Source organism: Limanda limanda, chromosome 10 (assembly GCF_963576545.1).
Source record: "Limanda limanda chromosome 10, fLimLim1.1, whole genome shotgun sequence".
In the NCBI taxonomy this organism is placed as follows: Eukaryota; Metazoa; Chordata; class Actinopteri; order Pleuronectiformes; family Pleuronectidae; genus Limanda; species Limanda limanda.
In genome coordinates, this window is record NC_083645.1 from 13715838 (window position 1) to 13787926 (window position 72089).

The following is a 72089-nucleotide window of genomic DNA, read 5'->3' on the forward strand; positions in this document are numbered from 1 at the left end:
AATGGAATAAAGGAGCTGGTGAATGCACTCCGCTGTGTGGAGGCTCCTCCGCTGAGAATTTAAAGCTTTACCCTTCACTGTTTGTCTGTGGGCCCTGTCTGTCCGTGTGCCTGAGGGCATGTGATTGTTGCATCGCACTCATAATAAACCACTGAGTGACTGGCAGAACCAATATCTTGCTATCGCTTTGCCCTGCGCTCACTCGGGCGGCTCGGTGTGCAGCCCCCATTGTGCATCTCAATTCCACAAACACAATGTTCGGATGCGAGAGAGGGGCCTGCTTTTTGATTAATGTCACCATGACAACTACATAATTCATGAATTGTATTAGCGGCCCATTTGTCATTTGCGTAATTCGGGATGTGTGTTTGGAGAAGGCTGGCTGGAGAGAGAGAGCCACGGCCTGCCGGTCTCCTGAGTGTCGTCTTCTGCAGCGAGCGCATCCACAAAACATCAACCCAGACCAGAACCACTGACCTGTCCTTGTCCTAATCCGGAGCAGAGGCTCTTTGGCCAGTCTTATAAGTGGACCCTTTCAGCTTCAAGATGACCTCTCAGGCCTGCTCATTCAGAGAGCTGCATGCTAATACTCCTCTCTTCATCCATCTGTCTGTCTGTGTGTTGACAGAGGCCGGGCCAGCTCCACAATGACACCATTTGGAGCGACAGCGATAGGAGTTAGGGAGGATTCTCATTAAAGCGCAGTTCTTTTGCCGTTAGATCAATGAATGGATTTATTCTGGAATCCTAAAATGAAGTGTTTTTTTTTCAACCATACTTGAGCCAGATGGTCGAGTTTCTCCAAGCTCATCCCATTGTTCACTGATCTGATCTGGGGGTTTATTATTAGACGTAAGAATTTATCCGGCTCACTGGATAAATGCGACCTTCAGAGAGATGCCTCAAAAAACAACTGTGGGTTTATTTATAATTTAGTCTCAGGTCTTTACTTTAATATTAATCTCAAACCAATTTCTGTGGCACATTTGTCTGATTTGTCAATTCCAGAGATCGTTATGCTTTTGGTTGACCTTGTTTCAGAGTTAATATTCAACATACCAGGTATCTAACAGCTTCTCCTTCTACCTTGAAGCATGTCTCACTAAGTATGTGATCAGCACTTAAAAGTGATTCTTTTTTACTTTGAGTGAGCCAACTTGAGGAAGAGGTGATCAGAGGAAACAGCAGGAACACTGAACACTTCATAGTTAATCCTATGAAGGTTTATGAAAGATGAGATGAGACGCTTCTAGCACTGAATTTAAAGTGAAATTAGCATATGAGGGCTTCTCTTCTACCTGCTCCCGTTGTTTATTTCATCCACTGCTGAACTACATTTAGATTTACTCATTTGAGAGACACTTTTATGCAAAGCAACGACAAGCTTCAGGACAGAGCGAGAAAAGAGAGAACAAAGTGCTACATTTGTTCAATGGGACAAAGTGAAGAGGATCAGGTAAACAGAGAGTGCAAAGTTGTGGTTACAGCTGGGTGGTAGAGGCGTTAGATGAGGAGATCCCCTCAGAAAAGATGAGTCTTCATGAGGTTCTTGGAGTTGGAAAAGGACGTCTGAGAGCATTTGGTGGCTGGTTCCAACACCAGGGATCCACAAGCACGAATGCAAGATAATAATCCCCTGAGAGTTTTTAGCAGGTGGGCATGGCTAGCCAGTGGTAGTGGATGAGCAGCGCAGTGACATGGCCTTTTTGGCAGATCCTAAACCAGATGTGACACCACATTCTGGAGCTTCTGTAAAGGTCTCACCATGCATGTAAAAACACCTGATAGATAGAAGCATATTACAGTAGTTGAGGAAAGAGAAAACTGTGGCTTGTATCAAGAGTTAGGCGGAACACTGAAGCAGTTTTCAGACATTTTCTGCTGAGGATTCAGAAGCGTTGGGTCAGATCTTTCTCCACAGTTTGACTTTCACACATGCACAACCCAGTGGGAGGTGTTCTGCTCAGACGCGTTCACAACAGCAACACCTCCTCTGCAGGATTCAGGTGAGGGGTGGAGCAGCAGGAAGAGGCAGGGAGTAACATATTCATTCTGACATCTTCTTCAGTTTCTTCTATGTTTATGGCACCACTTTTTACAGACTTTATAGGGGGCCAGGCGGAGAAGGTCCAATGAAGGTCTGGAGGCTCTCACTTGTGTTCACACATACGGCTCCTTTGGAGAAACACAGAGTTCTCCGGAGTTCAGGTCATGTCTGAGAGCAGCTTAAGCAGGACTGAGAGACGGATGCAGCTTAGTCAGGATGGCTGGTCATTAAACATGGCATGGTTGAGGTCCAGTTGAAGGTGGCATTCCTTCATCCCTGACAGACAAGCAGAGACTCATGACTGTTGGGTCTAATGTTCGATACTGAAAGTTACAGTTCTGAGTTGTGTGCATAAAAGTGATATGAGAAGCCGTGCGAGTGGATAACTGGGCCGACAGGAAATAATAATGGAAAGGGGATTTAACCCAAATCTTTCCCCAGCCCATTGAGAACATATAACACTTAACTTTGATATTCCTGATTTCTTCTCTGAACATCTTCTATTACGTGTTTCTTTACACACTCCAATTATTCTCTACTAAGGTATTTTCACAATGTATACAGGACCAAAACTGACAAATAAATAAATAACAGAATAAAGTTTTACACTTGTCATTTGACCTTCAATCTGTGGATGATTAACACTGGGTCGACCAGCTGCTGTAGATTCATGACTAAAGTTAGAATTAGCTGAAAAACTATTATTAGATGAAAAGGTTGGATGGTGGTCAGGGTGTTATTCAGTCCTTAATTATTCTGAAACATCTCAAAATTAAACTTTATACCGAGTTTTCTAACGTTAGATTTAGATACAGAGAGAACGATAATGATTTGAGCTAAAATGACCTCTTTGATAAGGTTAATGTTAGGGAATGAGTTTGGGTAAAATTGAAAGAAATTTTATTATGAAATATATAAGCACATTTATGTTGAGACCAAACAGGTAGAAACTTAAGAGATTTAAATATAAATAAGCTGGTTAAAGATAAATACAGTCTGTAAAATTAACAGTTAGTTTCTCTATTATTTCTGATATTATTCTAATGTCCGAATAATAATTTAGTGTCAGATTTAGAGCTCCTCACTATTTAGAGGTGGTTTATTCATTCGCAACTCAGCAACACTGGTAAATGATTTATTCATTCAAAAATATTAAAAAATACTACAAGGATCTTGTACTTAAAATAATCAGACATACAAAGAGCTGTATCAAAACAGTTTTCTGGAAGCACAGCACAAAACAGTGTTTCTAGTGGAGACTGTGGGTCTGTCTCAGGCCGTCGGCGTGTTGTCACCGGACTGTTGATTGTCTGGAAGGAGAGAGGATCACAGAGTAATATGCACACACACGTTTTAATTAAAACAATTATGATCTGTATTCTGAGTGCCTCTCTTGCCTCATTGATCTATTCCGATGTGCTACACACTTTTAAAAACAACTACTTAAAAATATGAGTAATCATGAGATGACATTTGGTTCTATCACAGTTACATGAAGTGGTAACATTTCTCTCAGTGATGAAGGACAAACAAACACACACACACACACACACACACACACAAACCACCAATCAAAATTGATTAACTCAATTATGAAATTCAATGAAATAAAAATGTCAACCAAAATTACCCAGAATATCAAATGTTATCACTTCACTACTTGATCAACATTTTTCTGTTCCTTGAAAAATTCAATTAAGGGGTTTTCTCCTCCAAAGAAATCTACTTTCAAATTGTAAAAAAGTCAAATTTAATTCCATTGAATTAGAGAAAAAAAAGACAAATGAAACCCACAACATCAAAAGGCACCACTACCAATGGAAATACTGATCACTTTATCCACTGTCATATTATACAATAAACAAATAAACGATCAGACAAGAGAATCTCTGGTCAGACATCTCTAAAGTGCACAGACATAAAATCCCATTGTCATCACTGTACTTTCTCCTCCTTACCTTTCCCTTCGTTCTCCTCGACACTTTCCTGATTGGTCGGCCGTGCATCTGCTGTCTGAGGTGCGCTTGTTTGGCCCTTCTCTTTTTCCCAGAGGACGGTGGACGTGTCCGGGTTGGAGCGCAGCTGCTGACGGGGATGTGTCTTGTTGTCACCAGGACTGAACGATTGGGAGACTCCAGAGCCTCCTCTGACCAAGCCCAGCCCCCAGCCATGACGAGATCCCAGTTTACGACGGCCCCCGGAGCCGGAGCGTGAGGGTGGAGTCCCGGGGAGTGAAATGTCTGGTTCTGTCTCGGATGTGGTTTTTCTCAAGGGAGAGGGAGAGACCGGAGCACTGCGGGGATCTGGAAACAGTGTGAAAGGAAGTCAGGGGTTGAGAAATGGTTATTATCATCTAAATCCACAGAGCTAGTGATATAATACTGAAGGTTGAGATCTATAGGTCGACATTTTGACCTCAGGTAATCATCTGCGAGTACATAACAGCTTTTCTTCCAGTTGCAGTTTCAGTGACTTATATGGTGGCAGGTGCAGAAGTGAATCAAGAAATGTGTGTGACTGAAACTCAGGTGGTGGAGTTCGTCTGCCATTTATCACAAGGTTAGTGGTTTGAATCCTGGCTCTCCCTGAACACATGTCAAATGTCCTTGAGCAGCTCATCAGGCCCTGAGAACTGCTGCTGACGGCCATGCAGCCGCGTCTGTGAGTGTGTGGATGAACCAGAAGAATTGTCAAGCACATTTTTTAAACCTTTTATACTGTAGGTTTGTAAACAGGTAAAAGTAAATGCAACCCACATTCATGTAGTGTGGTTGAGCACATATCTTAATTATTTATTAATTTATGTGTAAATAGTAGCAAAGTAATTTAAATTCCCTTTGCCTCAATGGCATTTAAGAAAAACATTGTCTAATGCACATTTGGCCAATGCACAAGAACACATGAGAACAAAGAAAAGGATGAAGAAAAAATTAATTACACAATTGAAAAAGCAACATTTCAGACATTAAACTCAAAAAGAAACAACAGCATCTTTTAATTGAGTTTATTGGCTTTAAGGTTGTTTTTCAATATATTTACTGACTGTGCAGGAGCTCATCTCTTTCTTCTTATATAGTATTACATTTAAATGTAGAATTATATTTGACAATAAATGTATGATAATAACAGATGATACTGAGAAATAATTTTAATTTTAAATATGTCATTTTAATGCTCCTTAGATTAAAATTTCCATAAACAAGGTAACTGATATGTATATATCCATGTTTCACTTTTTATCTGAGGAGATTTACAATCTTAACCTCTTTACAGGGAATTATATCAAATTGAAATAACTTAAATCTGACTGTGAGCCTTAGTTAGAAACGTGTCGTATGTTCAGAGACTCATAACACCAGCAAGAGCATAAAAACTGACCTGAGACCAGTGGTTAATGTCACTTTGACCAGCTATAAGGCAGGTCAGTTTCAGGGTTAAATGCAGGTGCTATGGGAATGGTCGCCACAACATAGTCAATAGAAAGGAGAGGAATTTTTGTTGGAATTGTTTAGGGCTCAAACAATCTCTCTCTCAGTTTCAACAAAAATCACAAATTCCTTTGTTTATTCAGGACAAATAAAACTAGAATTTGAATTGTTTCACTTGTACTTGTGGTGTTTCCTCATCATCTTTTTAACACATTTTTGGGAGATTTTCTGCTTTATTCACCTGCGAGACAATTGAGAGAACTCAAGGGACAGAGAACCAGGAGGGAGGAGGAGGAGTGAATAATACAATTTAAATGGGAAGTAGCTCTGCCAAAAAGAGAGATAAGCATGTTGTAAGCGCAGGTTAGGTCTTTGAAAGCATCTGCAGAGAGTTTTCCCTTTTTCTTCTCTCTGTGTCTGTGTCTCAAATTTTGCCTTTCAACATGTGGTTAGCAGAGAACGCCAGCCCCAGTGAGTCTTGGCGCTCTACGGGGGAGATCTGAGGAGAAGAGCGTGGTATCAATGCTGACCACACTTGGTAGTCATGAGATGATTTGTATGCATGCCTGTAGCCTTGCGTGATGGGGTTGAGCATGAGAGCATATCTTTGTGAAAACCAATGGGCTTGTGTTTGTGTGAGAGAGAAAGAAAGAGGGTTGGTGTTGTTTATGTGTGGTCTCACCAGACGGAGGTGTGTGTGTGTCTGTTGAAAATTCAGTGCTGTCGGCCAGGTTCTCCACACTGCCCGCGGCGGTGAAGAGGGTACGTCCCTCTCTTCCTCCTCCACGCGGTTTGATTAGCTTCTTCATCCTGTCTGCAATCCAGTTAGATTTCCTATGAGGACACAGAGGACAGGGACCATTTACAAAGAGGGATGAGGTAAACCCAAGAAAGTCTGTGATTGTGTGTGTGTGTGCGTGTGCGTGTGCGTGCCCTGGTTTTCCAGGAAACAGGAGGAGGATACCAAGTGTCACTAGTTGCATCTTGTTCCCAGTGATGAATTGAGAATCATACAGCGCTTGTTGCTTGATACAGAATTTAACTTTTAAGTTGGCGACTGTCATTTATCATGCTAAACAAAGCACATTAAACATGGCATCAAGGAAATCAATTTGTAAATGATATAATTAAAATGTCATTACCATATTAAATCGTAGCACAGAGGACAGAACGCACTTTCGTGACAGCTGAACAATTTGTACACAACAATACTAATCACTACATGTTACATTTAGGGCACAAAATACTTGTCAACCGTCAAATGAGACACAGACGAGCTTCCACTGAGTGAACCGAGAGCGCTGTACTCAAAACACACAAAGGCTGTGACCTCAGTTCACCATTTTGCATTCTTATTCTGACGCATGTCTGCAACATCTTTGTGAGAACGGAGATAAATCCTCCTCCTTTTATGGAGCACTACCAGACTCATTGTAGGGAGCTAGAGAGAGACTTTCCGTAAAATTGAACTTAAATTAAAAATCAAACTCTCTGAAACCTCAACAGTTTATAGAAGAAAATGTTATATGTAGTCAAACGACCCTTGATAATACTGAACTTATTAGTCAAAGATAAACCTGACAAAAGTGCAAATGATGACATATATATATATATATATTTTTTTTTTAACATAGCTCATTTCCTGGCCACTTGGTAGCAGCAAACAACATTGACATATTCCGCCTTTTAGTTTATTTATCGACCAGAGAGTAACATGGATGTTTATTTGGAGTCAGGTTTGTGTCCATCCAATGAATTCATATCACATATTGACTTTTTGCTCTGTTAACACCTGAGAATAATATTCAGCCCTTTACCGTAGCTGCTAAATGATCCAGCCACTACGCTAACTGTCTTTCTGCTGCTTGGTGCGGAGGAGATGGTGATGGTGTACCGACGACAGCCATAGCCTAATTCTCACTTCAGGCATATAAATCAGCCCCCAGCAGGATTTTTAACTTGATTGAAGTTGGATTAAACTCTCTCTGCTCTCTCTCTCTATATGTATATATACATGTATACGTGTGTGTGTGTGTGTGTGTGTGTGTGTGTGTGTGTGTGTGTGTGTGTGTGTGTGTGTGTGTGTCTGTATATATATATCAAATACGTATACAGTACTTGGCCTTGATGGTTGGAGCTTGCATGCTGGGCTCAAGGACTCTGTACTGATCCATAATCTTCTCCACCAACTTCTGCTTCTCCCGACGGAGCTCGCCCAACTTCTCCCTAAGGGAAAAACATGTGAAGCATCAGAATAAAGCAGCTGAGACGAGCATAAAGAAAAAAAATGAGTAGGATGGTCTGTTTGATTCATTTCATGCATTTATTATCAGTGGGGGTAGATTCAGTGAATCTGGAAGTGTGTACATTTAACGTGGCTGATTCAGGCCATGCCTATAAACTGGCTGCTGTGAAATGGAGCCCGCTGTGCTGTCTGAACTGGATTCTTTTGAAAGCATCAGATCCTATGATCAAATCAGAAAAGAGGCTTCATGTGGAAGTTCATGGTCATATGTGCTGCTGAAGAGCAGAGGGTTCAGAGTTCCAGCTGTGGTATCTATAAACATGATTATATATCATGTGCAGGTTCAGCACACAAAGACTGTGACTGTCAAGCTGACTGTTGTTTAGTGACACGTCGTGGGTGGAAAAAATCAGGGATGTTAGATCAGAAAGGTCAGTGGTGGAAAATAAGATGATTCAGTTAATATCAAGGTCTTGGTACATTCAAGCCACGCTAACAGCCTGGAAACCATAAAACACACATGTATCATTTGGCGCAGTTTGAATTAACTTTAATTTGTTGATAATGCCAATGCTAATACACTCTAAAATCAGGAAAGTTTCCTCTAGGGCCACCATGAGATTCACATCAGTGGTTTTAAATGAAATGTCTCATTAATATATATATATAGGATAGATTGCCCTGAAAATTGTCGATGTTATACTTAAAAGTGACTTAGCAGCAGGCTCAGGTTTACTTTGTGTTATGGGCTAGCTGGACACTAAACATGGTAAAAATACATGTTTAGCATTAGCATATCAGCATGCTGACTTTAGCATTAAGCTCAAAACTCCACTGTTCCCTTGTACAGCCTCACAGAGCTGCTGGCATTGCTGTGAGCCTTGTTTTCACATTTATGAAGATGCAAATCTATCTTATCACATGTTTTCTAATTAAATACTGTTTATTTCTGTGCTCAGATCTGTGCAGTATCGCCTCTTTTAAAATCCCCCTTTTTCAGTATCAGCATCAACTAAAACCAAGTGATTAAATTGTAGGAGATCAGTATCAATTTTATTTGAATTTAATCAAACACCCACCCTTGAAGGCCAGTTTAAATCATTTTATGAAAAACATTTGATGCCTCCACATGTTTGCTCACTGGATCCACAACATTTATACCAATGTATGTTGCACCAAAATAATGAATATTTCAACACACAAAAACTTAAATTACTTCCTTGCTGTTCACACCTATCTCCTGACTCATGTACATGGTGAAAGTATTAAACTATTACTTTGTACTGTAATTGGTGTATGACCAGAACCATGCTGTTTTAAATTCTCCATAACTTTGATTTTTGTCGCAACAAAATCGAATCATTTCAACCTCAAGTCCAAGTGAACATTTGTGCCAAATTTGAAGAAATCAACCCAAGATCTTCCTGATATATAATGTTCACGAGAGCGGGGGGGACGGATGGACCACCACAACATATAATGCCTCAGGCCACAGCTGTCACTGGTACAGAGACATAAAGATATAAGAAACTGCAGAGACGCTGTCAATCATGATATTTAATAGGAGTGCACTATTACCTCATGAAAACCTCTAAACATATGCATCAGTCTATACATTTTGTGTAACTTTGTGTATCTTCTGTCCTTTATCTACTGGTGTGCTGATTTTATGCCATCAGTGTTTCCGGGGTGGGAGACTACAGACCTCTTAATGTGCAGAACTAAACATTTCCTTTAAACACTAAAATATGAAATATTATTCAAATTTGAGTCTGTAATTTTAGCAAAGATTAAAAGTGTTCTTTCCAAAAATGTAAGGTTACGCCATGAACAGATGTAATTTGTGGGGCATTTGACTCATAACATTTGAAAGGTGAGACCAGCTCTGCATGCTCACTTCTAGTTCTGGATGAATCTGCTATTACTTGCTATTAGTCATTTAAAAGAACGGCTGCTGAGTGCTGTTGTGTCAGTGTGAAATTGTCTTTACATAAGTGTTATTTTATGAACATAGCAGGAGCTCAGACGATGTTCTACTAAGTTTCAAATGGTCAAAAAAAAGTGTTTTCTCTAACACACCTACATGAAACGCTCCAGCATGTTGCTACAATTTGAGCAACACATTTCAGATACTTTGTTGTAAAAGCGATTCCCTCTTCAATCTGCTGCAATTTTCACGGCAGAAATTCTCAGCAGAACAGAATCATCTGGTGTGTGTGTGTGTGTGTGTGTGTGTGTGTGTGTGTACTGACTGGAAATCCGTCTGCTGGGAATAGTGCTGGTCACGGCGCTCCATGCTCTGCTCCATTAAGGCCCGGTTCTCTTTCAGCAGACCCTGGTTCTGCTCTGCTAACTGTCGGTTCTCCTCCTCCATGTTCCCCTTCAGCTGGGTCAACAGCTGCACATGCAAGTACATAAAGCGCCATGAATGTTTCCTCAGGATAATGTATGTGTCTGTGTGTGGTAGTACACACTTTCATTCTGCTTTATTCAACTTTTTCTAGCTGTGACCAAAAACAGAGCATTGAGAGTTTCATAAAGATGCTTGTTAGGGCAGAGTTACCATTCAAGGCTCACATGCGAGGCCACATCACAATGTGTGAATGGTATAATCAGACGAAAGAGTAAAAAAGGCTCTTTAATCCCTTTTCATCTTTAGGCATGTTTGAGCTTAGAAAACATTCCTTAAAATCACAAACCTCTGAAATCTGAGAATTATTATTAAGGTCTCTCTGGAAGGTACGGCCACATCTTCTTTGAACATCTCCCCTAATTTCCTTAGAAACATTTAGAAGTCTTTCAGTAGCTTCAAGAGATTAATTGTGAGCTTAAACACATCTTTTTCTTTTTAATTGCCACCTTTCTACTTCTCCATGTCCTTCTGCAAAACAGTATAATGAGAGTCCTGGTCCTCAGATTTTCAGGGCCCAAAACAAACTTCCAACAGCAAAAGCATCCAGGGAAACACACATGCTGATACTTAAATATTTGAAGTTATGGCTGGGTGATATCACAAAATTTGGTTTTGACCTTATAACAAGCATTGGCAGGACCGAAATCTGACATTTTAATACCAATAGAGATGTATTTAATTTTTCAAAGAAACAAAAAATGATATTTGAAAAAATAATTAAACAGGAGAATCTGTTTCTGTGTGCTTCTTATTTTTCTTGCATTAATCTGCTTCTAGTTAGAGCTGCTGCCTGTGAAGCTACAGGCAGCAGCTTGCAAGCTTAGCTCAGGGATCAGGGCAACACAATTAACCTGACTCTGTTTGAAGGTAAGAAAATCCACCTACTAGAAGCTCACAATTTCACATGTTGTATTTGTTTAATCCATGAGTGTAAAAAATGACAAGTCATTGTTCTAGGGTGAATTATGAGCTGAGCTATTTCTTGGCCAGGTGCAGCAACCTGTTGGTGTCTCTGCTGGTTCACAACTACTCCGAGCCAAAACAACACAACAATACCATGATAATGAGCAGTGGTGCTGCAGGTGGGTGGACTTTGTTACCTTTGGCTCACCTGGCTATGGCCAATTATTTACCATACAGACATGAGTGTGGTATCAATTCTTATTTAATTCTTGGACAGAAAGAGAGTAGGAGAATAACAATTCCCTTAGGTCAGCATTGCGGGCAGCATGGTGGTACAGTGGGTGCAACACAATAAGAGGGTTCTTAGTCGGATTCCTTGGGGAGACTGCTCTCCATGTGTCTGCGTGGGTTTTCTCCGAGTACTCCGGCTTCCTCCCACACTCCAAAGACATGCAGACTGGAGTTAGGTTAACCAAAATTGAAACTTATCCGTAGATGTAAATTTAAATGTTAATGTTTGTCTCTGTATGTGGGCCCTGCGAAACGCTGTTCAGCATGTAGCCTGCCTCTCGCCCAATGTCAGCTGGGATTGACTCCAGCCCCTGCAACCCTCTGAGGATGAGGAGTATAGATAATGGATGGATGGATGGATTGATGGAGGGATGGTAGGAGGACGGACTCACAGATGGATGGTTAGATGGGTTATATCCTAAACTAAAGTTGTGTTATTTCAACCAAGTGAATTTGAAAGGATCCTCATGAGGTGTCCAGCAGGTGATTCAGCAGTGGTTTCACAAGCAGCAGAACAAAACATCTGCTGCTTGACTTCTGGAACCTTTTATAGAAAGTCACTCTCCAACTGTTTCATACCTCAAAAACTCTGGAGAGTTTCCTTGAATGATGTTTTCAATATTCAGGGCGTGTTTGACAGCATTACACGGATGAGTTAATTCTCCCCCAAAGGCAAAAGACGTCCCTGCTCCTCATTAGCTACTTGGTATTCATTTTCTGTTTGGACCAATGCATCATTTTTACTGAAATTGGGTTTGTATCAAGTGATCGAAACAAGTCACTGTTCCCCACTGATAATATGATGTATTTTATCTGTGTAAAATACTGTCTATAAAAATGCAATGAGATCCTAATAAAAGATGTAATTGCCCAATAACACTTAACATTTTCAAGAGTGTAATGTATGTGAATGTTTCCACTGTGAGGCAATAAATACCTTTTTTGCAAGTAAATAGTCAACATGCAGCATGAATACAAAACATCGGTGTGTATCTGCATGTGTGTAATGGCGTTCCTGTGTGTGTGTGCGTGTGTGTGTGGTTAATACCTGGTACTGGCTGGTGAGGCGTGCGTTGCTGAGGTCCAGGCTCTGATTGGTTTCCCTGACGGCACTGAGCTCACCCTCCAGTCGAGTCCGCTCCAGCTGGGATGTGCTCAGCTCCCCCCTCAGCACCGAGCCCTGAGCCAACAGCTCCACCTGCAATGCCAACCACTCCTTCTGGTGGGCCTGATGCCTGCAACACCCACACACAGGGACTTTCAATTACCACTGTCACTGCTATGGTAAAAGCATTTCAAGTAGCTTCATGCGACGAGTCACATTCAACCTGTAACACATTCAAACGGCACACTTGAGCCAGGGATCGAACCGTCGACAATCTGATTACTGGACGACCTGCTTAAAACCAATAAGCACATTTGACATAATGTCAGACAAAATGAATGAGGACCACATTGTGGAGCATCACTCATCGCTGACGGAACAGTGGCACGGTGAAGGTGAGTAATCATCATGTTCTATTTTGTAACGAGATGAAATAATCTTAATTATCACTGTGGGAAAAATTAATTTATTTGAAGTAATTCCTTCTCTGTCTTGTTTTGTGTGTTTTGTTCACTGTGGGTCCTCAGCACCGAACGCCTCTCTATATTCCTATCTGTAAATTTGCATTCAAACCAATGCCTGTGTTGCTTATCATAATTCATATATAGTAGACGGGTTAATGCTGCTGTTCCCTGTATTCAAATGAACGTGGCAGCAGTGAGAGTGAGTGGCAAGAAAGAATGATCAGATCTCATGAATATGATGCAGGAGGCGACTGAATTCTTTACCTCACGTTGTCTTCTCTCAGCCTCTCCAGCTCTCGGTTTCCCTCCAGTCTCCTCTGGGCCTCTGCCCCCATCTCCTCCCGCTCCAGCTTCATCTCCCGCTCTCTCTCCTCCATCTGGGTTTTACCGTCCAGGAACTCCTTGTACCTTGGGATTGTAAAGATAACATTCAACCCAAACAAAAAAATATGACTTGTAATACATGACGATTTAAGATGTAAGATGTATATTTTAGGGCTGTTATATCAGCGGATTTTTGTGTTGATCTTATGTCTTTCTCTGGTCACTCGTCCTCAAAAAGATATATTAAAGACTCAAAACTCTGCCGCAGTGAGAATTTAATGTGTTTCACCTCAAGAGTCTAATTTAATGCAGCCAGCGTGTGTTTGTACCTGGCCTCCAGCTCCCTGTGCTGGGCCTCCAGGCTGCGGTTATTGCTCCTCAGCTGAGAGTGCTTGTCCAGCAGCTCCTCCAGCTCCACCTCCTGCCGCTGCTGCAGCGCCGTCATCCGCTCGTGGTCCCGCCTCACAGCCTCCATCCTCGCCACCGTCTCCTCCCGCTCACGCGCCCAAACCTTGGACTCGGCCTCCAGGGTCGCACTCCGGGCCTCGCCCTCGTTGCAGCACGCAAGCAAAGCTGAATGCTGGGAGCTCAGTGATGCTTGGTCCATCTATGTTTTTTTATACGTAGTACAAAACAGAGAAAGCATGTCTGTAGATGTGACTCTAGATTTATTGACCTTCATTTCTGGGGAGTGGGAGGAAGTAGAGGCGTGTCGTTCATCTTTATGTACAGTTTATGGTTTTCTCCCTATGAGCCGTCTTTACGCTAAGCTAACATGCCTATTTCCCTTGCATACATTATAATTTTTTCATAAATCTTCCATCTCCACTCCTTACAGTCTTTATAAAATTGTCTAAATTTCCTGCAAAAAGTACCTGTGCTTTAATTTATTCAATAGGTTCTGTTTACAAGTTGGGACAAAATCATGCTCTCTGTCTGTCTGACCTGCAGCTGGGTGTTGAGTGTCTGCAGTTGGGTGCAGGACTCCTGCAGGCTGAGCGAGCGCCGGTGCAGAGCCTCCAGCTGCTCCTTCAGGTGCTCACACGTGTCCTGGGACTGGGACAGACGCGACACCAAGGCCTCCTGTCCTGCGAGTGCCACTGCTTTCTGACAGAGAGAAAAATCCCTTTTGTTCACAGCCATGTTCAACAGCAGCTGCGTATAAGGCTGTGCTCCCTCTAACACACATCGCTCACAGCTATAATCAATCAATCAAACGTTTCTACAGCACCTTTCAAACAGGTCAGTGCAGTAAGTGCTTCATAATTAACTGCTGAGCCAATTATAAGACAATACAAATACACTGCTGACATTTAAATACCATATTATACATTTTAAAAGCTATTATAACAATAGAGACAAATAGATATAAATAAATAGAAGAAACTAATATTAGATTCGAACAAGTTGTATTTTGTAAACTTGCTGAAGGTATAATACCTGCTGTTTTATCCAATCTCCGAGTGAACTTGCAGCACAGCACACAGCACAATTAATGTGAATATTCTAAATACTGGCAGAGCGACAACACACCTCATGCGTTCATCGTCTCCAGAGTCTGCAGCTCAGCTCTGTGTGTCATAGCTCTTTATTCACTTTGGAGTTTGTCACCAGCACCTGGTCCAATCATTCGGTTTCACAGGGGATCTCTACTTTTATTTAGAGATCAAAGTTTTACTCTCTTTTTAGTTTAATTTTCATTTCCATTTGATGCTGCTCGCTCTTTCTGATCCACTGGTCTTCACAGGGAAATATTGTACTTTTATTCTGCTAGTATAATCTTGAAGCTAGCGTTTTTAACTATTACAATTTTACATTAAGGCTTCTGCATTATAAATGACTGCACTTTGTTGAGGATTAAACCAGTAGTTAGATATATTTAGCTTGTGATGCTACACAAAAAGCAGTGTGCTGATGTCACATCAAAAAGGAATTCTGGGCCCTGTGATTTTAAATGTGGATGTGGAAATGAATAGTACTTGAGAATTGGTCCAGTGGATCACCTCAGTGGCTACATTCTACTCCTATGGGGCTGTGACATACTGTGACATACGAAATGTCCAATGGTTATTAGTATATAATTGTTATCTTTTTAACCAATAAAAGGCTTGAAAGTTTGCTAAACAAGAAGTCTCACTCCAAACCATAAAGCTAGTTGTCCCTCCTCTGCTCGCTGCCTCTCCCTGTCTCTCTCCTCGTTCGCTCTTCAATTTGTTGGAACTCTTGATCAGTTAACTCTGGAGCAAACATGTAGGGACGACCATCAGAAAATGATTCAGCCATAACAGGTTCTCTCAGTAAAAACCCAAACTCCTCTCTCCAACTCTCTCTCACTGATGTTTCCATCTCCGTCTTCCAGAAACAACCCAAGAGACGAGGAAACAAAGAGTGGCAATGAGCAGAGGAGGGACAACCAGATGCTGCTGGTGTGTCTTCCCCCAATTTACACTTACTATCCGGTCAATAAAGGTGAAATGCAAGAAAAAACTACCTTAGAAAAATGAATTCAAATTTGTTGCATTGGCACTTTGAGCCCAACATGTGTACCTGCCCCTTGTTGTGTGTGTAGCCAGAATTGTTTCCTCTGTCCTGATGTTAACCTTTAAATCCTGACGATGTTAATGCAGCACCACACCGACTGAGCAATGCATTGAATGAAATCTCTGACCTTGGCAATGCTGGATGTTATAGCTCAATGCATGTGTGTGTGTGTGTGTGTGTGTGTGTGTGTGTGTGTGTGTGTGTGTGTGTGTGTGTGTGTGTGTGTGTGTGTGTGTGTGTGTGTGTGTGTGTGTGTGTGTGTGTGTGTGTGTGTGTGTGTGTGTGTGTGTGTGTGTGTGTGTGTGTGTGTGTGTGTGTGTGTGTGTGTCTGTGTGTCTGTGTGTCTGTGTGTTTGAGGGAGAAAGAAATAAAGAAATATTCAGAGCAGAAGCAAGAGAGCAGGAGTGGAGATAAGGAAGATTAACAGTAGCCGAAGTGACATTATAAAAACTGATGAGCAGAGATAAAGAAGTAGCTTTGGAAATGAAGTGCTGCACTTGTGGGAGTGTACTGTGAGCTGATAGTCGTGAAACATCCCTTGAGCAAGAATTTCAGCAGAATATAGATCATCATCCACTCGCAGCAGTTGGACTGATCCACATTGACAGCCTGTAAATGTGATTCAAAGTCCGACACCAGCGCACAGCTTATTCACAGACTTGCATTCAATCGCAGATACACACCTCTTTTTCCAGCTCTGTCAACCGCTCACTCAGCTGCCGCTCTGTCTCTCCTGTGGCAGCATCATGAGTAACAGAAAGGTCATGACCTTTGCCGGCTCCAGGGGATTGATCCAGAGGTGACGTGTCCTGGGTGGGTGTCGGACTAAGGTGCGTCTTGTTTGACGAGTCTGCATTTGAACCAGACGTAATGTCCGTTTCTATACTTCTTCTTCGCTTTTCCAACTGGAGAAGAGACTCGCTCTCCTTAAGGCACCGGGAGAGCGAGTCTCTTCTCGCCTCTGATTGGCTGAGGGAATCTGTAACCGTCTTCTGTTCAGCTTCGGTTTTTTGTAGTTTCTGACTCAGACGTTCGACTTCAGTGGATAGTTCCTGAAAACGTGTGTGCTCATTGGAAAGGTCCTGGTAAGAGAGAGATATGACACAATAAGTCTTTCAAAGTTTAAAATCTGTGGAAAATAAAAAACACAAATCTGGGTCATGAATCACACTAAATGTCACATTATTATTTCTTTGTCGTTTAAAGACAGATTTTTGCTCCTGAGTGAAGGAAACATCCTGTTACCTTGAATAAAATTGGTGATTTCTCTGGGTTTGAAAATTTTTGAAAACATTTTGGATTATGTAAATAATGTAGTACACAAGTCATCAACATATATAACAAGTCTGGTGATCTTTGAACATAAGCAATACAACGATATATTCAACTCTATTGCTAATTATAAAAATATTTATCACTATAATTGGTGTTTAATTACAAATCTAACAAAACATGTTTTTAAATGTTTTGCTTGTCTTTAAGTCTGGAAATGGACCCATCTTCATATAATCCTTTTAACACCACTGTGTATTTTTGGCTGAGCTCCATGCTGCATACTAATTACATGCGGTAATGTTCACTGACCAGACGTTAATATACGCCACAAAGAAATGATTCACTGACTTGACAGCTATCAATCAATCTGTGACTTTGGCTGCAGCCAATTAAAGAAAGAAAGGAGACATAATAGTTTGTTTTGATTGATTGACTCAAGCTTAACATCATCAATTTGTGTCATTGCTCGCAGCTGTAGAGCAGCAGAACGGTCTTTGTTGCATATTTAGCATATATTATGGTAAACTTTATATATAACACATATATGAAGCGTTGCATTTCGGGATTGTTATATGAAGGTTTTTGATTTGACTACACAGGGCAGAAGATTCACACTTTGAGACACCTCAGCTAGTGATAATCAACACTGTGCACTGTGTACTTAACAGGGCATAATAATGTTGGGTTCCTGGAGGTGTTTTAAGGTTTTCCACCTTCATTTCACATGTGCACCGCTTTGTGCGATAATGAATGGTGAAAATCCAGAAACTGTGTTAGTCAATCTGCACTTTTTCTTTGTATGCAGACTTTAGTTGCTTTTCCAGTATGAACCGACTGAATTGATGTGCAGCTTGTGTGACCTATAGACCTAATAATACAGAATAAATACATTCACTTGCACAGGGCAGACGTGGACATCATAGAATAGAGTGGACTGCTATTACTATGACTTTATATCCGACAAACAAATCTCAGTTTGAAGAGGCCATTCCTGCTGCCTAGAAAAAGGTAGACACTGAGTTTAACACAACACAGACACACACATGCACAACCACCCACACACACCTGGGACAGTGAGCTAATCTTGGCCTGAGCGTCTGTGTACTGCTCCTGCAGCTGCTGTTTACCCTCCTCTGTGCTGGTTAATCGAGTGCTCAGGTCTTTCTCCAGGTCCTGCAGCCGAGTGCAGAGCTCCGTAGACTCAGACAGCTGCTGTAACACACGTCTGCATACAGAAACACACAGACACCAGAGGCAACACAGGTCAGACAGAGGATCGAATGAAGATAGAGTTGACATTACAGGTAAATACACGATGCAGCCAGCAGCTCTCTCTGAAGCCTTGTAGAGCTAACTGCGTGCCTCAGCTCTTGACCAGGGTTAAGTGTGCCTACAGGAAAGTGTGTGTCTACCATAGACTGTATGGTGTGTACCTGTGCTCTACATCCAGATCCCTCGCTCTCTGGTTGCTGTTCTCCAGGGCCAGGGTTGTGCTCTCCAGCTGCTGCCTCAGTCTTGCTGCCTCCCTCTCTCTCTGCCTCCCCTTCTTTCGCTGGTCATCCAGCTCCAACTGACACACCTCCTTCTCCTGCTCCAGCCGTGAGGCCTCCAGCAGCGCCTGGTCTCGCGCCCTGGCCAGTGACTCGGCCTCCAGGGTGGCCTCCCGCAGCTCAGCCTCCAGCTCCTCCTCCCGACGGCGAGAAGTCTCCAGACTGCGTCCCTGGCGATCCAGCTCTGCTTTGAGAGTCTGAGTGGTGAGCTCCAACTGGTCCCTCTGGTAAAAGAGGAGAGATGGAGGATTCAGGCTATTTTGATTCTTGCTGCTTGATTAGCTACCTTTACTAATGGCCTGAGAGGCAACCGGCTGGGGCTCTTGTGCACAAACTAACAGATGTTCCAAGAAGATTTTAGTTAAATATACAATTAAAATAGAATGAATGAATACAAATGTAACAAAAAGTGACAAAAAAATTGGATCAATAAATAAATCAACAAACATGAAATTAAACTTTCAAACTGTATATGAAAGAAAACCGTAAGAATTCCCTACAAGTGTATTGTAACATAATGAGTTATTCGTATACTAACAGAAAAGAAAAAAATACTAATTTCATAATAATTAAATAATATTCTTGTAAACCAAATCAACACATGATTGTGTTTAGTTTTAATTCAGTGCAGTATATTGATGGGGTTTAATTGGGTTTAATTCACCACTACAGCTGAAAAAAGAGGAAGAGTCATGTTTCCTTTAACACAGTGCTATAATGAATTCAGACTGTCAAACTGTAACAAGAAACTGCTTTGTTTTATAAATTTAACATTTTAATTTGGTGCTGATAAAAAAATGGGATTTTTTATTCCAACAACAAATTGATAGCAGAGTATTTTCTCTACTGTAAAATTCAGAGAGTGTTTTGTTGTTGTATAGTTTACACAGTATTCCACAATTTTTCATGGTTATCTACATGTATATATTGTGTTTGGTTGTTGGCAGAGGAAAATCACTTGCTGTGCAATAATTAGGTCAGAAAGGAAAGGCGATTTATTTGCCAGACAAAAGTTGGAATCATTATAAAAGAAGGAAAGTTTGAAAATAAAAATATTGAATATCAAAAGGCACCACTTCACTACCTGACTCACATTCTCAAACAAACAGAATATATATATAATATAATAAAAGATATTTGGATTTTTACCCCAGAAACAAAACCTGCTCTCAATTTGGCCGAGTCAAACTTGTTGCCATGGGACTACAGAAATAAATACAAATTTTATTAAACCCCTAATATCAAAGGAACCAATTCACAAAGCGATTTAACATAACTGTGAAGTTTCATTAAAAAAAACTGTGAATGGTTTTGGAGTGTCCAATTACCCCTGGATCGTCCCGTGTGTGTTTAGTCTCTCTGCTCCCAGTTTGTCTGTTCATGTCCCCGGTTTAGCTTGTGCTCTAGTTTGTCTCAGTCAGTCGAGGTTCCTGCTTCTGTTTTGTTCAGCTGTGTTTCTCTTCTGTTTTTCGAGCCGCTCGAGTTCAGTGTTTCAGTTTTACCCCCCAGTTATCCCTCATGTCTCTACTTTGTTCTTTGTTCGCTTTTCGGACCTTCCTTTGCCTGCCTACCTTCCTGCCTGCCTGCTCTCCAGCGACTGTAAGCCTCTTTATTTATTCACTCTTCTATACCGCATCAGACTTGATTCTGCCAGAGTCCTGTACACCTTAACCTCAATACTTCCCATCCTCTCCTCTCAAGGCAGACAGACGCCAGCCCAGAGTTTGATTCCACTCGAGGTTACTTCCTGTTAGAAGGAACTTTTTGCTCACCACTGTTGCCAAGTGCTCACTCACAGGGGGCCCAATGAATAATATTATAAAAAGTATTGTATAGACCTGCTCTATATGAAAAGAGCCTTGACATGAAGTTAGTAGAACATTTTTGACATGTTCATTTGTATCAAACTGTATATTGTACAGCGAAAGCATGTGTGTTTCGCCGCCACACAGCAAGATGGCTCGTGGTTCGATCCCCTGTTTGACCAGGGTCTCTCTGTGTGGAGTGTGCATCGTCTGTGTGGGTACAAGTTCAACTTCAAGTTAACTTCATTATCCCAGATGAGAAACTTGGTTTACAGTCAGATGCAGGACACACAAACACAAAGTAAACAGAACATGGGATCGACTCCATCCCATCCAGCAACCGGTTTAGATATATGTATATGGATGGATCATAAGAGTATTGAAAATATATGTACAGCAAACTTTTGGTTAGTAGATATTAAGTGTATATATGACATCTAGTATGTTCTCTTCAGAATGGCGCTCAGTAGAGCTCAGACAACCTCTACAGCTGAACACTCCTACTTGATCATCTAGCTCTTAGAGTATGAATATAAAATAAAAAGGAAAATGGTCTGATAATCTAATGATTCATTTTTCATAAACACATCATCAGTGTTCTAACCTTACCACAAGTTGCCTCAGCCAGGTGATTAACCCTCCGCTTGTTTCCGAGTGGCATAAAATCATAAAACACAGTAAAAAGAAGAAATAAAAAGAAATACTGGATCTGCCACTCAATCTGCATCCACTCAAATATTTAATGGTTCCTTCCCAGACCCAGGCCCTATCCTTTCACCAAGTAGGGTGAAAACCCATTTCGTATTTTACATAATCCTAAAAATAAATAACCCAACAAACCAGGAACAGACACAGGTGAAAAAATAACCTCCTTGGTGGAGGTAAAAATTATGCTAATACATAAGAATATAACAACATCTCTGTGAATGGGAGAAATTAAATCGTTTCATGGTGTTTATTAAATGCTAACTTAGCCCTGCTCTTTTACTCAGCTTGTAATTTCTCCGATGCTTCACTGCAAATAGCACATTATGCACAGTATTTAGAGACTCACAAAGGAGAGTATAAAAAAAAGAGATTCGGTTCGGTTTTCACTGAACCTTCATCTGGGATTTGCACTGAATAAATTGTAAAACATCTTCAGCCTGTGATCTCTGGTCTGACTGTCGATGAGTTTTTGTCGATATGGGAATCTCTGCTTCAAACAGACTCGCTTGCTCAATGCTGTTTGTATGTGACCTGTTGTTTTACAGCTTGAATCGCCCAGTTCACTTCATGCTGTCAAGTTGACCTCCAGCTGAACAATTTCTCTGTTTAATAATATAATTAGTTTTTAGATAAATAAATCTGGCAAGCAGAATCCCTATCTAATGTCATTCATTCAATATTATGCATTAATTATTGAAAGAGTTTACAGAAAGATATGATTGACGATTAAAAATAGGATCAAATTTTGTGATTGAGGATTTTTGTTACTCAGCTCCATTTCATTTGGTTTCTATGTGTATTTCTCTTTCTACCATCTGTTCATTTTTGCTGAAATTAAATAACCTGTGCTGTGGTAAGGAAAATGTTTTGGTGTGACAGCAGGTGTGTGTGTTTGTGTGCTCGCCAACCTTGCGCTGGGCGGTACGCAGGGTGTCGACCGTGCTGCGGAGCGCCTCCTTGTCTCTCTCCAGTGCGGCTCGCTCGCCCTCCAGGGTGGCGATGACCGTGGTCTGCATCCTGTGAAGCTCGGCCTGGCTCCGCAGGCGACACAGCTCCTCCTCCATGGTCAGACCGTCCAACTGTAGCACCTGGATAAAAAACACAGGGGGAAATTCACTTGTCGGAGGCTTCAGTTCGTGTGGCTGCTGAACTGTGTTGTATTAGAGGTTTGTTGTTATTTAGCCCTCTGATTGAAATCCTATACACCAGACAAAAAAAATAAAAGAACCCATTTGAATACATTTTCTCAAATATGGTTTCTCTCAATTGCAATAGTTCTTGTCACACTGATGAACGTCCATGTGCTTTTTTTCTAGTAAATTTTCTTTTAATTAGTTATTTGATGCTGTAAAAATTGGGTGAAACTTCATGATTGACAGCTATATCTGACTCGGGATTGGTTTATCATGTGTATCAGCGGGACCTCGCTATATCCACTTCATAGAAGATCAGATGAATATGCAACAAGATTAAAAGTCTCCAGCCACGATAGCAGCTCTACTTCAGTACAGTGGTGGTCTGAGCTAAATGTTGAAATCATGCATGTATAATGTTCAGTGTCGTGTGTTAGCCTGCTTACATTTGCTAATTAGCACTAAAACAGCAGAGACTGAAGGGAACGTCATTTGTTATATGGACAAATGCAAATTTCCATGTGAAATGAAAGTGATTACAAATCATCTCATGAGGTACATGAATGTCTCTACTCGATTTCATTACAACCTCTCTAAACGTTTATGTGTTTAAGTCTGGATAAATACCTTAAGTAAATGAAAATTATTCTATAATTATTGCTGTACTAAAACACATTCTCTTAGGAGATTGCAAGACAATTACAGGACTGTACAATAAGTTAGTGCTGGAATGAATCTGTGCACCTTCTACCAGTATCTTTTTATGAATCAATACCTTAGTATATTTCTCATATTTGAACAAACAATATCAACCAGGGTTTAATATCACATTGAGAATATGTTGTTAAACTTATTGATACACAGGATGACCACTTCTTGGATACTCAAAGTCATGGGGGATATTACTTGATACAATAATTGTTATATCATTCAATCCATCCATCCATCCATCCATCCATCAGTACCTCTATCTGCCTGCGAGCTTCTCCCAGATTTCCAGCGGCTTTCTTCAGACGCTGCAGCTCAGCCTCCAAGACCACCAGCCTCTGCTCAGCCTCCCCAGTTTTCTTGCTCTGCTCTCCCAGCTTGGAGTACAGAACTTGGGCAGCATTAGCCTGTCTGTCAGCCTCCTCCTGGGCCTCCATGAGTCGGGTTGTCAGAAGCTCCACATCAGGAGCAGGCAGGCAGCACTCAGTCTGCTCTGCAGCTGTGCTCTCGGCGTTATCTTTTATGCTTTGTGGATGTTTCTGGACCTCGGAGGTTGTTGTTGACGCAGGCTGCTCTTCCTTTAGTCCACTTTCTCTCTCCTGTCTCTCCCTTTCTTTCTGCCCCCCCTCTGCCTCTCCCCTCCTTTTGAGCTCAATCTCCTCATCACATGGTTCACCTTTTCCCCCTATAATGCGGAGAACCTCCTCGCCCACGCCTGCTTCCCGCTGGGTCCCAATGATTTCTCCTCTTCTCTCCCTCCCCTCCATCATCTTCACCCCTCCTTCTCCCTCCCCACGGCAGGATTCAGAGCCCTGGACTCCCCTCTCCCTCCTCTCCTCCTCCTCTCTGCAAGGCTTCTTCGTTCCTTTTCCCCTCGTCTGGTCTTCTTGGTGTTGGAGTTTGGTCACAAGCTGTTCTAGGTGCTGCTTCAATGTGGCATTTTCATTCTTCAAGTTTTGAAACTGAAAAGTATAATGGGAGAGAAATGTCTATACTTTTCAGAGCTTTGAATTTCTTCTGTTTCTTTTCTTTTGGTGCTTCCATGCATTGAACATGAATCAGCTTGAAGGCATTGTGAGCAATAAGAGTGTCATCACCTCTTTTTCTAACTTAAAATGCAACCAGGATTGATACTAAGACGCATTAAAGAAGTAAGAAAAAGATGGAAGTAGTATACTTCACTTCCTGGTTACATCCCTCATCGATTACTTTACCTCCCTTCTTATTGATCTCCCTCCCAAATTCCTTCATAAGCTTCACCTAGTAAGTTTTTAGACAATATTATTGTGTAATATAACTTCCATACGTAAGAAATAGCACTGTGAGACAAAAAAAGACATTGTATATTGAACATTTCTATTATATCTGTTGAATTTGGGTCTGGAACAACCTACAGTAACCCTCAGGTCCCTCTCTGCTCACCTCAGTGAGTGTACTCTGATGCTCCATCTCCAGACCAGCCAGCTCATCCTTTGTTTCTGGAGAATCCGCCTGCAGCGACAGGAAATCGGTTAACTCCTACAGCTGCTTATCCAAAAATCTTTAGCGGCTCAGACACTTACAGATGCTAAGTCTACAAGTGATTTCAATAAACACACCGACGTAGTTCTTTCTGGTGATCATTATAATACATAAGGGCAAACTCTACACAGTTTATGCTCTGCTTCACATAGCATGGAGTTGAACATGTGCTTCTAAAGCTCTGTCATCTCTCTTGTCAACACACTTTCATCATCTAGATTTTTGTAGCAGGGGATAGGTAAACTGTTAGGGTTGGAGTTAGATGCCTCAGCCCTGACCTCCTGCTGGGCCTGTAGCTCCTCCAGTCGTCTCCTCAGCTCTGCGTTCTCCTGCTCTGCTCCCAGCAGCCTCAGCGTTGAAGCCTCACCCACCTCCACGCTCAGCGGCTTCTGATCTGTGACAAAGGAAGGGATAAATAAAGAATAAAGCATAAAAAGGAGGAGAGGCGGAAAAGGAAAATGGAAGAAAAGAGATTGAACTTGATTATAGCTGATTGATAACCTGTGGGCCAGAATGCCCCTCAACATATTTCCTCTTATCAGTTAATTAAAATGTCTTAAATGACAAGGTGCAGAGAGGCAGCTGCTCTGACCAATCAGTTCGCTCAGCTCCTCGTCAGAGTCCAGTTCTGATTGGTGGAAATGTTGGCGAACCGCAGCGACCAGAGACGGAACGCTGCCCCCTCCGTCGCTGCTGCTGTGCCTCAGGTCCGCCTCAAGGCTCATGTTCATCTCCAGCAGCTCGTCAACTCGCTGCCTCTCAGTCTCCCGCTCCTACACACAAACACACACACACACACACACACACACACACACACACACACACACACACACACACACACAGACACACACACACACACACACACACACACGCACACACACACACACATTGATGTCAAGGGGCACACACACAATATACAATATAAAATATATTAACTACATTTATGACATATATTTTAAGAAAGACTGATTATTTCCTTACATATTAAACACACATGTACATACAAACAGAACCCTCTAAAACACTACTATGTCCAACAATACCATTTCAAATTAGGCCTACACAAAGTTTTTTAAATTAAATAACTGTATAGTAATGAATGGTCACAAACACAAAGTTAGACATCTTGGCTCCACCCACCGCTTCCACATCCATGACTTTATTTCGCAACAGAAGATTGTCCCTCTCCAGTTCCCTTAACGAAGAGCAACGTGCCCGTGCCCCGGTCAGCTGTTCTTCCAGGAGAGCTTTGGTCTCCTGCAGCGCCGCGCACAGCTGCTGCTGCTCCTGCAGGGGGCGCCGCACACAGGGAGAGAAAACATGGAATAATAAAGTGGAGTTATCATTATGTCAACCGGACATAATCTTCAGAACAGAACGGAACAGAACGGAGGTTGACCTTCAGAACAAATATTTGACCACATTTTTTCTAGAGCCCAATTTTGGCGAGCCGAGGCCAACCCTGAGGTCAACCCTGATATTAGGGAGGAAAAAATGTCAGATACTACGTCGGCCGATGTTTATATAAGTAAAACAAGCAATGATTCCTGAGTTATCATTATCAACCTTCATTACCAAGAAATGTAATTGAGGTTCTATATTTTTAATATATCATAAACTATAAATAAAATGAAAATATAAACTCAACCAAATATATAGAACTTGAATAAAAATTAAACAACTTTTTTTCATGTAAAATATAAACATTCTTAAAGTCCTTATGAGAAATCCTTTCTCCATGGTTTAATCTGTATAATAAAATGTTTCATACTGGCAAACGTAAATGCTAAAAATCTTGACCAACCATGATCTTTTGTCTGGCTCAAATTTTTCACCTCCTGTCACCAAAGCCTTTTTTTGATCTTTGTCCCACACTTGTTTGCACCAGAACACAAGATGAAATGCTGTGGACACAGTCAGGACTTCATGCATTCTGTGAGAAGCGATTGTAATTTACAACGCAACCACTTCCTCTAATTTGCCCACACCTATAACTGCCACAGTTGTTCTTCAATTCAAAGAATTTGGCCTGTAATTTCCTCTATAGTTATGCATGTTGAGACAAGTTATATGGGTCTATAGTCATGCATATGCTTTAACCTCAATTGGGGTAGTTATGATGAAGATGCAGGCAGGAAGTGGTGTGGAAAGGAAAGAAAGAATGATGCATCAAGGTCCCCTAGTATGGAAGATAATATGTGAGTTTGTAGAGCATTGAAAACTGTTCTATACTTATGTAGTGTGATCAAATCGTATTAATCTTGTTATGCTATTGAAGTTCCCATCCAGCTGTTTGTCACAATTAAATTCCTACACCATGAGAATACAGCAGAGTATGTGAAAAAATGTTCCAGAATCAGAGCTGAGAATCAAGATATCATACTGAGACTTGTATAAAAAATGCAGCATCCTTTTTTATCCAACAACAAAAGCCCGACATGACTTCTAGCTGCTTTTCATTCGGATCTTTTGAGGCAGTTTTCACCGGAGAGGGAAGAATCTCCTCCTCTTGAAACGAAAACATCACTCTTTAATTCCAGCAAAACCTGATATTTGATGATGATTTCGTCTTCAGAAAGAATGGGCTTAGAAAAATTACAGGTGTCATCAGTGCATGTTAAACTGTGTTTAAAGTGTAATTCCCTTCTTATTTTGTAGTCATCGAGTTTGTGTCTGTTAGTTATGGTAGCAGAGTAATTGCTGAGGCTAACTCTACCACTAAAATAATGTGTGACAGGATAATAAACACAAGTGTTCAGACAAACAGATGCTAAACAAGGCAATATGATGATATGAACCAATTGATTTTTGAGGGGAAAGCAAAACAAGTCTATAAAGATCCAATTATATGAACATTTGTGATTCTTCCTTGTGTGACTCATTATTAGAGATGTCACTGAGATTGTCAGCACTTTACTTGGTGCAATCTCCATTATCACGGCCTGAACTGTGAAGATAGGATCTGAACTGTTAGAATCTGGAGTTTTCCAGCACAGATGCATATAAACATTTAATGTCCGCTCTTCTTCTAAACTTCACAGTGTCAAAATTAATTATGAATCCCAACACAAGAAAAATTCATCCCGCTGTCTAATTTGGGCTGTCACAGGGACGCAGAATAAATCATAAAAAGAAGGTGACAGCGAGGACACTGGTGTGTTTTACAAGGATATGAGCACATTTTCCGCCTCAGAACAGCTCTACTACCACAGAATAAATCTCATTTGGGTATAAAAGTTCCAATAACCGAAGCCATACTCCTGCTCTCTGTCAATGAAGCAGCTCCCAGCTGTAAATCCCGATGACATCATACAATATAACCTCGTTCTCTGACTTTGTTCACACTCACTCCTGATGGAAAAGCTCACAGCCATTAGATGGAATGCATGGCTTCTGAGTGAACGTCTTTTAAAAAAAATAATAGCTTCTCAGGGAACACTTTTAAAAGGGGATCTTCCGGAAACAACCTTCACTGGTAATGTTTATAAGAGAAACTCTCTGGCTTTTGGTGTGTTTATGTCCAAAATGTCTGATGTCTATATGTAACGCACTGTCACAACAATACAAATGTATTTCATGGTGTTGATGTAGACGTGCTGTTTTCTCCCTCTGTGGTGTAAAGTGCTTATTCCGAAGTGTGTGTGTGTGTGTGTATGTGTGTGTGTGTGTGTGTGTTTGTGTGAGTGTGTAAGCGTGCATGTGTGTGTACCTTCAGCTGAGTCCGTGTGAGCTCCAGGCTGCGTAATCTGTGTTTACAACTTTGAAGCTCAGTCTGGAGATGCTCGGCCCGTGTAGCTCGCTCTCGGGCGCAGTCCAGCTCATCCCGCAGTGCACGCATGCCCCTCACCTCACCCTGCAGAGTGCGGCTCTGCAGACACACACACACACGCACACATATTCAAACACCAGTGGGAATGAGGTCAATAAAGGTTGTATACAGATATGGGATATGCAGCAGAACAAATGTTGACAAAGTCTGATACAGAGAGAAGGAATAGTGTGTGTGCGTGTGCGTGTGCGTGTGTGTGCGTGTGCGTGTACGTGTGCGTGCGTGCGTGCGTGCGTGTGTGTGTGTGCTTAACAGCAATGAAATATCTTCACAAAGAGAAAAGGAAATTTAAAAAAAATTTCAGTATTCTTTCAGATTCAATTTAGTACCTGGACCAGGTTTAGATTAAGGAAATAATAGCATAGTGATGAACAGAATAAGAAAAGTCATTTATTTAAGCTACTGAAACATTTAGTTATAGTATCAAATAATGCTTCAATGACAACACCTTAGATTGTTAGCAATATTACTTCTACTGGAATGATACAACTAAATGATTTGGGGAAGGAACATTGTGACCTTATAAGACCCAGGATCATGCATCTAGATTTGTTCTGAATAAGGTTCAGCTGGAAAAATAGTTGAACTTTAACAGTAGTCTTCCTCTGGACAGCACTGTAGTTGGCTGCAGTGTAATTGCTGCTAAATAGGTGACCTAAGAGGAATCAACTTACTGGCTATAAAACGACAGCTGTGTTCTGTGCCGTTGGCTGTGCTTTACCCCTTTTGAGCCTAAAATACAGTGAATTATAGCCATGGCCAAATTAGTTAAGTTTTATGTGTGATAAATTCTTCCTGTGTGTCCGTCCAAGGCTTGTTAAAAAAAGTTATAACAGAAACATCTCAGATTTGGCAGTACAAGTCGGGCTCAGCTGGGTCAGGTTCACTGCAGATCTCTGTCATGTGTCTGTACCTCTTTCTGAAGCTTCTTCAGCTGCTCCTCCATGGTTTGGATCTCCTGCTTGTTATCCAATATCTGATCCCCTTTATCTTCCCTGGAAACAGTCAAACATAAAACCAACATTACTTAACTAGAATTGCTGCCTTGTGGTTGTTTGCCTGCACCAACCAGTACACTTTCAGACTACATACATTTCTTTTCCAAATTGATATGAGTTCACTATGAACTTTAACCTCTGAAATCTCATCAGGTCATCTTGGAGTCAAACTGGTCAAATTTGAGGAAATCCCCTCAAGGCAAACCTGAGTCATCCCGCTCAACAGGCTAAAAAAATGTTTTGTGAGGCCACCGTGACCTTGACCACAAAAATCAAATCAGTTCATCCGTGAGTCTCTGTGAACCCTATTTGAAAGAATTCTCTTGATGCACTCTTCAGATAAGGGTGAGGCCAAATAGGGTTTGTGAGGTTTGTACCAGACAGAGGGACAACACAAAAACAATGCACTGGATGTGGCCGCTCTTAAGGCATACAAAAATAAAAATAAAAAGCAGTTCATAATTTCTTACCATAATATTATGACAGGTTATATTTGCAAGAGACGTGTATATCCAGAATTATAATAGGCCAACAGTGATAGTACATTATTTCACTCTGTGAATTGGATTAGAGCAGTGAGCCCCTGATTGGTTCCCTAATGAGTAACAACTCACAGTTTTGTGTATTGTTAAGTGTGACTAAATCATTTGCACATGTTTTATGTTGACCTTTATCATAACTTCTCTAGAGGCTCTCTTGAGTTTCCATCTCACGCACACACACTCACACTGGCACACACACAAACACACACACACACACTCACATTCTTGTTCTTCTTCTTAGTGAGGACACTTGTCGGCATAATGCATTTGCCTGCCCCTTCCCCGAACCTTAACCATCACAATTAAATTCCTAACCCTAACCTAAACCCAATTCTAAAGCCTGACTCGGAAACCAATTCTTAGCCCAAGCCTTTGAAAAAGTCAGGATGGACCAAAATGTCCTCACTTTCCAAAAATGTCCTCACTTCGTTAGGTCTATGGTCAAAATGGTACCCATAAATATGTAAGTACATGTACAAGCCCACACACACTCACAGTTGTTGTTTAAGGCGGCGGAGTTTGGCCTTGCTATCTGCCAGCTGGAGTGCCAGACCTTGGGGTGGCTCGTCGCTTTGAACGCCCAGGGGCACCGTGGTTGAGTCAGCCTGGGCCTCCCGCTCCCGACAAAGCTCTGCTATCCTCTGGGAGTGCAAGGGAGCCAGAGATGGGTCGATAGACGAGGCGAGGAACAGAGAGGTCGAAGGAAAAGATTTGAGAATGAGTCACAGAGAAAATAAGAGCGACTCACAGGAACGATGAATAGGTTGTTAAAAGGTTTAAACTCATAATGTTAAACGCAGGTGAGGCTGCCTGTTCAAAACGAATGGAAAATATACATCTAATCGAGATTTTATATGACATAGAAGAAGAAAACAAATTCAGTTTTCATGTGGTTACACAACAAACAACCAGGTGAGCTTATTTGAGTCAATTTGTTACCTTTTCTCATATAAACTAAAGGTTTGTAAAATCTCAGTCAAACTGCACGACGTTGTCAAAATAAAACAATTTCATATATTGAGTAATAATTGTGGTCTGCGTTTCAGAGCACAAATGATGGTAAATGGATTTGTATTTATATAGCGCTTTTCTAGTCTGATGAAGACCACTCAAAGCGCTTTACAGTACAGTTTCACATTCACCCATTCACACACACATTCATACAGTGCATCTACTTGCAGCAGTTTGTTATTCTATGGGGGGCTATTGAGGGTTCAGCATCTTGCCCAAGGACACTTCGGCATGCAGATGGTTCAGACTGGGGATCGAACCGCCGACCTTGAGGTTGGAGGACGACCACTCCACCCCTCAGCCACAGCCGCCCCCATGATCTTGTTCTTAGTACATAATATATCTCAAAGTCTTTTGTTGCAATATCATTATTGAGAGAGTGAAGGAGAGCACTTCAGTCCACTGCATTTTAATTAATTTTCATCTTAATATTCCACAGTATACTTAAATATCTCCCACCGCCCACTCATCTGGAGTGCAACTACAACAACAACGTCAGAATTACTGCGATCTGAGTGGGATAAGGTATAAAATGTTGATCAAATATATGGCACGATGAAAAGGGCTGTACTAACTTATGCATGCTTTCATTTTCAGTTAATCCAATTTTATTACTTTTTAAAAACGAAAAATAGCTCATTATCATGCCGGTGTGGGTGAAATCCTCGTAAAGGTCTCAGAGGGAAAACATCAAGAACATTTTTTAGGATTTGGCCTTTTGTTTTTAGTGGATGTTTTTTTTGCAGAGGTAGAGAGGAAATACTGGGAGATATTGTTTTTCATCTTTCATCACAAAGCTTTTTTATGACTATGTCAGATATCATCACAGCATGTTGGACATTACGGGATTTACACGTATTTAGATTAAAAGCGGCACAACTTGTTACCTTTTGACAGAGCCCATACAGTTAAATTCCCCACTTTTCCAGTCTTTATGCTAAGCTAACCTAAGCTAACTGGCTTCATGGCTGCAGCCACACATTTACCATGCAGACATAAGAGTGGTATCAATCTATCTGTGGACAAGGGAGGAAATTAGTATATCTTCCAAAATCTCAAAATGTGGACATGCATACCTCCAGGTGACTGTCTCTCTGTGCCATCAGGCCTTGAATCTGTTTGGCCATGGAGCTGAACACCGGCTGTAAGTCTGCACCTTCCACCTCCACCAGCTCCTCCCACTGCAGCGGCAGCACCATGCGAGGATCCTGAGTCACCTGCAGCGAGGACAGGGTCTCAGGTTTGCGATAAGAAAACTTGACACAAAATGGCTGATCTGGAGACAAATTAGCCAGGAGGTATGAAGGTTATGTGAATACTAAGCAGAAATGCATCTGTTTGTAGTGGGAATTTTTTTCCCCTCATATTTCTATGTGTGAAATGTGTCCAAATATGCCTGACTAATGCATGCAAAACTAATAATTATGTAAACAGGTTTGAAATGTCCTCGGGTGGAAGGCATATGAACTGCAAGCAGGGGTTGCATCCACCCTTGCAGGAAGGACTCCTCTCACCTCAGTGATTTATGAGGCTGGCACAGAAAACGATGGTGGAAACATGCTGTTATTGTAATTCAGACACGCTGGTATGCAACATGCTGTTTTTGTAACACTGGCAATTATCCACAGGGTGTATTTTTAAAAGAGCACAATTTGGCATTCATGCCTTATTGGAGAGGACAGTGGAGAACGACAGAAAATAAATGAGGAAGAGGATGAAGAGAAAGAGGTGGAGGTAAAGAGTTGTGCAGGATCCATCCTGCAGTCACAAGTGGCAGCCAGAGGTAAAGAGGGAGCCAGCACAGTGACAGGCAGCTCACACTTACTGGGAGCAGAAGAGGTAACAGTTCCACACTGTCAGCCTTCGGGCCAGACTGTGATGTAATTTTTTACTAAATCATATTTATGAATAAAAATCATTTTAGAAGTGTCTCCCCCTGGACAGTATTTCCTCATACTGATGATCAGCAAGTTTTTTATATCTGAAGTGAACGTACCTGCTGAATACAGCTGGCAATGGCCGCCTGGGTCTCAATGTCCAGAGACTGAATCTGCTGAATGAACGTCTCCTTCTTCTCACACTGCAGACACAGAGGTTGTGTGTGTGTGTGTGTATGTGTGCGTGTGTGCGTGTGTGCGTGTGTGTGTGTGTGTGGTTGTGGGTGGGTGGGTGTTAGATCAAAATATATACATTTCAACATTTCTGTGTTTTCAAGCAAAGCTGTCAATCATTTAGGAGCTTTTCTCTGATTTATAAACTGAATATCTTTGGGTTTGGGCTAGTGGTCCATTTTGAAGCTGAATCTCATGATGACGGGCATTTGTTGTTACAATTGTTGATAAAGCAATCATTGATTGCAGCTGTACAATAATCAATTAATCAAATATTTGCTCATAAAACAAATTATTATGTTATTAATCTATCATTTTCAGTGGGAATATTCAATATGTAAAGATCTCTTGTTCAGCCTTCCTTCCTCTATCGGTATAAATCTGCTGTTTCCTGTTCTGTTTTTGTTTCCATCATTTCAGCTTTCCCACAATTCCAAATCTGAAGAATTTCTATTTTCCTACAAACAGTGTTGCCATGGGATTAATCTGAAAGATGCTAAAACAGGGGCCGTATCCTGCCATGAAACATTGAATAAGATCAAACCTGGGCCTAAGTAAAAAGTGTGGCCGTCATTTGAGTAATTATTATTCACTCTTTGGGGAACAACAACTTCTATGTCCGATTTCATGTTGATCCATCCAGTAATTGCCTTACTCAGGGGTAGAGGATTGGGAGCCAGAATCGACAGCTGACCACTAGGCTACTGCTAAAATGTCAAATACTGAACAAAAATACAAAGCACTGGTTGCCAATGGTTCAGTAGAATAATGCTGGTGTCATTATCAACTTTTAAAAGAGCGTGGTGGTCATGTGAGTCTGTGATCACCTGCACAGAACAACCCAATAAGAGGAGGAGCAGTCGCCTGAGTTCCTCCACCGCCGCCTCTGAGGACACAGAAATAACTGTCATCATCATTATCATCGCCATCATCTCCAGCCCCCACCACCATCCTTCCTATGATTATCCCCTTAATGTGTTTCACAGATAGCAGAGATATGGACTCGTATATAAAGTATAATTACTTTCTCACTGCTGACAGACATGTTGCTGATAGGATTTTGTTGCTATCTTGTACCTGTAAGGGGGTCCTGCCCCAGCATGGCGACATTCGGGAGGGGCATCAGTATCAACTGTTGCAGGTCTTCCTGCAAGAAAAGAATAAATGTGACGAGTTAAGCAAAAAAAAAGGAAAACTGTTAGTGATCAGCAGGTCTGCCCGCAGTGTGACTGAATAAGCAATAAAACTTTCCAGCAGCCGGCTGCGGTTTGTGGTGTAAACAACAGCTGATATCCGATAAGAGTATGTTGTTTCTGTTCTTCAGGGTCAGGGAGGCTTTGTACTGATCAGGTTTATTATATATTTCAGTGTGGCTTAATCTCAGGATTATCTCGAGGTAATAGAAACATAGAAACTGATCTGATGAATGAATATTAACTAAATCAATGCAGCGTTTCCATTGTTGCACTTGCTCTTTAAAGGTCTGTGTAATGTGGGAGATGCAAACACGGCATATTAACAAGGTGCAGTCACAAAGATCACAAGAGACGTAAAACTTAACCTGAACCGTTTACTAACAACAAATCCCAGACAACTCCTGCAAACAAGCTACTCACAAGAGCCCGATAATGCTCATGATAATGTCTGGTACATTAACATGAGCATTATTATTGGCTGATTTTAGCTTCGGACAGGTCTATAAATATTGGTATATAATCAATATATTATCATTTCTGTAATTAGGATCCTGATCAGCTTCATCAGAACAGAAGATATACACCCACTTACACCCTAATAACAGATCACATAAATTTAAACTCACCAATTCAAACACCCACTCACAATTCATTAAAATTGCACAGGCTAAATCATCTAAAGCAGAGATTATACCCAAAGTGAATATAAATACAATGACAGATGGCTTTAAAGAACATCTATAAATAAAACCAAAGAGACAATTATTGCAGCAGTTCAATACGAGTGCAATTGGCATAATGCCTTGAGGTTTATAATAAGCAAAGATTATATCATTTGATACATAGAATTATGAGATGAGGAGGAAGATTGTGTCAGAAGATGCAGTTTTTGGAGAAATTTATCCTTTCCTGTTTCTTGAATTAAATATCAGGCAGAGATTACGGCTCTGGACAGGTTCATATCATTCAATGATTGCAATTCTGCCAACATAACTGTATCTTTACTAACTTGTCTGATATTGTTGTAAAGGTTATCTCATCACACATCAAAAGGCATAGATTTCCAGCCTCTTGGTGACAGAAATTATTGTATTGTATTTATTTGTAATGTGTACTAAAAGATAACGTTTGACAAAAGCTATTTTTGTTTAAAAAAAACTAATAAAAAAATTACATTAAAATGTGTCAAATTTAAGGCAACACTGTCTCGATATAAACATGAATGTTGCTTAAAATAAGAAATGGATATCTCTATGTTGACATTGTGTTTGGTTGTTTGTAGTTTTAAATAAAATTAAAATTCAAGTTTCCTTATTTAAGACTATATCTGAATTGCTCCCTAAAAACAGGAAATATAATTTTGAGTAAATTTGATGTTAAAAAAAAGTAACCAAGTTTGTGTGGCAACAGAATTCTTTAAGCATTAACTAGATTGCTTGAAATTAGTCATATTTTGTCAAATCTTATTTGAAGAATAAAAAATGTATAAAATGACAGTCGAACAGCCTGACTTATGTAAAGACATTTTGTCAAGTGCAATTCACTTGTTGCTCTGGCAACCATATTTTGAGTAAAATCATGCTTATATCAAGACAGTTACATTTGAGGGGGAATTTTTTGCAGTGTACCAGAACTTCAAAAAAAAGAAGACACATGCCCCCTCAGTTAAATAGTGATGCTTTGAGTAAATCTTTGAGTCTTTCCTCCGGGCCGGGAAAGAAAAGCTTTTAAATGGGGATGTTTCTTGTCCGGTGCTAGACAGAATTTATAACGTGTTTTACTCTGACAATGTGCTCAGCTTGTTTCACCAAGGTGGAATTTCTGCTTTCAGATCTTGGACAGATCTCTTTGCAAATTCTTAATGGTGCCTCAGACATCCCCCGTACTGAAACTTTTTTTTTTTTCTGGCAACAAAATCATTTGTGGGGGCCTGCAGTGCTCTGCTCCCGTTACATTGGTATCTTGTGTAGCACCAATGGTCACGAGCCTGTTACTTTACTCCTTTATCTAACTTGTCTTGAAAGTTTCTGTGGACACGCAACACGCTGACGTTGGCTCTCTCTTCTCCCAGCTGCAATCAAAGCCTGTGCCCATTTTTCCCATGAAGCATCTCTCTAGTCACAACAGCACAGAGGCAAGTCACAATTACAGCTCTCTCTCTCTCTCTCTCTCTCTCTCTCTCTCTCTCTCTCTCTCTCTCTCTCTCTCTGCTTGTTAACTGTAGTTTATGCATACAGTGAGAAAAGCAATGTACCAAGAGACAGTCGCTCCCTTCAGCAGCTCCATCGTGTGCAAGTGTGACATCAGAGGCATGTGCAGCCGCCCTGAAGTTTCTGCCCCTTCAGGGCATGAGGAGCATCAGCCACTGCGCCGCTGCATCGGTCATTGTCGTTTGGTCCATGAAGCCAAACACAGACTTCAGCTGGAGGTTAACCAGGCTGGAAATTATATACAAGTGGCTTCTTGTTGTTGGAATGCTAATGAAGAGTTCCCTCTTCAGCATCACACAGCCAAAAAACACACTGGGTTGCATTAAGTTGAATCCTTCGTCCATGGCATTTTCTACAATATAATTTTCTACAATATTATGCCCTGCTTAGAAAAGAGATTTGCGAAAAGGGTAACACGTGTTGCAGGTTATTTTCCATCCGCATCAAGATAAAAACAAGGTAATAAGGTTTCCTTGATGTAATCTCTCGGTAAATCTATCACTGAAAATAATCTACAGTTGTAAACTAAACAATTTCATCAACTTGCTCGCTGCAGTGATGAAGAGAGTTAAAATCAATCTCGACATTTATTTCATCCATAACTCCTGTTTTGATTTCCAATTCTTCTGTGGGCCCTCTTGTAACAATGCCAATTATACAGCAGGAATATGTGTGACAGAGTCTACAACATTATAATATTTAATGTTATAATAAGAAACAATTTCAATGATTATCGCAATAAAACTTTAATAAATAGCAATATAACAACATATGTATATGGCGTAGTATTGCTTGTGCATTGAGAAGCACAATGAGGAGATGTAATACATTATTTATTAACTGATCGACCTCAGCCTTGTTATTTATTAAAAAAAAAATCATTTTCTGCTCATAAAGAGTTAATAATAAATTTACTCAGGAGCAAAAATCTTTAGGATAAAGTTGTAAAACCTCAAGAAATAATAATATTACATTTATCGTAATAATTAATCGATATCGACTGATGTAAAACAATATATCTTGATATCTCTTTTGGCCATATAATCCAGTCCAGCTATAATTACGCAAAATCTGTGTAAATAGTCCCTGACATGTTCAGGCCTCAACAGTCAATCTGTGACATTGTGATCATACAAACTTCCAACAATGGCATGTCTTTGTCTGTGTTTGTTTGTCTGTTAGTTATCAGGATTACACAAAAACTACCGGACCACATTTCTCAGAGAATCCTTCATGGATCTTGATTAAAAAATCCAATTGTAGTAAGTGTCATTTAAAGTAGACTGTTAGGCCTTGGGTAAGGTATGTGTTCTACACATAGTGGGCTCCACTTATGTACACGACTGACCAGAGGATGTTGTTATTTGGCTCATTCTGTCAGAATAAACAGAGATTGCGTCCAAAGAGTTTCCTCATATCACATTGCTCACAAGCTAGACTCGCTCCTCCTTTCTTTAGGAGGTAAGCAAACCAAATTTCATCTGTTGTTTTTTCTTTGTTAACTCAGAGATATATTGCATTGGACTGACACAAATAGCTCAGTCACTGTATTAGAGAAGCTGAGGTCACAGCAGAGAAAATGAAGCCTTGCCAGGCTGCACGGAACACACACACACACGCCGTATACTCAGCTTAAAAACAAACAGAAAGGGCCAAGTAAAAACAGGATCTGTGGGGAAATAACCGTCCACAGGAACAATGGAACCTATTTTGGGTACAGGTGAAATTTTGCTGCAACACCATCCTGCTTCTCACTTATTGCCAGTGTTTTTTTCCACTTCAAGCTTTCAATTGACGTCAGTGCTTCGTGTACATGGAAGTGAAACCTTGTAGACTTGTGTTGTGCGATGAGCTAAGCAGCTCACGTTCACTCCCCTTCGACCGGTGCTCGAGGAGGCGTTCTTTGCTGAGTACAGAGGCCTCTCCTCCTCCAGGGGAAAAGAATTGTGTCATTTCCTCAAATGCCACAGGCCCCTACAACGCACATTTTTACAAAAAGCGTGCTACTGAGAGCTGTTTGATAGAATATTTTATTCTCTTTCCTTCCTCAACACGCCCCCTAACCATAAAAGATTCAGCTGGCCACTCTCCCTCACTACATTTGCCTGTTAATAAGCAGGGACACGTCTACTAAGGATGGGAATATTCTGTGTTTCATCTTGTCTTTCGTGGGAGGGCTCTGTCACCCACTCCACTCACTTCAAACTTTCTACAATTTTCTGAGGCGGAATATTTGACCTCCGAGACTGATCGCTGAGCTTCATCTTGTCCTGTGTTTTTACTGCCTCACAGCTGCACAACTGCTTCTCCAGCCTCCCTCCCATCACCCGCTCTCCCCTGCCATTTGGTGTGGCCCTGAGTTATGTTTGAGAGGGCTTTTTCAGCAACAGCACCTGTCTATTTATAATAAACTGGGAGTCTTTCAGTACATCCACCAAAAAAGCCATTACACCGGTGTTCTTGGAGAATTTCAGGGAGAAACGCATCATAAAGTGAATAGGTCTTTTCAAAATGTTTCTGTAAAACAGATCAGATGGAGCTCATTCCAGAGTCAGACCATTTCCAAATGGTCGTGTAGTCCGTATCTCTGTGGTTTGCCTCGGAATTACTCCTCCGAGAAGTGATCAACGGAGGTCAGAGGAGTTTGAAATGGTGTCAAAATATCCAGTATAAGCTTTGTTGAGGTTTTACTTACACTGAGATATATCTACAATAAAAATCACTTCAAGGAATAGCAACTTCCGAAAATACTTGGTTTCTTCCTTGCCAAGAGTAAAAGAGGCGATTGATTGATGATCACTCTCGTGTCTGTAGAGTATATACAAGCTAGAGGTGGAAGCCGATTAACTAACTTTTTTTCTGAAAATGTTATATGTAAAACTGACATGTTGTGGCTTGTGCTCAGGCACAGTAACAACTGAAATGTTGCTTATGGTTATTATTATGATTTAACAAACTAGAAGAAACATGTCATGATTCCGCTGCTGTGTTGAAGAGACTGTTATGGCCTTTGTCTGATTTATTTTTGCGAAACACAGTTTTTGAAACGGTCGTATTTTGTTTTTCAGTTTGGACTTTATTTATAAGGGACTTTATTAAAAGAAACGTTTTGTGGGTTACAGACTGAAAAACTGAAAATACACATATTTCTTTGTGTTTGGAGTTTGTTAAATATCTCACTTTGGCTTCATTTCTTCCTGTTTTACTCTGAAGCTTCTTTCCTTCTTTGTCTGGTTTCTCGGCTTCATTATTGTCTGCACCTGCTCTAATATGTCACAGCTGAGTTCAGTTATCCTGCATCCCTTTGTGTATATAAGTCTCTGTGCTTCTCGTTCTCTGTCAGTTCATCCATTAACATCTCAGTTTTGTTGGCTTTATCTCATCACCTGTTTTTTTCCTGTTGTTTCAGTTTTCGCCTCCTGTTCGTCAGCTTTCTTTAATTTTGCTCTCTGAAATATTTTCCACACGTGACAGTACTGACCGATTGTGCATATTTGGTCACAACCGATGACAACTCCTTAAAATACATTGTCCTGTATATGTGTATGTGTATATATATGTATATGCCTGGGTTTGGATGCTCTGACTGTATATCAGGCGATACAGTGGAAAGTCTTTGAAAACACCATAAGCAGACACCAATTTACAAGAAAATGCAGCTAAAACCACAACATCCAAAAATCCAAGCACATCAGAAATATCTGCCAAAGTCCTCTGACAGAAAAATAATCCAGTAAGTGAAAATGTATAGGTTGATAATAAGTAACACCTAAATATTTTTTCTATTTTTCAAAAGGTTAATTTAAATGAACAAAGCATCCACTGAGGTGGACGTCATGCATTGCGCGTTGTAATTCAAGAACAAATCATGTTGTCTCAGTAAATGAGTTCATATTCGTGGTTCAACAATATTTGTTGGCTCTACCACAGTAAAAACAAAGAGTACATACCACTGATCTTGCATTCACCCAACAAACCGAGCACATCTGGACAATTCATTCCTAGAGGCCAAGTGGAATAACCACAAAAAAATGACCAAATTGGAATATAACATGTCTTTAAACTTTGCAGGTTAGTAGTAGACAAGCATAAAAATACCTTATACAAGTTGTTTTTTATATAGTTTTTTTTAAATGCACTGGTATTGGATCGGTGCTGCGATATGCAAAGTCATGGCAGATTCTCATCAGGAAGGGAAACATGGAATCAGCACATCTCGAGTCAATGGTACTTGAGTTGATTCAAAGGTCGAATGTGGACCTACTTTGGCGAAATTACAATCATAAAATATTGTTTTTGAAGTGCACAACAGATGCAGTTGGTAGAAGAAAGAGAATCTGTCATTACTTCCATTGCCAACTCTAACAAATTGCATCTCAGAGTCAAAATACCCTGCAATGCTTAAAAACTGAAACTTGAATATTCAATTGATGTCCCCCATATGATGTTCTCCAGCCTGCTCTGATGATTCTCAGCACATCTCTCCTGTTTTCCCTCCTGATGATCTGATCTAACTCCTTGACCTCACCCTTGCCCCTCCCGTGACCCTCCCCTACCTGGTAGAAGGCTCTGAGGTGTCGATTTAAAATAGAAAAGTTCTGCACTCTCAGCATGTGGTCATCTCTCCCACTGTTGTAAAGCCGCTCCATTTTGGGGTTTGGGTCTCTGGGATGAACAAAGAAAAGACAAGGCGGTGTATTTACTGCAGCTTGATCAAACAGCCCCGCGCCACGTCTCTCCAGATGAGAAATTCTTATGTAACTGTGCATTTAAGCAGAGAGTGGATACAATTTTAATGAGTCTGAAATGGAGGCAGTGAAAATCTTCATGCAATTATTTGTTGAAATGGCGTGGCTGAGGTCAGGTAAAATGAATCAGATGTTCGGCAAATACTGAAAGGATCTGGCCTCGGCAGCTCAGAGAGAAAAGCTTTTATTTTGCTGAAATTTGAACTCGGAGATAAGGAATTCAGCAGAGTCTTCTAACAGCGTGGCACTTATGCAGACCCTCCTTTCATGATTCACTGGAAATTTGTGGCAAATGCGAGTGGGTTGCACATTTATGCCATCGTTTTGCACTGGCTGCCGAACAATATGAGTATAAAAATGGCTATGTGAACAAGGTTAAATCAAATTTGTGCACAAATGAATGAGGCTGAGTGCTTACTGCCATGCTTACAGCTCTGTCAAGCTGGACTGTGCATTAGCATGCTGACATTCAACGCTAACAATCTAATGCCAATGAGGTTTAATGTTTATTATGTTCACCATCTAAGATTACAACAAGCCATCTCCCCAAAAGTGAGGCCAAATCATCATGATAGCCCCCTGGTGGCTGGCTACAAAGTATTTTTGTAATACCCGTGTGGTTTTAATTATTTAATGCTATGAAAACAGTGCACTCTTAAATGTCTGGGTCCAAATGGCATCCAAAATGCAAAATGGCGATGCCTGGATATATTTGCCTCATTTTTTTTGGACAGTGGGAGTTAGTTCAGACTCGTCATATTATACTTATATACAGTCCATTGTTTGGTGTTCAGTTCATGCTCACTTCTGCAATAAACATAACAGTAATGTCAATAGTTTTCGGACATGAAATGAAGAACTAGACAAATAAATACACAGAGGTGTTACCAATTCATCTTGAGTAGGAAGTGAATTTGCAATCATTAAAGCCACATGTTTAGAAACTAGTTACTCTTGTTGGTCTCACTTTATTATTTCGTGCTTTTAATATGTTTTATGCCACTCAAGATATTGCCTTGAAATTAAATTAAGAACAAGTTGTTTTCCAGTTTTTAACATATTTATAAAAGCCATTTCCAATTTTTAGCTGAAGTTTATTGTAGCTTTTATTCATTTTTTACGATTTCTCATTGTGAATTTCCACACAAATGGTTCAAAATGAGCGCTTAAGGCTTATTTCTCATTCGAAATTTAAATGCTCTTCTCAAATAACTGTCTCACTGGAAAATGTCCCAATCATCATGAAATCTGCTCATAATTTCCATTGACTAGAGATCGTTTTTACTGCAGCCAGTGTCGTGCGGCGAGACAATTGAAATTGTATGGCAAGACAATTTTAATCAATCTTACATGACCCTCATGACCTCATTGAGGAAAATCCCATTGGTCAGCCTGAGGTAGCGATCTCGGGTACTCTGGGAAATTGAGTTCACTTCCAGGCTGTAGAGTGAGATGCCATCCTCCCTCTCAACCATCTTCTCAAACATCTGAACCTGTGAGAGACAGGGGGGGGGGGTGTTATGTTGAATTTGTGGAGACAGGCATGATAGTGGAGCAGGAGGTGGACAAGGAAGACACAGACATGAGGAAAAAATAGGTGCAGAGGGAGAGAAAGAGATGGAGAGCCATAAACATTTTCACACAGGAAGCCAGTTGAGTCGGTGCACCTGTCTATACAGGTGGGATCCGTGCTCTCCCGCTGGGAAACACTTCACAGTGACAGGCAGCCAAGCAGGACTTCAGCCAAGGTCTGTCTCTCTTTGCTAAAAAAGAGCTGTGCCAATGCAAACTGTAATATAATGAGGTTTATTCCCACCTGCACCTTCTAAAAACTGCACTGTGGGTAAACACAAGCTCGGGTTGTTTCAGCTGATGAGCTGAGGCAGAGTGAGCTCATGACCCTGTGCGACAGGGAAGCAGAGGATGTCCTTCAACATACAGTGTGTGAAGCAGAGGGGGGAACACTCAGTCAGTGAATAAGCTGAAGTGCCCTTGAGCAAATGCTGCCCGCTGCAGGCCATCCCGTTGAAATCTGACCTCTGACCGCCACTTTGGAAAAGGCCCACCATAAAAAAAGAGTATCCTTACAAGATTAAGCAGGCTATCACACTACATAAATACTGTTCATAGAGCAGAAGGGGAACAAATCCCCCTGAGACGATTGGTTCCCCATGTGGAAAACCCAGCTGAAGATTCACTATACATACGACAAACACTCAGCTGATTTCAGAGGAACTATAAATTCTCTTGAACACACAGTGGATATCTTGTATGTTGAAAAGGAATGTGCACAAGGACACGGAAGTATCAGAGCTAGGAGCAGAAGAAACCATGTTATTAAGAGGCAAAGTAAGCAGTTAAAAGCAGAAGTGCAGTTTGTTTTGCTGTGCACAAAAGCAAAAACACTGTAACTAGGCGGTTTCTGCTGTTTATTTAACTCATGGTTCTAAATCTATATGGACGAATAGGAGTCTGCTGTAAAACACACATTTCATGAGTATTAACAACTCAAAATAATTTAGGATTTACTCCAGAACTAGCCACTGTAAAAGTGCTTCACTGTTTTTTATCCTCCTCTCCCTTAGCCACTAGAAATGATGACCTTTCTTCTGGCTGACAGTGATAAATGATAAATGACGTACCCATTGCGCCAACGCACTTTCCATGAAATCCTCTATTATCTCCGTAATGTCCGCGTCCATTGTTGTGTTAGAAGAGCAGTGAAACACTACAGAATATATCTAATTCAAAAACATTACAGACGCAGTGTGAGTAATGGAGAGAGAGAAGCCATCTTGCCTCAAATGAAGTACTTTGACATTACAACAGGCCCTTCCCCTCCTCCACCTCTCTGTCTCTTCCTCTCTCTGTTTCATTGCAAAACCAAAATCACACCGGAACTGTCACAACTCACATGGTTGTGACTCAAAGGCTTAACTACACAGAGCCAACCTCAACTGAATCTATTGTCTGACTGACAATATTCTATAACAAAAACTATATTTATGTTAGGTAAATACATAGGCTGCATGTGCTTTAAATACAACATTGTTAACCATATAATATACAGGACTGTCTCAGAAAATTAGAATATTGTGATAAAGTTCTTTATTTTCTGTAATGCAATTAAAAAAACAAAAATGTCATGCATTCTGGATTCATTACAAATCAACTGAAATATTGCAAGCCTTTTATTCTTTTAATATTGCTGATTATGGCTTACAGCTTAAGAAAACTCAAATATCCTATCTCTAAATATTATAATATCATGAAAAAGTATACTAGTAGGGTATTCAACTAATCACTTGAATCGTCTAATTAACTCGAAACACCTGCAAGGGTTTCCTGAGCCTTGAAAAACACTCAGCTTGGTTCAGTAAACTAAATCACAAGTATGGGGAAGACTGCTGATCTGACTGCTGTCCAGAGGACCATCATTGACACCCTCCATCAGGAGGGTAAGACACAAAAAGAAATTTCTCAAAGAGCAAGCTGTTTACAGAGTGCAGTTTCAAAGCACATCCACAAAAAGTCTGTTGGAAGGGGGAAATGTGGCAGGAAACGCTGCACAACCAAGAGAGATGACCGCAGCCTTAACCGCATTGTGAAGAAGGGTTGCTTCCAGAATTTGGGGGAGCTTCAAAGACAGTGGACTGAAGCTGGAGTCCAGGTATCAAAAGCCACTGTTCACAGACGTGTCCGGGAAATGGGCTACAATAGCCGTATTCCCATGGTCAAGCCACTTCTGAACTCAAGACAACGGAAGAAGCGTCTGACTTGGGCTATGGAAAAGAAGCACTGGGCAGTTGCAGAGTGGTCCAAAGTCCTCTTTTCAGACGAAAGCAAGTGTTGTATTTCATTTAGAAGTCAAGGCGCCAGAGTCTGGAGAAAGGCTGGAGAGGAGCAAAATCCAAGTTGCTTGAAATCCAGTGTGAAGTTCCCACAGTCAGTGATGGTTTGGGGAGCCATGTCAGCTGCTGGTGTTGGTCCACTGTGTTTCATCAAGTCCAGAGTAAATGCAGCTGTGTACCAAGAGATTTTAGAGCACTACATGCTTCCGTCTGCTGAAAAGCTCTATGGAGATGAGGATTTCATTTTCCAGCATGATCTGGCACCTGCCCACAGTGCCAAAACCACCAGTAACTGGTGTACTGACCATGGCATTACTGTCCTCGATTGGCCTGCCAATTCCCCTGACCTGAACCCCATAGAGAATTTGTGGGGTATTATGAAGAAGAAGCTGAAAGACACCAGACCCAACAATGCAAATGAGCTAAAGGCCGCTGTTGAAGCATCCTGGGCATCCATAAACCCTAAGCAATGCCACAGGCTGATTGCCTCCATGCCCCGCCGCATTGATGCAGTAATCCGTGCAAAAGGATTCCCAACCAAGTACTGAGTGCATTAATGGACATTTTCAAATGTTTGATTTTGTTTTGCTGTTATAAATCTTTTTTTTACTTGGTCTGAGGAAATATTCTAATTTTTTGAGATAGGATTTTTGAGTTTTCTTAAGCTGTAAGCCATAATCAGCAATATTAAAAGAATAAAAGGCTTGCAATATTTCAGTTGATTTGTAATGAATCCAGAATGCATGACATTTTTGTTTTTTTAATTGCATTACAGAAAATAAAGAACTTTATCACAATATTCTAATTTTCTGAGACAGTCCTGTATGTACTTTCATATATACCTTAAAAATCTATGAATAATTTGTCCTATGTATAATGTATGTTTGTGTGTGTGTATGTATACAAGTAGTAGTAACTAGTACAATTACTAGTACTAGTGCTACTACGAGTAGCAACCCTTATGTATACAGTCTATGATAGCAAATAAATGGGTACATTCATTAAAATACATAAATGAATGAAATCATTCTATAGATAGATAGATAGATAGATAGATAGATAGATAGATAGATAGATAGATAGATAGATAGATAGATAGATAGATAGATAGATAGATAGATAGATAGATAGATAGATAGATAGATAGAAAGATAGATTTAAAGATGGATTTAAAGATAGATAGATAGATAGATAGATAGATAGATAGATAGATAGATAGATAGATAGATAGATAGATAGATAGATAGATAGATAGATAGATAGATAGATAGATAGATAGATAGATAGATAGATAGAAAGATAGATTTAAAGATGGATTTAAAGATAGATAGATAGATAGATAGATAGATAGATAGATAGATAGATAGATAGATAGATAGATAGATAGATAGATAGATAGATAGATAGATAGATAGATAGATAGATAGATAGATAGATAGATAGATAGATAGATAGATAGATAGACATTTGGACCAGAAATATGGGTATATTTTATAAATAATGGGTAAATTGTACATTTATATGTACCTGTTTACCTTAACATAGAGTAAAATCCTGTACCAGGCTTCCAGTTCACTTACTACACCAACAAGTTGTCTGCTGTGGTCGCTCCCGTGTTCCTCCCAAGTCCTTCAAAGTCAAGACTTCTTCTAGCGCTGTGCAACAGCGCCCTCTAACGGTTCACAATCAAAGTCCCTAGCTTCTTATTTTATGAATTTCATCACTATTTCCATCACGCAGTCACTGGGGGACGTGTAACCAAGCAGCAGCCCTGTATTTATTTATGCACAGCACCTCCTGCACAGTGAACACTGTTTTAAGACACTGGCTCTGCACTAGCGGAACAATATATTTTTCTGCTTTTGCATTGACTGATCTTATTTGGAAACAAGATTTGTTGATATATAAAACTCTGAGGATGTAGATGTATAGATTGATTTCCATGTGCTCTGTGTGTACAATAGAATGTTCTTGTTTGTGTTTACATCAAGTATTTCATTTAAATCCAGGGAATCTTAAATTTGAGAAGAATTCCCCATGAAAAATGCTTGCCAATGTTGCTTGCATACTAATGAATTCATTTTTATATTTAAACGGTATATACATTTATTTTTGGTGTAACCTTTGAGGAAGAGCAGACAATTTAATTATATCTGAAGGTCAAACTCTCAAGGCCAATGCTTCATCATCTGCTTGTGTTTTTGTAGTGTAATGTGTATTTCTGCTAAATACATGTACCTGCTTTTACCTGCTTTTTGTGAATAGAATAAAACATTCACTGACCTCATTCTGTGATAGAGTTTTTATTTAAAAAGAATGAGCACACATTGGACATGCCTCTAGCTGTAGGACAGATCATCACGGTATATTCTATGCATATAAAAAGCATTTAACAACTATTTCTGCTTTATAAAACCACTTTCATTGTGTGTGTGTGTGTGTGTGCGTGTGTGTGTGTGTGTGCTTGTGTGTGTGTGTGTGTGTGTGTGTGTGTGTGTGTGTGTGTGTGTGTGTGTGTGTGTTTGTGTGTGCGTGTGTGTGTGCGTGCGTTGATACCGCTTGTGCAGCAGTTCTGGGATTAACTACACCGGGATTATCAGATTGTTTCAGAGCTGCTAGAATAGACAAGATGATGGCTTCATATAGGGCAGCACACTCACATACACATATGCAGCACACACAACACACACTTAATCCATCTCTCCTTGTTAAACTCAGATAACCCGTTGTCTGTTTACCCATCGATGATGTCACATGTACAAAAGGAAGCCGACACTACAAGGCAGTTAAAAACTTCTACTTTTAATGTATCATTCAGATGCGTTGACATTTTAAGGTTTCTAAGCATTATATTGCAGTTTAGTAAAAACTCTACAGCTGTGAAATAAATAACACATTTCACATGGTATCAATGTTAGCATCATGGGATTGTGATCTGGAAAAATTTAAGTCAAAAACATTTAAAGTATGTGTCTGTATGTGTACGCTGCATCCTTTTAAACTGAATGCACTCTCTTCTAGTTTACGACAAAAAGTACTACGCATCTCCTGAGCAGGTTCTCTGGTGGTTACACATTCATGAATTCCTGCACAGTGGAGGTGTTTGTTGTGGGGTCTGTGCAGGGCCTGATAAGATTCCCCCATGTGTCGCCTTGTCTTGGCCATGTGTGAGGGAGCTGCGGCTGCTGCGTCAGTGGAGCATATATCAAGTCTAATGTGTCAAAACCCAACAGGTGTCCTACCCGCCACCAGCCAAACTCACACTCACCAAGAACCTCAGACACCCCCCACCCACACCCTGGCATCCTTTCCTCCTCAACTCGTATTTGATGATTGTTGTTGTCCCCCTCTCTAGCTGGCAGGAGTATCAGCTGCTTTATCGACATCTGCAGCCCCAGGGGACTCTTCGGCGGCGCTGGGGTCAACCTGACCAAACTTAAGCAAGCTGAGGACAGTGGCTTTGACGTCCTCAATGGTTTCTTTCACTCCTTTCTCCAGGAGGTAACCCTCGCTGTCGCCCTCTGGGTCCTCCAGAGCCATGGCCCCTTCCACAGCCGTCTGCAGGTACCGCAGGCTCAGCAGCACTGACATCTGGACAGAGAGAGGCAATGAAGGAGCTGCATCTAATATCTGTGTCAGCAGGCAGAATGGCATAAAAGTTTGATGGGCAGACAAAACTTGTTCCTTCCGGTTATGTAACAGGTCTTGCTCCTTTCTTGTCACAAACATTCAAAAATGCATTCATTCCTACTGCCATTCATCTGAGATCCACATATTTTCAGTCAGACAATCCCTGCACAAGCTTTAATCTTCTCTGCACTCTTTGACATTTGCATGAAGACATAAAGTTTTAATCCTATGCATGTGTTTTTTTCGCCATTTGTAAGACCAACTTCCATTTTTGACCATGGAAGAATGAAGATGATCATTACAACAATCCTTTATAATGATCATTTGTGCAGGAGTGCAATGGAATGATGACTTTGGGAACTAAAAAGGGGGAGTTCATTTATTTTTCCTTTATTATTCTTGAGCTCCGAGTTTTTTTTTACCATAAATACTGTATAATTGATTTCCCCCTTGGGATTAATGATTCATTTTAAGAAATCAAATGTTAATCAAGCCAATAAACTATTAACATAATCAAGTAATCATGTTAAGTTTGAAGTTGTGGGTACATCTATAAGGTTTAAAAAACATATAAATTATGGTGATGTATATTTATATAAATGGCATCATAATATGTTAACCATACAAACAAAATATTATACATTTCCAATAAAAATATTAATAATAATGTCAGTGCTCTGCAACAAATTTTACACATTTGATTTAATGTTTCCTCTTCATGCTTCAGTTGGATCTTGTGTACCATGATAGCAGGGCTCGGAGTCAATAATGAAACAGGTGCATCTACTCTTCAGGCCTTTTTATCTGCTCACGTGTCACTCATCTGCCTCTGAATAAACACAAAACTGAGCTGCTGCATTTAAAACATTGCGTCATTGATTAGCATGATGTTCTGTTTAACACGTGTTTGAGCACCTGGTGGGTTGGGCCTTTATCCCCCCTACGTTTTCAAATTAAATTTTGTATAGGCCATATTCACACATCACAATTTGCCTCATTGGGCTTAACAAGGTGCAACATCCTTTTTCAGTTCCCTGTAGCTGCTCCCAGTAAATCACATCTCCTGCTCATCAGCCACTCCAGCTGCTGTGAGGAGACACTAACGTCCCAGATTCAGTCTACACAAACGCTGCAGCTAAGCTTTTTCTTTGATTTTCTGTTTCTGCTCCTGCTAAACCTTTTTTCCAATTTTAAGGTTTTTGTGCAGATCCTGAGGAGTGAGCAGATCCAGGAATATGTTTTTTCTTGTCTTCACCATTGTGAGTTTTTTTGGACATTTGGTGTGCACGTACGCGACTATCTATAGTTATGAGGGCCAATTTCTTTTCAGTACCATCATTGTGAGGACATTTTGACTTTGCGAAGAAATTTTGTCCGGTCCTCACAAATTCATATAGTTGTCTTAAGGTTAAGACTTGGTTTTAGGGTTAGGTTTTGAATTAGGTTTATGTTAGGCATTTAGTTGTGATGGTTAAGGTTAGACCATTGTCTGTGTGTGTTACAGAGCATTGCTTTGGTTCCCCACCTGTATTAAGATGACGGAAATCACCCCAGGACCAGTTGAATTCAATAAGCCCATGTAGTAGTCAATCAGAGCTTGTCTACAGCCGCGGCTGTGCAGATTGAGCTCCTCTTCTTGGTACTGGTATCTGTAGTGGGCGCTGTTGTCAGTCAGTTGGTACCGCATGCAGGGACGAGGGGACGCCGGGTTACAGCAGCTGAAGGGAACGCCATCCAGCAGGTAACGGCTGTCCACATTACTCCGGATGCGACTGGAGACAGAGGAGGGAAGTGACAGGAAGGAAAGAAGGAGGAGAAGGTGGAGTGATCTAGTAGTAGCTATAGAAAATGCCAGTCAAGTTAAACGGCTCACTCTCAGCTCAATGAACACTCCACATACGTGAAATATGAGCAGTGCCTCTGTACAGGTTTCATCATGTCTGTTCGGTTTACTTATCCTTTTTCTTTTATTTCATTTCATTTAATCTTTGATCAGCCTTTCTGTGCTCGCCTCACGACCAACCTTTCCAACCACTTCTGCCGCTAGCTTCAAAACTAAAGGCCAGATCTATTTTTAATTCACTCCTCCTCTGCCCCCACATCATTCTTTTTCTCCCAGCATCTATTCATTCTTCCATTATATCTTTAGTCAGACTTTTTTAGATTTAAAATCTACTTATCTGTCACTCATCTAGACCTCCAATTTCCTCTCCATTATCCTTACATCCCTTATCAGCACCTTTCCCTCCCTTTCTACTCTATCATCTCACCTCCCTGTGCCTCATGATTTTCACATTGCTGTACTGTGATTCACTCACTCCTTGACATCCTTGGAAGTGAAGTCCAGGTATCTGTTGCTGACCCATTGAACCTCGAACCAGTCCTTGAAATTGTTGTTTCCACAGCAGCGAAACTCCATCTGCAGACGATCAATGGTCTCTTTCTGGAAACAGCGGCCTGGCACGTCCGTGTCCTTGTAGAAACGAATACCATTCCTGAGGCCAACCTGAAAGAGGAGTGAAAAGTGAGAGAGAAAGAAGGGGGCATTTATTTTCTTTCTATCTATCTATCTATCTATAGTAAGTGAACTGGCAGCCTGGTACAGGATAAAGGTAAACAGGTACATATAAACATACAATTTACCCATTATTTATAAAATATACCCATATTTCTGGTCCAATATCTATCTATCTATCTATCTATCTATCTATCTATCTATCTATCTATCTATCTATCTATCTATCTATCTATCTATCTATCTATCTATCTATCTATCTATCTATCTATCTATCTATCTATCTATCTATCTATCTATCTATCTATCTATCTATCTATCTATCTATCTATCTATCTATCTATCTATCTATCTATCTATCTATCTATCTATCTATCTATCTATCTATCTATCTATCTATCTATCTATCTATCTATCTATCTATCTATCTATCTATCTATCTATCTATCTATCTATCTATCTATCTATCTATCTATCTATCTATCTATCTATCTATCTATCTATCTATCTATCTATCTATCTATCTATCTATCTATCGTTGTTTTACCCATTGCTCAATTAGCAGAAATATGGGGTTTCACTCATCTAGGTGGCCAATTTATTATGTTATAAATCCAATAAATGTATATGTATTTGCTTTGAATCATATTTTTTCAATTGTAATCTTCTACTTGTATTATTATTATTATTATTATTATTATTATTATTATTTTTATTATTGTTATTATTATTATTAGTGTTCTTGTTATTATTATTATTATTATTGTTATTGCAGGAGTATGGAGTAGCCCTCCTCAACTGACCTTAAAACCCTACAGTTTATAGCTACAAAATCCTGATATAAGACATTCTCTATCTCTTTTTAACTATGAGGCTATAATGATGCCTATTCTTTCCTTTGACCCCAAGTCATCCCCAAATCATTACCCAGCCCGGAGGCCCCTACCTTCAGGGACTCCTCCAGGCTTCCCTGCAGGGCGTAGCTGAGCACCACAACGCCGATGAGCATATAACAGAGCAGTGCCGCCACGACAAACCAAGCCAGCAGGAGAACCTTCCAGCGGGGGAAGCGGCTCGCATCCAAGGAGTCCTGACAGATGCGACTGGCGAGCCAGTTGGTGCCGATGGAGGCAAGGCCCACCATCATGAGGATGTTGGGCACCACGTGGATCTCCGTGTTCTCCATTACCTCGAGAGAGAGAGGAAGAGCACAGTCAAATAATAATTGTGTAAGACCTGCAGCCAAACCGAGGTCACATTGTCATTTCCTCTGCCCACTTCAGCAGGTAATAATCCTGCATTCAATTAGGCTTATCTGTGCTATAAAAAAAATTACCTTGGCCACTGAGAGATTCAGGTAGCTGCTGATATGCTGGATGGTAAGATGGCACATTTAATTATTTGCCCTGGTTACAAGGAAAGTCAATTGAGGCCTTATTTTATTACTGGCTGAGTGTTTGAAAACCGATCAGTTGTAACACACATTTGACCCATTGTTGTTCGACAATTACCATAAAAAAAAAACTCTACCCAGTTCTGTTGCAGCTGTCTAAAATCCTCACAAATTAACATCAGTGCAGCCACGTGATCATAGAGATAGATCAGTTATCTAGTGCCAAGCAAACTTTGTGAATGAGGTGATATATCTGAGATGATATATTTGAATAACAAGTTACGTTACGCTCTTTTGAATCATTCCACGAGATTCTTTTGTTTCCTGACACCAATATCACTACAGGAGTTTATTGTATTACACTCAGTTAAGTTATTTCAATCTATTCCACTTTGCTATACAACTAAGAGACTTGAAAATCACAGTCTCTCATTGAAGATCAATAAATATCTGAAGGCATGCATTCAAGCCCTGCAGCTTTCATCTGTCGTCCAATGGTTATCAATGCTTGCACCCTATCCCGATCGATCACTGATCTATCAAGCCCGGTGAGTAATCTGTGGAGGTCACGACCTTCACCTGCCCTGATGACTCCGGAAAAGAAATGTTGCTGCATCCTCCACCCTCATGGTTTAGCGTGCATTGATGTGAGAGAGTGTCCCTGAGTGCATGTTTACTCCAGTGTTTTGAGTGCTGTGCGTTTGTGTTTGTGGATTAAACAAATTTTGAATAAATATCACTGATAAGCGACAACACGACAGACTCGGTAAACAACCACGAGCAAACGCGAAGCCCTGAGCACACAAAGCACTGTTTGTGTAACTTTGACTGAGATCATGTCAGTGTTGTTAGACTTCAGCCCCACTCCCAAACTTTTATTCGAAATGTTGACATTGAATTATATGAAATGCACTGGTGAATGGTCTGCATTTATGTCACACTTTTTCTAGTCTTATCAACCACCTAAAATGCTCACAGCCACACACACAAGCACACACACATGTGCGCACACACATTCACGGCTCCTGTATGTAGTGCTTCTCTATCATACATCCCATTCACACTTTGCTGGCACAGCCATCATGGACTCTGGTGTCTCGCCAAAGGACACTTCAACCTGACATCAAGCTGACAGAAAGAGCCGACCTTCTGATTAGTGGACGACTGTGTGTGAGTGTGTGTGCGTTTCTTCCTCCACTCTACCTCATCCCTGCGTATCAGCTCTGTCTTAAGGAAAACCCCCAGACAGAAGATGAAGGCCCCGCACATCACTGCCAGCCATGACAGCAGCCAGAGGCCCTGTGCCAGACGCACCCGCCTCTGCTGGGTGAAGTTCATCTTCAACAACATCTTCAAGGGCCCACTACCACACACCAATCAGCACAACGACAGGAGTGAGAGAGTAAGAGAAGGAGAGCAGGAGAGATGAGAATCAGCGAATTCTGGTCAGATATTGAGTCATTCCAGAGGTCGCAAGCCTCATGTAGAAAACAAAACCCTAGAAGGTGAATTCAGATTTGCCGCAGCCGTTGATTCAAGCCTCGAACGTGTTGTTTGGTGAGTTATTAGCAGGTTGAGCTCATCTAAGTTGTTCCAGGTGGAGAGGATAAGCAGGTAGATCCCCTGGACGGTAAAGCACAGTCGACCTCAGAGGATAATCTGAAAACTTTCACCTGGATGCAAAAATTGTTCCAAAAAGATTTTTATAAATCCAATGCAGTCCTGTAGAAACTTGGAAAAATGTGAGAAATTGTTTATTTAAGAAATTTGGAGAAAGAGATATAATCCTTTTGCCCGAGATAACGAGTTGTCTCCTCAAGGTCTGCTTCTCTGCTGTAGCCCCCCCCTTTCGAGCTGAAACCAATGACTTCTTCCTCCTGACGTGATGTTGTCTTTTGGTGGCGCCCCTCTGGGTCCTTGGGTGTGCGGTGTCCCCCTAAACCGCTGTAGCCATGTTTGGAGGACGCAGAGAATGGCCAAATGTGAGAGTTTGGAGCCGTAATCTCCCCAGCGGAGTACATGGGATCCTATTAAAGTCCAGGGGCCAATGGGAAAGCAGGCCAGTGTCTGATCAGCAAACTTATTCTGATAGACAAGTGGTAAGCTATGGGAGGCCTGATGGATTATTATGACTGAGCTCATTTGAGCCAATCAGCAGCCTGTAGCACTGTGGAGAGACAGAAAAAAGAAAGAATTGTGACTGAAGGAGTATCATACCTGAGAGTGTGAAACTATAGTGTCACCATCACTCTGTGTTTGTATAACAAGGGAAATATAGTTGGTAGTTGTTGGTGGGTGATGAAAACAGACCAGAACCTTGAAGGACTGAGCACTTACCTCCGCCAAGGCCCAACAGTCCCCTGGACAAAATGGATGTGAGCCCACTACTCAAATTGCATATGTGGCCCAAATAGCCAAGAACAGATCTGTGCCTTTCTTGGCAAACATGCGTTGCTCTGAGCAAGGTATAATCTGGATGTGAACCTAAAGTGGCCCATGTGGTAAATGGTGAATTTGGCCCAAATAGTTTAATCTGGCAAACAGGAGCGGACCCCCAAGTGCTCTCATTTCACACTGTATGTGGGCTGGATGACAGTGTGGCAGTGTAGCCAAACCTGAATCAAATCTATTATTATAGGCGTAGATCCCCTCCAACCATTTATTGGCTTCTTCCCTGACCCATAATGCATCCTCGCACCAAGTTTTATGAACATTTCTCCAGTAGTTTTTGTGTAGTCCTGCTACAACCATTATAAGACAAGATAGAATCATGAGCTCCTTGGTGGGACTAAATATCAGTCTTAAATTAACACACTAGTAGATGTAACGGTCTGCCTTTGATAAACTCTAAATAAACTAAGCTCACCACTTACTTTAACATGCAGTTTTAACCCAAAACAAATCACTAACTTACTCCAACCCAACAACATCCAAACTAAAAAAAGTGTGTGTTATGTTGCATGGTGGCAATACAATGATGGCTTTCATGTATCTCTGCTGTGGGGTTTTATTTACTACACTGCTTTCTCATTTAATGCAACCCACATATCAAGTGGTTTATATCTTCACTGAAATTAAGTGAATATTATCCGGAGAATGATCTGAGGGATATTGCGGGGGAGGGTCAGACTGAGGCTGGTTCATGTAGAGTGAAAGTAAGACGATGGAGGGTAGAGTTATGCTTGTTTGGGATTATGAATAGGGTGTGATTGGGAAGGGGGGGGATGGATCAATGGGCTTATTATAAATCATTATGACAGCTTGAGACAGAGCTGTCGCTTGGTTAAAGACAGTCTCACTCTACCAGTTCTTACAACACGCCAAACAGAGACGAAAAGACAAATACTCAACATATAACTCCAGAAATGATCTATTCTCATTCGATTACCACACCACCATCAATTACATGAACATCTGTGAAATTTGATCATAGTGCATTATGAGGAAACTTGTTTATCCCTCTAGTGGCTTAGAGGGAAATGTCAGTCCATTCACCAATATTATCTTATCATCTTGTCAATAATCAGCCACATTGCTATTAAATTTAGTATCAATAGTCTGATACCCAAAGATATAATTCTTACTGACTTTTGAGCTCCTGAACATTTTATTCTTGCACACTGAAAACAGACAGACAGACACACTTCCAAGTCAATGGTAACTGGAGATTTGTTTATGGTGTTTGTTCAAAAAGAGGAATATTCCCCAGGATATTCAAAGACAGAGACACAGATAATAACAAATACTGAAAATCTGAGGTGTTGGTTAATATAATGTGACTACTTTTATTGGTGACCAGCTGTAATGACACGGTTATATTTTCAATCAGTGAAGGTCTTTACAGAATACGACATCAATATGTTTTCTCATCTACTTTGTCACAACACATATTCAGAATTAAAACTTTTAAATCTGAACTTAATATTTTTGTTCATTCTTTTATTTAACATCTACAGTGAAGGTATGGAGTACATGTATATGTGTGGGATCCCAGGTCACGCAGTTTTCTTTTGTCTGCTCTGAAAATCTGTTTTGAGTCTGCTGCCTAAAGTTCATAAATTTTTCTTCTTCACAAATCTTAGAAATTAACAATTGTTAGGAAACACACAAAAGATTATTTCTCTGTAAAAGATTGAAGTGTTTGAAAAGAGAGAGGGGGGGGGCTCTGCACACTTGCTCAACCCGTAAAATCACCTTTAGAAAAACTGACAAGAGGTTGGTTACAGTATACTATGAGCTGACCTGGGATCTGTTATTCTTATTGTATGTACACTATTTACAGATTTTCTGACGGCCTCCTACTTTTCAAGACCTTAACTATTTATCTCTTTACACCACAAATAATAAACACATTATGATACTCACTATTTGGTCTATAACTTATGTCACAGAGTATTTACTGAATTCTAATTACATGCTGTCAGTTTATCACAGTTTATCACACTTTTCTTTACTTGCTATGATAAAAACATATTCTATTATTGCAGGTTCAACTTCTTTATAACATACTTTGTCATTTAATTTTCCCATTGTCTGTTTTATTGATGCAATTCCTGTAAATTGTACCTCATATTTCAAATACCAGTATATTATATCTTGTGTCATGATATTTCATGTTAAAACATTATGCAAAAAAAACAGTTTTCCATTTATAGATTCATATTCATGAAGTGCAATATTTACAAGCTCAGACAAGAATAACAACAAACTGAAAAAAATCTGCGAGTCTCGTTGTTTTGGAGAAACAGTATTTGACTAAAACATCAGTGACATATATGAATGAATATATATTTATATACAATAAGGAGAGAATGTACGTTCATCCTGCCCTGTTTATTGAGATCGAATTTTCAATCTGCCACGTTGCCTGTTTGCTCCGCTCCTTCCACCCACTCCTGCCTGACCTCTGGCTCCGTCCCCCCGCCCACCTCCTTATGGGCATGCAGCTGCTGTATGAACTCATCCAGGATCTCCTGGGCTGACAAGGAGGTCACATCCACAACGTCCTGGTTCAATAGCGTTACCTCTATCCCTCCCTTTCCCCCCCAGCTGTCGCCACCCACATGGGCCTGCTGAGGGACGAGAGGGGTGTCAGTGTGGTTAGTGCCCAGGGGGGGCTGCTTTTGGCTTTGGGGATAGAGAGGTTGGGGTCTGGCTGCATAACCGGCTGCCATTTTCTTATATATAGCAGCGCTGATGTCAGCTACAGAGATAGGTGGGCTGTGGCTCGACTCATGTTGATTTGAGAGACAGGCCTCAGTGGCTGTTGGCGTCCCCTGTTTAAAAGGCATGAAAGCAGTGACCCTCTGAAGACCTGCCTCTGACTTTGGCAAGCGATCGGATGCAGCCTCCACCATATCAGGAGAGTGGGATTGGCCGTCTCCTGGCTGGGAGGTGGCGAGGCGGCTGATTGGAGCTGAAGCTGTCAGGAACGTCTGTATGGCCTCAGACGAGTTAAAGTGCTTCTCCAATAAATCCTTTATCAAGTGCGGCACCTGGGGAAGACAAACCAACAAGAACAGAAACTCTGCATTCAATCCATGCAAAAGAAATAGAAGAATGGTCTGAGCATTCCTGAAGGTTTTACAATAATGGGGTTACACCAAACTTTATACACTTGCTATCCCTCAATTCTTTTGAAATACTTGTTTCAAGTGTCACTTTAAGGGAGGCAGACAATTTCTATTTCAACACTATACTCACAGATGTTCAGTATTATTTATAAAATATCTATATTTTATGGCTTCCAAATGACAATAGTAATTGTCATTAATTAATGTTTTTAATAAAGTCATAAATTATCATTATAATTGTATCTACTGACTGCTAAATAGAATATAACGATGTTTAGTATGAAGTACATGCTGTATCGAATTAGTATGTAGTAGTTGAGACAGTGTCTAACCTAGGACCTCGATCGGTCACATTCAATTATTACCTGCACCAAGGAGGTTTTGTGGATTGTTCGATTGTTGGCATGATTATGCAAAAACTACAGCACAATATAATCATGAAACTTATTGTAAGAACTTGATGTGGGCCAAGGAGGAACCCATTGATTGTTTTTCTGCTTTTTTTGTTCAGGAAAATGTCATTGATTTCTCAATAAATAATGCATGTATCTCTGTGAGAAAAAAGCATGCATATTAATAATCATAATAACTATGATTGTGCACAATTTGGTACTGTCTGATTGAATTAAAATTGGCTTGTTGGGCCTTGGCTGCGCTCTATTTAGTGCCATTCTAGTTCATCACACATCATCTCATCATTCTTTCGGGACTGGAGAGTTGTGGGTGCACAAACATTGATTTCATGGTGTCTTCTACTTTAATATCTTGACTTGGGTGTGATGAGGCTCTTGTACTGGCTGAAACGTATGTGCAATTGCAAAAAATACCTTTGTGTGTGAAAGTAGGCACATGGGGGTGTTGTGGTTACATGATACTTCATTTCAAAATCTGAAATGACCCTTTTAAGACAGCATTACAACCCGATCCACCCCATTAGAGTATTCATGTCTAGAAACCTCCACTGTGTGTGGAAGTGTGCATGGGTGTCCATTAGATGGCGCCGTGCTCACGTTGATGTTTTGCATTGCAGCGATGGTCCTGTGGGTGTCCTCCAACTCGGAGCTCAGCTGGGACACACGGTTCAGCAGATACTTCCTCTCACTGCTCAGACTCTCTGACTGCACGAAACAAGACAGTGATTAAAATGCATGAAAACAGCTGGTGGGTTGTGAATGCATCCCCACCCCTCCTTATCTCCATATAGCTCTCTCACCGCCATGTGGAGGTGTTCACCCAGCAGGTTATTGGCCTGTTTGGTCCCAGAGTGGGTCTCCAGAAGGCTGTAAGGAGAAACGTTGTTTGTTAGGGCAAGTGTCCACCACAAACTGTCCTGATAAATATGCAACAACTGACACCAACCAGAAGCCAAGCGTGAGACAACTTTCACTCCAGTTGCTCCAGTCTGTTGCACAATGTGTGCTCTGTTATCCAGGCCTGACAGGGCCCAGGAAAGAACCCTGTGTTCACTAGAGAGCGTGAAGGGAAAGGACAGACGCTCACGTAGTCCACATGTGTGTGTTGCTCATGGAAACACATGGCCAAATCAGAACAGCCATAGGAATGTACAGGGGTAAACACGTAGCCTATGCTGCTCATCCATAATGGTCAAATGTTCAATTAATCTATAAGAACAGTTATGTAAAAGCCATAGGTTGTTTTTAATGATTACTGGAGGCTGCAGGGTCAATATGTGCTCACACATCACAACCTTACCCTCTCATATGAGGCATGTTACCCTTATATACTGCATTGCATCATGCTACAAGGGGAAAAGATGTTTCCCTACACATGTATGTGATTGGCTATTGTGGCTGTTGAATTAGCTCTGTTCAGGAGTCCAAACCTTTTATATTTCTCCTTGACGTGACTGAGCTCGTCCCTGGTCCTCTGCAGCTCGGCCTCCAGGCTCTCGATGCAAACCACCGTCTGCAGCAAGTTCTGGTGAAGATCAGCATTCTCCTCCTGGAGAGCCCTGAACGCAGAGGGAGGACGGGAGAAGGGTGTCACCTTTTTGACTCCATACTGATAGTTGCTATATAGAACATAAATATATGGTTGGTATAAAACCAATGAGGCCTTCTCTCGACTCCATTTTAGAGATCTACTGATCATGCATGGTTGTAATGACTTCCAACAAGGAGTGAGATTACGGATCTAGTGAAATGAACTGTGGTCTCATGAGGGGACTTTTGGGCCTTGGTTAGAGGTATGAACTCTATTGAGAGCCTTTGTCGTTTTGAAATTAAATCCATCTTATGATGAACCTTTGCCATGTTTATCTCGAACTGTATTTCCACACTAACAATATAAATACCTCATGAACAAAATTTGATAGAAGGCTGACCATATCAACAACAAATTACAATAAAATATTAATAATAGTATTGATAATATAATTATAATAATGGAGGGATAGTTTGATGGTTATGCTTCAAGAGACTTTTGCATTTATGTCACCCTACAAATAATATTTTGGTATTAAAACTAAGAATTTTTAGCGTTTTGTTTGGTGTTTATGTTTTTTTTTTCCTACCTAACAAGATAAGTTATAAATAAGTTGTGTATATGTTTCATAACTCTTCACCTCTTCCTGTTGAAACAGGAGTAGAGGACGAGAGGATGCTCATTAAAAGGAAATCGATAACCACTGACCCACCCAGAGAGAGATAGAGAGCAGCGTGAGACGAGACAGAGAGAAATGAATGAAAGGCTGTGATCACATGTAAAATGTGAGAGAAAGTATACACTTACTGGAGATGGTCAGGATCATAAATTGTGTCCTGGAAAAAGAAGAAAGAAAAGTTAACAATCCTCATAAGATACAGGCATTTGGTCCGATATGAAACAAAGTGTTGCTGACTTTTCATACAATGAGTTGTTTGTACTTAAACTGTATCGTTTGGGCTCTGTTGAGGAAAATGGGAGACAACTCGCTCTTTACTAAACTAATAGGAATGTGATAAATAATCCCTGAACACCCGGCTTGGTTGTCGTGGTTTCACTTGAATTCCAACGAGCTGGACGAGATCCAACAGAGTGTAAAAAAACAAGTCAGTACCCAAGTCCAGCGCAGCTTTATTGAGTATGAGTTTTAGTTCAGCACTGATTCCTGATTCGGTGCTATATGTGAAAAAACTGCACTGATATAAAAAGAATGATAACAGTAAGAATACTTATTGTTGTTTAGTATCATATGCATTGTACAGACATCTGACTACACCTACAGTGGGTCGCCACTCCACTACTGACAACATGATGGATTTTTATTGAGCTGTGGCCTCAGTTATCCTGAGTCCGGAAATGGAGTTCGTTAGAATCAATCAGTTCTGTGAAGGTAAAGTGTACCCTGAATTTTATCTCTGTGTATGTGAGATTATATATATATGCGTGCATGTGTGTTTGTGTGTGTGTGTGTGGGGGGGGTGAGTGTGTTTGTGTGTGTGTGTGTGTGTGTGTGTGTGTGTGTGTGTGTGTGTGTGTGTGTGTGTGTGTGTGTGTGTGTGTGTGTGTGTGTGTGTGTGTGTGTGTGTGTGTGTATGTATGTGTGCAGGTGTGCGGGTGTGTGTGTGTGGGATTTCACCAAACCTTTACTCAACCAGACAAAGTATATGGACCCACATCCCTGCAGAGCGGCAACATGGAAAAAGGCCATGTTATGTAATGTTGTCTATTTATTAGTAGGAAACATAAGTGAACAGGCCAGAGCGGATTGTTCCATAAGAGCAATGTGATACGAGTTCTTATGCAACCAAATCAATCTCACTTTATTGCTTGGTGCTGCTAGTGGCTTCATGTCTCAGAGGAAGTATGATGTGTGTAGGTAAACATGCAACAAAAATCCAGTGGCTATGGGCAGGACTGTTTTTCCATCCAGTGTCTATGAGCATTATTATTATGGTGATGATTATTAATATCATTATCATTATGATTATTAAAATCATTATCATTATCATTATCACAATTATTATTGAGGAATCGGCTTGTTTCAAGTCGAGTTTCCCCTGAAAGTACAGGATGTGCTGCATTGCTGGAGAATGACTCAGCTTGCAATGCGTAGTTTGCCACAGCCTGTGACTCAGCTGCACTGCCTCTGCAAGAGAAGAGCTGCCCTCCACTTGTTATGCTCGTCCCGTTCTTCCTACACAGACACTGTCTCTTCAATGCAGCGCTTTCTCATCAGGAGCTGAATAGTTTCACAGTTAGACTCTTGACTCGTGCAGCACACCAGATTTGACTCATGATAAAAGCAAAATACAATTTTTACTGTATGTATAGAATATAGGTATTATAGACAGGTAGTGTTGAAGCTCGTTTTTAGATAGTGGGCTCTTTATTTGTAAGGAACTTTAACTTCTTGTGTTTTACTGCTGAGTTCTTGTTATCTCTTAAATAAAATCTCCTCAGCACAATGTTATCACATATATCATGTGCAATACTTAATGATCATATTAATCATGTTATCTTAAAACAGTGCACTAACTTTCAAACAGGGGTGCTTTTTGCACCCATGTTACCTTAACTTGTGTTTACTTATTGTTTAATTAATAACTTTTTTTTAAACTTCTGCTTATATATTATATTTTATTGTAAAGTTGCTCATTTTTGGATATTTGTATGTTTCCTTTGTAAATGTTTATCGCAGGCACAATATGAATTTAGGATGACCCTTTCGTAATTTTATTATGTTATTAAATCTTTCATAAATAGCTTAAAATGAAAACATATAGAAAGTATATTATCTGTCTAAGATATATTGATTCCTGTGTTTTTCTGTGGCCCTTCAGGGGGATCTGCAACTGAAATAAGGTTTGTGCCCTGTACCAGTGACATTAAACTTCCATTTTATGAAGTGAAAGTGTGAAACTCCTCTTTCCTGCTGCGTTTCCTGTCTCATTGTGTTGTACCCTATTAAAAAGAGCAAACACATTATCAAATTTAACTCACCCTGTGTTGTTTGGAGTGCCCCACATATTGCGAATGTTGTCGACCACTCTTCTCTGAACTGTGACTGGTCACTGTGGAGACTGTGTCTCTTGCCCTGGATGAATCAGATTTTGAAGATGAAGACTCATAACCCACGCCTGCGCCTGCAGCCTGGGCCGAGGATGGAGGTGAGCTGGCAGGTCTCTGGTGACGAGAGTCCGGGTGCCCCTGCAGAGGTGGGTTGTGGTGGGGATGCTGGGTTTGTGGACAGTGAGAGGCAGTGTGCTGCGGTTTACGGTGGGCATGTTGTTTGGGTTGGCTGGGTTCAGGACTGGTGCTGGTGCCATCAGTAAGGTGAGGGCCACACCTGCCATATCTGTCTCTTGACACAGAGCCTCCAGTGGGCGACGGCCTCCTGTCTTTACGGATGTTTCCGAGATGAGTATTGTGGCCGGCAGGGTGAGCCTGGTGCTGAGGCGGGGGGCTACCGTGATGGCTCCGAGCTGCATATGAGTTCGGTTTGTCAGGATCGGAGCAGTCTGAGTGTTTCCGAGGGCTGCTGCGGGCTGCCTTCTCCTGTCTGTTGTGCTGTTTGGGATGCTGCTCCCTCTCCTCTACCAAGCTCTGTCTGTGCTTCTTTGGTGGGAGCTGAGGTTTGACTGGAGCAGGTGTCTGGGGGGCAGTGGCAGCCGTCTTCCCAGTAGATTTATTTTTGTTCACGCCCAAGGTGGTGAGATCTGACGGACTTATAACCTGTTTTGTAATTTCGTCTAGAAAGGCTGAGAATTGCACCTTTCCTTGCACAAAATTAGATCTGGCTTTCTGTATCTCAGTTTGAGTCGACCCTTTACCTTTCTGTCCACTCGCATCTCGTCCTTTGGGAACTCTTGGTGACAGCACCTCCATGGACTTTGCCTTGCGAATGTCAGTGTTAGGCTTCTTGTTCTTGAGGATGCCTTTGCTGGGTAGCTGGATGGAGGACACGGCTCTCTTTGGGCCCCTGGATACCCCAAGCAGAATATCCTCCTCACTAAAAGCAAGACTCCGGTTCAAACTGGCTGTCTTATATAGAGGCCCATAGTTCATGTGCGAATCCCTGGATTGTTCTCCTGCAACATCACTTTCATTACACTGCAGAAGGCCTTCTTCACTCCTGCTGTGACCTCGGTCAAGAGTAGAAAAACCATGCTTTCCCCTCTGCTGTGAGCTTCCAGGTATCTCATCACGAACACTTACTGGTTTGCCATGTCTGATTGAGGCCAATACGATGGGTTCGCTGCTGTCGTCTTCCTGAAACCCCCTGCGCACATCTAAGATGTTGGAGCAGGACAGAGAGTGCTGTGGCCGCCCAGCATGACGGAGAGAGAAGGGATCATTAGCGCTCCCCTCTGTGAACCAGGAGGTTGAGGAGGAGGAGGAGGATGAAGAAAGGGAAGAGGATGAGGCCCTGGAGAGAGTCACAGGGGTGTGGTGATTGTAAAGTATCTCGTCCTCTTCGCTCAGGGGAAGTGGCTGTGTCTGGTGGCGATGGCGGGCAGCGTGGTGAGGGCTTTCATGGAGATTGTGACCGTGATGGTGGTGGGGGTGACCATGGCTTTCATCCGTATTTCTGTCTGAGTCATCAAACATTGTGTACCTTTGTAAAGGGGGGGGGAAAGGCAAAGGAAAATGAACAAAGTCAATGATGCCGCTGCACCAATCAGTGCACATACCTGACATGATACGATGCATAAACAATGATTGTGCATATTATTAATTCATAATCCCTTCTGGGTTCTGTTTATTTGAAGGAGCAATTATAAAATACAAATGCATTAATTCAGAATCTCTTCATTACAGTGGCAAATATAAATAACTTTTCAAATTAAAATATCATTACAATTTAACATAAACCTGGGCCAACATTCCCCTTAAATTCAATCGAGCAGCACCAAACTGCACAAACTCATAGAAATCAGTCCCATTAATAAGCCAGATTTTTCTTTTATCAAAGTCTATGAGTAATTTCCTGGGTAAAAGGGTAAAAAAAAAAGTTTTGTGTCTGCCTGGAAGTTTCAAAATATTCAACTAACAAACAAACAAAAAGCCAGGGTTGAAACTTCCCCTCCTACGTGGATGTAACAAACCACCCTACCTGTGTGACTGAGGGTCTTGGTGATGGGGCAAATGATGATGCTGATGGTGGTGATGCCTCCGTAGCTGGATCTCGTCCGGGTCGGAGGGGTTCTGAACAGGCTTAAAATACTTCTCCATCACCTGTGTCTTTCCTGGTGTTAGGCTGTGGACGCTGTATTGGTTTGGTTTACTATAAAAGTGGCAATGATCGAGGTCCGTGTTAATAATCGATTGCTTCTCAGTAGGTCTATTATTTTTGAATGATAATATTTTTCTCTATAAATCTACAGTACATTTATCGATGTCAGCTGCAAAGGTCATTGGCTAGTTGATAAGCCTTCAAAAATTTGAATGTCTGAACTGAAGATAAATCCACAAGTGTTTTAGCAAAGAATCCAGCTGCAGTTCCTCTGAATAAGTTTGTCTCCCTCAGTGTCCAGCTGCAGAATAATGGAATTGGGCTCGTGACCAAAGGATGTATGAGCTTCTGAATGGTGGTTTGGTTTTGCATCATGCCTGATGTAACAGCTGGGTGCTCACTGAAGCAGCTGAAAAAGCGGGACATTTGTCCCAATAGAGGACACAATCGAATTGAGCCCTGCGGACAGGATCTATAACGGGCTTTGTTTAACCCATGGTTACTGGTTGAAAGTGTGATTTGCTCATGTGTTTGCGTTGCCTCACACATCTTCTTTACCTTTATATCCTATTAACTTGTGTGACATTTTTTAAAACTTTGTTCACATTAGTATTGTTAATAATAAACAAAAGCATGCGCCAAAGCTATTGAACTGCCCACAGCTGCCCCATTGATTTTAAAAGGTTTCTTGTGGTCATTCACCCGAGGCCTTTGTAATTACATTAGAATGAACAACATGACAATATATCTATCATTCAGTTTTTCCCTTTGAATGTTTTGATATTCTCTCCTTTAATGTGTTAGGTTGTATTAACTTATTGTCTGCAATGTTGCAAATCCGTGAGTAAGATGGGATTTTTGTGGTTGAGTACATGTATTTTGTTTCTATTTTTATTTTTTATCTTAACAGTTCTATCAAATTTGTTTGTATTCTTTTTCTCATTTAACTTATTTAACATTTGCATACAGATATATCCATTTTACCTCTTTTAATATATATATTCTACTCTTTTATTTGGCTTATTTTTAACTGTGCTTTCTGACTTTGAAGTGTTTCCTTTGAATTTTGTCTCTGTGTGGGTTTTTTCGTGTGATCATTAGTAGTTCAATGTTTCTAGTCCACCCTTGAACGTTTGGTTTCCCGTTGCAGTAGGCCTACTTACTGTCTTGTATATTTTAACTCTATTGCAAATAATGGTGGATTTTATTCTGCTAGTTTCTGGTAGTCTGCTCTTAATCGTATGTATGTCTGTGCTAGTACACTGAATGCAACTTTAGTGAGTCATATTCCTGGTATGTGTACTCATACATGGCAAATAACGCAGATTCTGTTTGAGTTATACAGTTTGACTTTGATTAGCAAGTCTCACGCCAAAGGTCTTGATCATTTAAAGTGAAAGACCCATGTGTGGCGTGATGATTATCACATGAATGGAGAGGCCTCTTTTTAGGCACTGACTATATCCTGCCTAACAAGTACGAAAGAGATCAATTCATGGAGCCCGGGAGGGGCTGAAACTCATCCCAGGGACAACTCCACACACTGGGATGTTGCTGATCAATGGCATGAGAGTAGTTAGATAAGGGAGGTTGCCCAGACATGCCGAGCTACAGTGATCAATGTGGAAATTCAGTTCTGCACATGGAAACACCAGGGGTGGGCGTGTTCGCTGTTTCAAGAGACCTGACAAATACAAAGTATTTGCACTGCGCCCCCTCGTGGGTTAAGAAAAAAAAAAGTATCTCTCACTCCTGACTTTTCAGAACTGGTAATTTTCCACTGCTCCAGCAACCTGGCTCTCGATGTTTCTGGATGTTTCCATCTCAGCCACTCTTTTAACTCTTACTTATCATCAGCTGATGTTGACTGAGGCATTAGAGTCTGTTTAGTAACACTATGAAGACCTGTACTAGGAGCCATGATCCCACACAGAAGCTTTTACAGTGACCATCAAGCCAAAAGACAGCGATTGGGTTATTTAGTGACATTTAGGACATGTTTATTTATCTGTTTTCATGGACAGATCAGAGAGCAGCTCCAACATCCACATTAAACGAGATGACTTGGCTGTTTTCTATTGTTCGTCAATCACAAACCGCATATCACTGCAGTAAAGGGGAAGTAGATCCGGCGAATCAACTGTATTCTAGTTTGATCCGGTTTTAGGGGCCTTGTTACACACAAGCAAAGATAAGTCCGCCATGACGTCAGCTGTTTTCACCATTTTCTCCTTTTATTTTGAAGTTACGTTTTAGTTTTGTATTTTAGACGTTATATTGAATGAATCCAAACAGCGACACCAGCAAAACCACACAACCCCTCCTCTGTGGTCTGTTTGAGCCACTTACAGCAAGAACGGAAACTTATATATATAGTTATATAAAGTGCTGTGTTTATAAACCTCTCAGTCGATATATATCGTGATTAATTATTTATCCTTGATGTTCTGAACTCCATTCTAAAACTCCAGTCAACACGGGTCAGCGAGTTTTGTCGCGTAAAAGTGTGACTACTTTCTCAGCGGATGAATATCTCCGTTTGTCGTGGCCGAATCACCCAAACAGTATAAGTACCACATGTGACGCTGCACAGCCTCACACCGCCACGACACCATGCATCGAGATCCTGCCCGCGGCGCAGGTCAAATCGTATTTGCTTTTTCTTTTCTTTTTAATACTTTAAAACCATCGTTACTCACGATGAGATCTCGATGTTCTCTACCTAACTTTATATTCGTATCGTTATTTAAACCTATTGTTTGCTGACTGCAGTAACCGAGCTCGAGGCCCCACCTTGACGACAAACATGGCTTCAATTTCAAGATAAGCCTTCTTTTATATCTTTTTTTTTTTTTTCAGAATGACATTTGTCATCAAGCTTTTTATCTAATTAATATGTTTGAGTGGGCAGATTTCAGTGGAGAACAGCTTTTACCGAAACCAAACCTTAATTTGTTTTGTCGACACTGCGTAGCTTGTTAACGCTGTTCTAGCTAAATATAGAATAATGTAATGACGTCGAACCCCTGGCAGCTGCCACAAATATGTATTAAACAGGTTGTGTGAGTCGCCAACTCCACAGGTTATCATAATGTTAACAAAATATCAACTTCAGGTCAGTTGTCCTAACGTTTGTAACTGCATTCGCCACAAGATGGGAGCCGTGACGTAGGAGCCTATTGGCTATTGGACGATTTGAATAACTCTTACGTGGCCGATCTTTTTATTTTCACCGCCAACAATGGGTGCAAGGCTACATCGAATAACCGCAAGTATTTATTAATTCTTCAATAATAGATCGTATGAGAAAAACGCTTAAATACAAGTTTAGCAATGAGATTGCTAGTTTAAGAGTAACAAACCGAGAAGACTATTGTCATTAATAAAAAGTCAGAATTAAAGCGGACTCAACTCTAACGTAAGGGTTAAATGACAATCAAGCTATGAATACCAACACTATTAATGTAATCATGTGTCAATTCAGTCGTATTTTCTTTTTTTTAAACTACGTTATATCTAACAAGTAAATGAGAATTGACAGACCGGTCTGAACCTAAACCGGTTAAAATAAGACTATTCATTTTGTTTTGCCGACAAAAGAATCCACTTTACTTGAAATAACTAAGATGCAGATAGGACAATCAATTTCGGTGTGTATACATTTGTTACTCTACGCCCTGTTAGACTTATCAATCGATACCACTACTTGAGCAAGCATCTTGAGATGCAATCCATTTTACCGTTTTCAATAGTACTGGAGCGACCTTTTAGCATTACAATTTCTCCTAAAAAAAGTTTTACTTTTAAGAAATGGTCTTTGCATTGATCAAATACATAACCAAGGAAATCTACATTCTTAAAGGCAACTTAAGGGATCAAAGCTCGTATAACCAGAGCTGTAGCAGAAGGAATCTCAGGCTGAGGTTGTGTAGATTTTTTTTTTTTTTCAGCTATCAAGCACAATTGATTAGAGAAGACAGAAGATTTTTTTTTCCTGGGGAAAATGGACTGAGTTATCACGGGGGGGGGAATGGACTTAGTTATTAGAGGAAGATCGCAGGACCAGCATGGAGCGAGGCCATGGGACTCGGGGAGGACGAGAGTGGAGCCAGGCAGGACAGGACCGTGGGGCAAGGGAGGACCAGAGTGGAGCCAGGCAGGACAGGACCAGGGACGAGCAGAGGTGTCCAAAAGAAAAGGAAACCGCAACAGTGGGCGATGTGTACACCAGAGGGAGCCAGAGGCACAGGGCAGGGTAGCAGCAAAGAGGGACCATCACTGAAGCAGCAGTTCCAGAGCAAGCCAGCCAGTGATGAGAGGGTGGGACAGGGCGCACAAGTCTTCTAGCTTCACACGTTTAACCAAGGCGGTGGTTTGTATATTGGGCCGAGGTATCTCTGTAACACTCAGTTATTTAGTTTTTCAATTACTTTTAGAAACCGATGTTGTAGAACACAATTTCTCGCACAGCTCTCTCTTCCTCTTTTCAGGCAACTGGTGTAAGTCGTTATGTTCCGTGGTCACCCCTCCGGTTGTGCGCTGACATGAGTGTGGTGGTGTCTGCTGTGATGAATGCCGTGGTAGTGTGCTGGCGAGAGGAGCATCTTTTCGGACTTCTCGACCCCCTGCAATCAGAAGTTGTTCCCCCAGCTGGAGAGGGAGGCGGTCTCGTGTCGTTCAATAGGTTTTCCTGAGAAGTTTCAGCATTGGAGTGAGAGTGGAGGGTCTCCTGTGCGGCCGATTGCGTGTATTCCACAACCCTTCAATGCTTCAGCAACAGCGCCTCATTGGTACATCAGCTACATCTACCTCTTAACCCAGCAGTGAGTGAATGCATGAAATGTACATGTGGGTGTAACTATCCTGTACATGGCTCATAATTATAATTACCTATGCTGTATAGAATACAGTCATTTTTCATTCAATGGATTTTCCATCATAGTTATTGGGTTAAGGGGGAGGGGGGATTTAAAACGTGTGTTTCGAGTTCTTCTTTTCACAGGCCCTGCCCCCTAAAGCTGATCATCGAAAGAATTCCTTCGCGCTAGCCGCTTGCTACAAGTTGAGCTCATCTTATTTTCTATAGTGCTATGGATCGGGATCATGTGCATCTACTGTGGTTTAAAGAAATGTAGGAAGGTATCTGGTATTTTTCAATAAATCCATTAGATTTTTTTATTCACTATTTGGAACATGTTGTAATTGGAGTATCATGCACATGCTTTGGGTAATAGGAAGGGGGGGGGGGGGGGGGGATGTGGGGCCTTAATCAGTCTCTCCCCAGAATTCACAGCTCCATGTTACCGGCACAAAAGGCCGTGAATAGGAAACTTCCAGGTGCACCCAACGAGATGGACACTATCGCAGGATAGCCGCTTCAGAACTAGTCTCCAGATGTAGCAAGCCGTTCTGTTTTCCCAGGGAGTGCGGTAACAAGTCTCTTTACTAGAAGTCATTGTAATTCTGTAAAGGCTTCAAGTTGCTTTGTTGGGTTGGGAGGGGACTGTGTATTTGTGACTCTTGCAGATTAAGTTATACGGGCCGCCCTTCCAAAATCTACATTCAAGTCTACACCCACGGTTCATAAAGGAGGAATCCCTGCGCTCAGGCCTGTGGTATTTAAAAGCTTCTTCTGGAAAAAGGTTTCGACTTTGAGTTGTATTCAGTCAAACAGTTGGCCCAATGAAGGCAGTTGTAATTTGGATAACTGTAATTCCAGTGATTGTCTTGTAGTGTTGTACTGCTTGTATTTGGGGAAGGGTATTGTGGGGAGAGGCTTTTTCCTTTGCATCTTTCAGTGTGCTGTGTCCTGTGCGCTTTCCAATACCCAAGATCACCAGGAACTCCTAACTCATTGTTTGTACAAGTTCCCTTGCGCATCAAGCATCACGTAAGGTCACTAAATGTATTCACATTCTTCTTAACATTCATTGTCTGGCTAGATGCCTCCATTGCAATTCCTTTGCAATTAGTTACTATACTTTGTATTGACAATACAATGAGTGAACTATTTGTAAAGGATTTTTCTTATTGCATAATAAATGCATAGCTTGTTGTGATTGAATACAGTTTTGGTATGCATTTGTTCTTTTGGGGGGCTTGTGTGGGGGAGCTTTTCTTGTGCTTTTTCAGGTATGACAAAGCTTGGATCTTTGTAGAGCACGGATGTGACCGGGGCTCGTATGACACCCTTTTCAAAGTGGAAATTGAAGGCAGATAAGTTGAATCCATCAAATATTGATGTTGGAAACAAAAAATTCTCAACCCTAGTGGGTGTCACTTATCTTTAATGGGTTTAACTGCCCTCATTGTTCTTGGAATGAAAGCAACTTGCTATACTTGACTGTAAGCACTGCTGTGCTTTCTTGTGATAAGTGGAAGATTTGATGGACCTTCATTGATTCTGACATTATCTGCAGTAAAGCTTTTGGGCAAGGATAACTATGGTCAGTTCTACGATTACCTTGGGGGGGGCATAGGGGGTGTTTCTTGTCTACCTCTTGTTTGATCTTGCAGAACAGTCCGAAGGAAGAATGCGGTCTACCTGAGACAACACAGGAATCATCTCAACCAACATGCAGTTTGAACAATGGGATTCAGGTTGCTTTTTGATTAACAGATTGAAATGATTAGCCCTCAGCTGCTAGCCCCTGCGCAACTGTGCAGGTGGTAGGTTGCTCATATTAAGTTCTTGAAATCGCGCAACTGCGTGAAGTAAAAAAAATATATATTCAGTAGCTGAGGAAGGCTGTGCATGGTGCAGCTTCAATTTGGTCTGAAATGCAGTGCAAATGTGTTGCAGTAGTTTATATTGCTGTTGGGTTTGGTGTATCCCTGCACTTCT

The 72089-nt window shown here is 41.0% G+C and overlaps 2 protein-coding genes across 2 annotated transcripts; both read right to left on the bottom strand.

The window, feature by feature from the left end:
- Positions 1–3196: 3196 nt before the first annotated feature.
- On the bottom strand, positions 3197–43892 carry ccdc88b (coiled-coil domain containing 88B). The gene is made up of 28 exons (XM_061079788.1): positions 43749–43892; positions 42457–42599; positions 40915–41023; positions 34030–34099; positions 33780–33838; positions 32838–32921; positions 31918–32058; positions 30326–30471; positions 29204–29285; positions 28171–28329; positions 25602–25748; positions 25054–25234; positions 24740–24855; positions 24363–24431; positions 23198–23902; positions 22008–22187; positions 18470–18810; positions 18102–18261; positions 16445–16843; positions 14166–14327; positions 13550–13827; positions 13161–13304; positions 12376–12562; positions 9973–10118; positions 7594–7701; positions 6158–6309; positions 4006–4350; positions 3197–3357 (listed from the first exon to the last, which is right to left on the bottom strand). The coding sequence occupies exons 1-28, from the start codon at positions 43806–43808 to the stop codon at positions 3320–3322; spliced, it is 4911 nt and encodes a 1636-aa protein (XP_060935771.1). The 5' UTR covers positions 43809–43892; the 3' UTR covers positions 3197–3319.
- Positions 43893–48308: 4416 nt separating this feature from the next.
- Positions 48309–53845, bottom strand: rom1b (retinal outer segment membrane protein 1b). The gene is made up of 5 exons (XM_061079128.1): positions 53699–53845; positions 52049–52291; positions 50906–51093; positions 50113–50359; positions 48309–48548 (listed from the first exon to the last, which is right to left on the bottom strand). The coding sequence occupies exons 1-5, from the start codon at positions 53843–53845 to the stop codon at positions 48309–48311; spliced, it is 1065 nt and encodes a 354-aa protein (XP_060935111.1).
- Positions 53846–72089: the final 18244 nt, after the last annotated feature.

What these genes read in the sequence shown, in the direction of transcription:
- ccdc88b (XM_061079788.1), bottom strand. Translation starts at nt 43,808, where the DNA reads ATGGACGCGGACATTACGGAGATAATAGAGGATTTCATGGAAAGTGCG. An exon ending in AAGCTCGCAGGCAGATAGAG is followed by an intron (nt 22,188 to 23,197) that starts GTACTGATGGAT and finishes TTTTTTATCCAG; the next exon opens with GTGCTACAGTTGGACGGTCT. An exon ending in AGATTAGCTCACTGTCCCAG is followed by an intron (nt 16,844 to 18,101) that starts GTGTGTGTGGGT and finishes CTCTCTTACCAG; the next exon opens with GACCTTTCCAATGAGCACAC.
- rom1b (XM_061079128.1), bottom strand. Translation starts at nt 53,845, where the DNA reads ATGTTGTTGAAGATGAACTTCACCCAGCAGAGGCGGGTGCGTCTGGCA. An exon ending in AGCTGATACGCAGGGATGAG is followed by an intron (nt 52,292 to 53,698) that starts GTAGAGTGGAGG and finishes CTCTCTCTCGAG; the next exon opens with GTAATGGAGAACACGGAGAT. An exon ending in TTTCCGTCATCTTAATACAG is followed by an intron (nt 48,549 to 50,112) that starts GTGGGGAACCAA and finishes CTCTCTGTCCAG; the next exon opens with ATGTCAGTGCTGCTGAGCCT.